General features: G+C 59.1%; 6 protein-coding genes and 2 long non-coding RNA genes across 8 annotated transcripts in view; 5 read left to right on the forward strand and 3 right to left on the reverse strand.

The window, feature by feature from the left end:
* Positions 1-4,500: 4,500 nt before the first annotated feature.
* On the forward strand, positions 4,501-9,397 carry Sbk3 (SH3 domain binding kinase family member 3). The gene is made up of 4 exons (XM_046431066.2): positions 4,501-4,981; positions 5,425-5,575; positions 6,005-6,207; positions 8,461-9,397. Exons 1-4 carry the CDS (start codon positions 4,937-4,939, stop codon positions 9,271-9,273), a joined length of 1,212 nt encoding a protein of 403 aa, XP_046287022.1. The 5' UTR covers positions 4,501-4,936; the 3' UTR covers positions 9,274-9,397.
* Positions 9,398-11,877: 2,480 nt separating this feature from the next.
* Sbk2 (SH3 domain binding kinase family member 2) lies at positions 11,878-19,402 on the forward strand. Its single transcript, XM_046431067.2, has 4 exons — positions 11,878-11,968; positions 13,619-13,873; positions 16,011-16,213; positions 17,453-19,402. The coding sequence occupies exons 2-4, from the start codon at positions 13,621-13,623 to the stop codon at positions 18,038-18,040; spliced, it is 1,044 nt and encodes a 347-aa protein (XP_046287023.1). The 5' UTR covers positions 11,878-11,968; positions 13,619-13,620; the 3' UTR covers positions 18,041-19,402.
* A 4,766-nt stretch (positions 19,403-24,168) lies between these two features.
* Ssc5d (scavenger receptor cysteine rich family member with 5 domains) lies at positions 24,169-45,227 on the reverse strand. Its single transcript, XM_046431068.2, has 14 exons — positions 44,430-45,227; positions 43,941-43,967; positions 43,335-43,643; positions 42,933-43,046; positions 42,635-42,745; positions 42,053-42,361; positions 41,353-41,670; positions 40,631-40,807; positions 37,069-37,386; positions 34,989-35,585; positions 34,598-34,912; positions 34,247-34,393; positions 28,227-28,391; positions 24,169-25,590 (listed from the first exon to the last, which is right to left on the reverse strand). Exons 1-14 carry the CDS (start codon positions 44,452-44,454, stop codon positions 24,239-24,241), a joined length of 4,284 nt encoding a protein of 1,427 aa, XP_046287024.1. The 5' UTR covers positions 44,455-45,227; the 3' UTR covers positions 24,169-24,238.
* On the forward strand, positions 27,615-30,537 carry LOC124084112 (uncharacterized). The gene is made up of 2 exons (XR_006849048.2): positions 27,615-27,688; positions 29,009-30,537. It is a non-coding gene; the product is annotated as an uncharacterized LOC124084112 (long non-coding RNA).
* A 129-nt stretch (positions 45,228-45,356) lies between the features above and the next one.
* On the reverse strand, positions 45,357-48,114 carry Nat14 (N-acetyltransferase 14 (putative)). The gene is made up of 3 exons (XM_058574766.1): positions 47,802-48,114; positions 46,953-47,078; positions 45,357-46,393 (listed from the first exon to the last, which is right to left on the reverse strand). The coding sequence occupies exons 1-3, from the start codon at positions 47,898-47,900 to the stop codon at positions 45,845-45,847; spliced, it is 774 nt and encodes a 257-aa protein (XP_058430749.1). The 5' UTR covers positions 47,901-48,114; the 3' UTR covers positions 45,357-45,844.
* Positions 47,563-48,370, forward strand: LOC131423704 (uncharacterized). Its single transcript, XR_009225609.1, has 2 exons — positions 47,563-47,674; positions 48,019-48,370. It is a non-coding gene; the product is annotated as an uncharacterized LOC131423704 (long non-coding RNA).
* Positions 48,371-48,526: 156 nt separating this feature from the next.
* On the reverse strand, positions 48,527-55,778 carry Znf628 (zinc finger protein 628). The gene is made up of 2 exons (XM_046431069.2): positions 55,591-55,778; positions 48,527-51,797 (listed from the first exon to the last, which is right to left on the reverse strand). Exon 2 carries the CDS (start codon positions 51,790-51,792, stop codon positions 48,649-48,651), a length of 3,144 nt encoding a protein of 1,047 aa, XP_046287025.1. The 5' UTR covers positions 51,793-51,797; positions 55,591-55,778; the 3' UTR covers positions 48,527-48,648.
* A 5,871-nt stretch (positions 55,779-61,649) lies between these two features.
* CUNH19orf85 (chromosome unknown C19orf85 homolog) overlaps positions 61,650-66,300 on the forward strand; it is a 7,628-nt gene continuing 2,977 nt past the window's right edge. Inside the window, exon 1 of the mRNA XM_058574767.1 lies at positions 61,650-61,822. Within this exon, the coding sequence (XP_058430750.1) occupies positions 61,650-61,822 (173 nt within the window). The remainder of the gene's footprint in view (positions 61,823-66,300) is intronic.

Genomic DNA, 66,300 nt, shown 5'->3' on the forward strand with positions numbered 1-66,300 from the left:
GGGCCAGTACCCACGTAACTCAGAGTTTTTTTAAAAAAACCCAGATCATAGCAAGCACTTAACTTGGCCCGGTGTCCCGTCTGGGAGGGAAGGCAAGGATCTGTACAAGAGGGGTCCAGCTCCATTTGGAAAGTCCTGTTTCCTAATCGGGAGGCCAACCTGGCGCTCGTTACATGCTGAGAGGCACCTCGCGGTGGTCATGTCCAAGACATTTTTCTAGGTGGGGAATCGTAACCAGGTTGGGGCTGGGTGCACACTGCTGGCGCTGGAGGCCTTAAGGACTGGGTGTGGCCTGTCTGGGCTTCAGGAAGTAAGAGTTCCTGTGCCACAGGGATGATGAGGGTGGACCTGCAGATGGCCCTGCAGCCCCACGACCCCCCAGCAGGGGCTGGCCCGCAGCGGAGACACAGTGGCCAGCGATCATGATCCCTATCTGGGGCTGAGGTCCGTGTTTTCTCCCATCTGCATTCAGCGAAAGGGACATCGCAACGCCCTGAAGAGGAAAGAGCACCGGAGGCCGCGCTCTCCTTGCAGAGCGGGGGCGGGCAGCAGGGAGAGGGTGGGAGGCCAAGGTCTGTTTGCTAGTTCACAGCCTCATCTGCTTCAGACAAGGCAAATCAGTGTGCAGTTACGGTTTCTTTTCTGTCTCTTTTGACCCAAGGATGAGATGGGAGGGAGGCTGGGGGGTTAAGTTGTCAACAGTGCAGTCTTTGAGGGTGAATCATCATCATCATCATGATTTGTTATTATTGTTGTTGTTATTACTATTATTATTGTGGTGGTGGTGGGATGGCAACCAGGGCCTTGTGCATGCTAGGCAAGTGCTCTTCCACTGAGCTGCACCCCCAGCCCTAAACTAATTTTTGTGGGCTCTTTCAGTATGTTTTATTCATTAAATTTGATTGAAAAAAGTGGTATATGATAAATAGTCGGTATCATCCATAAAACACATACCTTGGTTTACTGAGTTTCACATACAATGTGTGCAGCATATACAGTCTCCAACATGATCGCATCGGGTATTTTATTCGAGGCGTGGTGCATCATAGCTATCCAGGGTTTCTCTAACAGTCCAGCTCTGGTGGGAGCGCGAGGGCCGGGTGCCACGGAGAGCAAGCTGAGGCGGGAGGCAGTGGGCATGCTCACTCAGCCAGGAGGAGACAAAGTCAGGGGAGGGTGGCAGGGAGCCCTTGGGAGCTGTGGGTCGCCTGACTGGAGGGGGGAGGCCCGACACCCAGAGGCCAGATTTAAAAAGGGGTGTGCCCTGGGGCCAGGCCTGGAACCTCCCCCAGCCACACCTGCGTGCTGAGGTCACTCGGGGTGACCCCTTGGAGTGGTGGAGTGGGTTGCTAAATGGGGAGGTGCAAAGCTCCCTGGATCATCAGTGAGCCTCTGGGGGAGGGCTGGAGGCCCAAGTGTCCCTCTCCCACTCCTCCCCGGGGCCCAGGTGGCAGCTCTGCAGACTGACCTTTCGGCTCTAGCACGGCAGCTGCCCCGGGAGCCCAGTAGCCCCAGCTCCAGGGCAGCCGACACAAACCCTGCGTGGGGACCTGGAGTCTGTCCTCAGATGCTGTCCAGGCAGGGACGAGAGCAGCCAGGAGACTCCAAGCCTCCTGTTCCGGCTCTGCCCCTTGCTGGCTGCATCTTTGTGGCCAGTGACTGCTTCTCCAGGGCCCCCTGGAGTCTTACTGGGGGGACTCCGCCAAGTCTTGGATGAGTAAGAAAAAGGGAGCAGGACCTCGGCCTGTTATCAAGAGCGTCAGTCACCACCCTATTGTTCTGCACTTTTCAGCAGCCACACAAGCTCAGGGAAAAGCAAATACCACAAAAACTCCCTGAAAGCCGTAGGACATGGCTTCCGAGTAACTCACCCAGGTCAAGGTCTTTGGGGGCAAACTGGGAGAAATCCACCTGACCAGCTGCTGGCTGATTCTACAGACCTGCTGTCCGGTGCTGAGGTGCGATCACCATAATCTATGTGCACCTGGTGCCTGGGCACCATTTCTCCTGACATTTGTAGTTTATTTTATAACTTTTAGCTTCTTATTTATTTATTTTTTATTTTTTTTTTACTTTTAGCTTCTTATGAAGGAAAATTCTAAGTATAAGCAAAAATAGAAAAGAAAGGAGTCACACGAGACCCCCTCCAGCAGCATGCCCTGTCTCCCCCCCACCACCACCACTGGGAGGGGGGCTTAAATAATCTGCTACAGGATTTATTTGTCTGTTTGTTTGTTTGTTTTTACCAGGGAGTGAACCCAGGAGCACTTACCACTGAGCAACATCATCAGCCCTTTTTAATTGACAAGGTCTTGCCAAGTGGCTTAGGGCCTGGCTCAGTAGCTGAGGCTAGCCTCTAACTTGCCATCCTCCTGCCTCATCCTCTGGAGCCCTGGGATGATAGGTGTGCACTTGCTGTAGTGTTTTAAAACAGATCTCAAGCGGTGAGTTCTTTTCACCCAGATTTCCACATGTTGTTTGCTTTAATGCAATCTGTGTCCCCCCAGGAAAAGGACACCAAGTGGCTGTGGCAGAACCGCAACACACGTGAAGCCGGGTCGGCAGCCGGGGCTCTTGGTGGCCGCATTCCAACTGCTTCCCAAGGGCACCACTTCCTGTCAGAGAGCAAAGGTGGTCTTCCTCAGCCCACCAGGCCCGCCGGGCTCCCTGGGGCCATGGCCACAGCCAGGTTTCCGGGGCTCCTTCCAGAGCCTCGGGCCACACGGCTGGTCTTATTAATAGCAGGCTGTAGTAGTAGCAGAAACCCGAGCAGAGCGTTAGGGAGGTGAGTCACACAGGCGGGCCCAGGTCTGGCTGGAGCTGACCAGTGTAAGGCAATCTGCCACTCGGAACCTCAGTTTCCTACTCCATAAACTGGGAATAAATCCGGGCACTCTGGGGGCTGGGAGGGTCCAGGACACACCCTTCTAAACAGGGCCAGGGTGAGGCAAAGCTTCAGGACACGAGAGGACCTCTCTCCCCAGTGCATCTCCCAGCCCAGAGAGGAGCTGGTCAGGACCCTGGGTCTGAGGGAGGAGGCTGGGCCCGGACGCCTGGGTCTGAGGGAGGAGGCTGGGGGATGGACCCTGGGTCTGAGGGAGGAGGCTGGGCCCGGACGCCTGGGTCTGAGGGAGGAGGCTGGGCCCGGACCCCTGGGTCTGAGGGAGGAGACTGGGGGATGGACCCTGGGTCTGAGGGAGGAGGCTGGGCCTGGACCCTGGGTCTGAGGGAGGAGGCTGGGCCTGGACCCTGGGTCTGAGGGAGGAGACTGGGGGATGGACCCTGGGTCTGAGGGAGGAGGCTGGGCCTGGACCCTGGGTCTGAGGGAGGAGGCTGGGCCTGGACCCTGGGTCTGAGGGAGGAGGCTGGGCCTGGACCCCTGGGTCTGAGGGAGGAGGCTGGGCCTGGACCCTGGGTCTGAGGGAGGAGGCTGGGCCTGGACCCTGGGTCTGAGGGAGGAGGCTGGGGCTGGACCCCTGAGTCTGAGGGAGGAGGCTGGGCCTGGACCCTGGGTCTGAGCGAGGGGGCTGGGCCTGGACCCCTGGGTCTGGGGGAGGAGGCTGGGCCTGGACCCCTGGGTCTGAGGGAGGAGGCTGGGCCTGGACCCTGGGTCTGAGGGAGGAGGCTGGGCCTGGACCCCTGGGTCTGAGGGAGGAGGCTGGGCCTGGACCCTGGGTCTGAGGGAGGAGGCTGGGCCTGGACCCCTGGGTCTGGGGGAGGAGGCTGGGCCTGGACCCCTGGGTCTGGGGGAGGAGGCTGGGCCTGGACCCTGGGTCTGGGGGAGGAGGCTGGGCCTGGACCCTGGGTCTGGGGGAGGGGGCTGGGCCTGGACCCCTGGGTCTGAGGGAGGAGGCTGGGGGATGGACCCTGGGTCTGAGGGAGGAGGCTGGGCCTGGATCCTGGGTCTGAGGGAGGAGGCTGGGCCTGGACCCTGGGTCTGAGGGAGGAGGCTGGGCCTGGACCCCTTGGTCTGGGGGAGGAGGCTGGGGCTGGACCCCTGAGTATGAGGGAGGAGGCTGGGCCTGGACCCTGGGTCTGAGGGAGGAGGCTATGAGTCTAGATCTTGGGTCTGAGGGAGGAGGCCGGGGCCTGGACTCTAGGCATCACAGAGCAGAGCTTTGGTTGGGGTCTCCTGTGATCTGACCACCAGGACTCCCTGCACCTAGTAGAAACTGGAAAGCACTGAGTTCCGGCCTCTTGGCCTCTGGCCCAAGCAAAGGCTGTGAATGGGCCTCTCCCTCCCTTGTCCTCTGCCCTCAGGCCTGGCCCTTGGGGGTTCACAATATGTTTTGTCCCCTCTGTCCTGGGACCAGCGCCCAGAGTCCAAGCTGGTCTAAGTTTGGAAGGGGGAGGGAGGGGGCAGCGGGTCAGGGGGGTGAGGGAGGGGTGTGGGGGACAGGATGTCTCTGTCTCTGTGCTGTCACACACACCTCTGCCTAGAGAAAGGGAGGGACAAAGGCTCTCTGAGAATCTGAACAAAGAGAGGAGGAGAGAGAGGCAGAGTCTCCCGAGAGGGCAGAGGAGGGAGCCGAGGGCAGAGTGGGCGCAGCAGGAGACCTGGTGGCCAACAGGGCAGAGTGTGGACGAAGGCAGAGGGCTGGGGCAGAGGCAGTGAGGGAGGCGACTCCAGAGACCCCGGAGTGTCAGGGGGAGCCGAGGGACCCCGAGAGTGACAGAGAGAGGAGGGGAGAGGGAGGGAGGGCTGTTCACGGGAAGGAGAGACTGCCAGGGGACCCGAGGAGTGGAGGCTGGGAGGGAGCCAAGGAAAGAGACTGGACCACGCGAGGGTGACAGGAAGAGGGAGCCGCCAGGAGACCTCAGGCACACGGGGGGCCGGCGAGGACCCAGGGGCGGGCACCAGGTGCTGGTCGCCCTCTGGGGAGTGCAGACAGGGGTGTCTGTCTGCCCAGGTCAGCCATCACCAGGCGGCCCCGAGATGGAGCTCAGGGCCCCTGAGACCCCCGTGGATGGGGACCCAGAGGTGAGATGGGAGAGACAGGAGGTGACAGAGGGACAGAAAATCACAAGAGAGACCGCCACCCCGAGGGAGGGAGAGTAACCCAGACCCAAGCAGACCCAGAGGAAGGGCCTGAGGGACAGCGGGGTCACACAGGCAGTCAGGCAGAGAGAAGGTGCACGTGGGGTCCTGCGGACCGAGGGCACAGCCCCAGGTGGGGCTGGGGGCTCCTGCTGCCTCCCACAGATGGGGACAGGCAGGGCCTTGAGACAATGACCCGTAACCCACCAGGACACAAAAACAGGTGGCCTGAGTCTGGGTGAGTCATTGTGACTCACCCTCCTCTCTGGGGACAGTGACCCCGGTCCCCTGTCCCCAAGTGCAGTCCTGGGCTGGGCCTCCAGCTCCCTGCTGGGCTGTTCTCCTGGGACCCCAACTCACCCCCCAACCCTGCCCCTCTCTGGCAGGAGGACACGGCTGCAGCTCTCCAGCGGCTGGTGGAGCTGACCGCTACTAGGGTGACCCCAGTGAGAAGCCTGCGTGTCCAGTATCGCCTCATCCGAAAGCTGGGCTCCGGCTCCTACGGCCGGGTGCTGCTTGCCCAGTCTCGGCAAGGGGGTGAGTCCAGCCACCGAGGGCAGGCTCCACACTCCCCCATGATTCCAGCCTCGGGAAGCCAGCATTCAGGTGGGGCTGAGGGGGTCTCAGAAAGTTCAGAGTTCTGTGGTCTTCTGAGAAGGAGGTGGCCCAGCGAGGCCAAGTGGCCAACTCAAGGTCCCACAGCAAGGCAGGAGTGCACTTGATTGGCAATCAAGCCACTGCCATGTCCCTTTATGCAAGAGAAAACAGAGGCCACTCTCAGAGAGGGTGAGGCCATGAAGCCCCACACAGCAGGCCAAGGCCGAGCAGGAAGGGTCCTCGGGAAGGCCTCTCCATCACGCTTCACAGGTGGAGAAAGTCTGGGGCTCGGAGAGGCTGCGGGTCCTGCCCAGGTCCCTCCCCAGGACCAGTGCCCTGAGCGCCCCTCGGGCCCTGTCTCCCTGGCAGGACCTGCGGTGGCTCTCAAGCTCCTCCGTCGGGACTCCGTCCTGAGAGCCACTTTCCTGAGGGAGTTCTGCGTGGGGCGCTGCGTGTCCTCCCACCCCGGCCTGCTGCAGACCCTGGGCGGGCCCCTGCAGACGCCTCGGTTTTTCGCCTTCGCCCAGGAGTACGCTCCCTGCGGGGATCTCAGCAGGATGCTGCAGGAAAAGGTGAGGCAGGCGACGGGGGCTGTTTGTCCCACGCCCCAGCCCGCCCCCAGCCCCTCCTCTGTCTCCAGTGCTGATCCCAGGTCAGTGCTCAAGCCAGGTCCACCCTGAGTCAAACCACCTCCCCATTTCTAACTCTCCATGCAAGTTCCATGCCCAACCCCAAGGCGGATCCTTCCAGCCATCCCAGCCCTGTGTGGAGGGGCAGGAGCTGGGTGGGGGCTGAGGATGCCCTGGGACTGCTGAAGGGCTGGGACAGAGACAGCCTGGGGATCCTAGTCGGCGCTGGGATTATGTGGGGGTGAGGCAGTCAAGGTAGGGCTGGCTGCAGACTGGGCACGGAGAGAAGGAAGGGTGGGCATGGTGGGGTGGCCCCGGCAGGCAGAGGCGGCTCAAGATGTGTCCATGATGGAGTTGGGTGTGGGTTGTAATGGGGCCTCTAGAATGAGACCAGGTCAGGACTGCCCTCCTGAGTTTGAGGACTAGAGGGCAGGGATATTTCTAGGACCTTGGATTTGAGAGATAAATGAAAGGAAGGTGGGGGGAGAAAGAGATGGAGGATAGGTGTTGGATGTACACACTCTTGAGGGAAGGAATGGTGGATGGGTGGATGGATGGATGGGTGGAATGGTGGACAGAAGTAACAAGGATGCAAATATGGATGAATAGACAGATTGATGGATGGAAAGATGGATGGGTGGGTGGATGGATGGATGGACGGGTGGGTGGACAGATGGGTGGATGGATGCATGGATGGATGCATGGATGGATGCATTGATAGATGGCTGAGGGGCTGGTTGGCTGGCTGGATGATGGATGGATGGAAGGATGGATGGGTGGGTGGACAGATGGATGCATGGATGGATGCAGGGATGGATGCATTGATAGATGGCTGAGTGGCTGGTTGGCTGGATGGATGATGGATGGATGAAAGGATGGATGGGTGGGTGGATGGATGGATGCATGGATGGATGCAGGGATGGATGCATTGATAGATGGCTGAGTGGCTGGTTGGCTGGATGGATGATGGATGGATGAAAGGATGGATGGGTGGGTGGATGGATGGATGCATGGATGGATGCAGGGATGGATGCATTGATAGATGGCTGAGTGGCTGGTTGGCTGGATGGATGATGGATGGATGAAAGGATGGATGGGTGGGTGGATGGATGGATGCATGGATGGATGCAGGGATGGATGCATTGATAGATGGCTGAGTGGCTGGTTGGCTGGATGGATGATGGATGGATGAAAGGATGGATGGGTGGGTGGATGGATGGATGCATGGATGGGTGGGTGGACAGATGGGTGGATGCATGGATGGATGCTTTGATAGATGGCTGAGTGGCTGGTTGGCTGGATGGATGATGGATGGATGAAAGGATGGATGGGTGGGCGGATGGATGGAATGGATGGGTAGGTGGATGTACAGATGGATGGGTGGGTGGATGGATGGATGGATGGATGGATGGATGGATGGGTGGACAGATGGGTGGATGGGTAGGTGGATGTATGTATGGATGGGTGGGTGGATGGATGGATGGATGGATGGGTGGGTAGACAGATGGGTGGATGCATGGATGGATGCTTTGATAGATGGCTGAGTGACTGGTTGGCTGGCTGGATGATGGACGGATGAATGGATGGATGGATGAAAGGAAGCAAGGATGAATGGGTGGTATTGGATATTAAATAATTGAACTATTGGATCATTGGCTGGATGTGGAATGGACACATTGTTCAACACTGTTGGGTGGAGGGATGGTTTCATGGATAGGTGGCTGGCTTTGCTGACTTGCCTCTGCCTATCTGGGAGCAAAGATTAACCAATCAATTGAAGCAATCTGGAGGGTAAGAATAGGATCTGGGTTGGAGATAGGGTGGAGATTAGCATTGAACTAAGATCAGGGGTAGGTAGGAGTTTCGGGTTCCCCCTGGGGAAGAACTGGGTAGTCAGAGGAGACTTAAGAAATCCTCAGAGTGGGTTTGAGTGTTAGGAGGATTTTCAAAGGAAGCTAAAGGAAAGGGCTTCTGGTTAGAATTGGGGCTCTAGTGGGGAAAATGTCCGGGGGCTGGTGGAGGCCAAGTCCGGATAAGGGTGTGCTGGAGGATGGCAGGACCTTGGGGGATGTTGTGGGGACACTGAGGTGGCTGTGGTCCCAGGATTCCCCACCCCTTCAGAACAGTCCAGAACCATTTTGAGGTGGAGGAAGAAGGACCCAGGCAGCCTGACTCTCCTCCTCTGCCTGGCCACAGGGCCTCCCGGAGCTGATGGTGAAGCGGGTGGTGGCCCAGCTGGCTGGGGCCCTGGACTTCCTCCACGGCCGTGGGCTGGTGCACGCAGACGTCAAGCCGGACAACGTGCTGGTCTTCGATCCTCTCTGCAGCCGCGTGGCCCTAGGCGACCTGGGTCTGACCCGGCCAGAGGGCAGCCCAACCCCGGCCCCACCAGTGCCCCTACCCACTGCGCCTCCTGAACTGTGCCTCCTGCTGCCACCCGACACCCTGCCCCTGCGGCCATCTGTGGACTCGTGGGCCCTGGGGGTGCTTCTCTTCTGTGCTGCCACTGCTTGTTTCCCCTGGGATGTGGCACTGGCTCCTGACCCTGAGTTTGAAGCCTTTGCCGGCTGGATGACCACCAGGCCCCAGCCCCCTCGGCCACCAGCACCTTGGGACCAGTTTGCACCCCCAGCTCTGACCTTGCTCCAGGGCCTTCTGGACCTGGACCCCGATACCAGGAGCCCCCCGCTGGCTGTTCTGGACGTCCTGGGCGATGGCTGGGGGTTGGAGGGGGATGCAGAGGGACCCAGAGACCTGGGGAGGCTGTCCTCTGAGGAGGTGGCAGAAGGGGAGGAGGGAGGGTCAAGCCTGGAGGAGTGCACAGACCAGGAGGAGGAGGGAGGCAGAGTCGGCAGAGGCATGGGGACAGATGGGGAGCTCCCCGACCAGGCGACTGAGGCAGGTGGCCCAACCTGGGCCAAAGGCCCCCCCCTGTGCCCATGGCCACCTGGAAGGCAAGACAGCTGCTCGGGGGAGGACAGAAGAGAAACACATTGCACCTTCCCCTAGTGAAGGCCAGTCCCCATCCCAATGGGGGACCAGGGTCCAGGCCAGTCCCCACCCGAACGGAGGACCAGGGTCCAGGCCAGTCCCCACCCGAACGGAGGACCAGGGTCCAGGCCAGCCTCCTCCCTCAGGCCCGGGGTCCAGGCCCAGCCTCCTCCCTCAGGCCCAGGATCTGGACCCCAGCATCCTCTCTCAGGCCCAGGAGTCCCAGCTCTGTCCTCCCACAAGGACCCTTCCTTTGTCCTAGGTGTGTCTTCTCCGAGGACGTCCTGTCTGCTCTATAGATATGTTTCTGTACTCTGGGGACATGTTGAAAGCTTGTCATGGGTTCTTGTGGGACCACTCCTCTCTGAAGACTATAGGTGTCACCCAGTGTCCATGGTACCAAATCTGAACTTGGAGGATCCGACCTGACGTCTCTGGCTTCCACCTCTCCCCTTCCTCTGGCTCTGAGTGAGGTGGTGGAAGTCGCTCATCCATTCTGGACCTAATCTACTCCCTCTCCCCCTCCCCCTCGCCGCCCCTGCCCCCTCCTGCTCCGGGTCCACAGCACCCCACCCCGGGCTTCTCTGGACTTGGTGACAGAGCCATCTGTGTCTGTCTTTTCTTTGCCTCCCATCTTACACTGTCCAGGGTGGACTTGATCTTCCATTTTCAGATCCTTCCGGATTCTCCTCCCATAGAGCACGGAGCACCAAGGCTAGTATTGTCCAGCTGTCTTCCAGAGACCCGTCCATTCCACGAGCCAGGCTCCCCTTCTCCCCCACAGCGCCTCCCTAGGAGGACAGCTCTGCCTGCAGCACCAGCCAGGCCCATCCTGTCCCCGCAGAGGGTCAGGGGCCTGACACTGGCCCTGCACAGGAACTCACGCTCTCTGGATGCAAAAGTGAGTCCACTGAACAGGACCCTGGGACAGGAAAAAGCCCCTGGTGGCAGCCCTGGTGAAAGGATCCTGTGGAGCGTTAAGGGACGTTGGGAGAGCTGGCTGGGTGACGGGCACACAGGCACTGCAGATTTTGCCACTGTTCCATGAATCTAGAACTACAGCAAAATAAAATGCTCATTAAAAAAATAAAGCAGGGCTGGGCTGCGGCTCCGTGGTAGAGCGCTCTCCTAGCAGGTGCCTTGGAGGCCTGGGTTCGCTCCTCAGCACCACATGAAAATAACTAAATAAAATAAAGGTACTGCGTCCATCTACAACTAATAAATAAACTTAAAAAAATAAAGTAACTCCCATTATCCCAAGGCCATATCCCCAAGAGAAGGGAGCAGCTGTCCCAGAGGCCGGAGGGACCTGCCCTCCCAGTGGCTCTGCCACCTGCTCCCCCTGGCGCTGAGGTCATGTCTCACTGCATCGTTCTGGAATCCTGTTGTCTCATCCTTTCCCCAAGCGGGACCCCGACCTCAGAACACGTGTGTCTGGCCTGTCAATAGAGGGTGGGAGGTCACAGCTGGGGTGGTGTGTCATGTGGGGTCAGATTTAAAAGATTTCATCCTCAAAGAATAACTGGGTCCCTGGGCTGAGGAACTGGGGCTGGGGTCGGTTCTGCCGCATCTGAGGGAGGAGGCTGGGCCCGGACCCCGGGCCTGAGGGAGGAGGCTGGGCCCGGACCCCGGGCCTGAGGGAGGAGGCTGGGCCCGGACCCCGGGCCTGAGGGAGGAGGCTGGGCCCGGACCCCGGGCCTGAGGGAGGAGGCTGGGCCCGGACCCCGGGCCTGAGGGAGGAGGCTGGGCCCGGACCCCGGGCCTGAGGGAGGAGGCTGGGCCCGGACCCCGGGCCTGAGGGAGGAGGCTGGGCCCGGACCCCGGGCCTGAGGGAGGAGGCTGGGCCCGGACCCCGGGCCTGAGGGAGGAGGCTGGGCCCGGACCCCGGGCCTGAGGGAGGAGGCTGGGCCCGGACCCCGGGCCTGAGGGAGGAGGCTGGGCCCGGACCCCGGGCCTGAGGGAGGAGGCTGGGCCCGGACCCCGGGCCTGAGGGAGGAGGCTGGGCCCGGACCCCGGGCCTGAGGGAGGAGGCTGGGCCCGGACCCCGGGCCTGAGGGAGGAGGCTGGGCCCGGACCCCGGGCCTGAGGGAGGAGGCTGGGCCCGGACCCCGGGCCTGAGGGAGGAGGCTGGGCCCGGACCCCGGGCCTGAGGGAGGAGGCTGGGCCTGGACCCTGGGCCTGAGGGAGGAGGCTGGGCCTGGACCCTGGGCCTGAGGGAGGAGGCTGGGCCTGGACCCTGGGTCTGAGGGAGGAGGCTGGGCCTGGACCCTGGGTCTGAGGGAGGAGGCTGGGGGATGGACCCCGGGTCTGAGGGAGGAGGCTGGGCCTGGACACTGGGGTCTGAGGGAGGAGGCTGGGCCTGGACCCCTGGGTCTGAGGGAGGAGGCTGGGCCTGGACACTGGGGTCTGAGGGAGGAGGCTGGGCCTGGACTCCTGAGTTTAGGGAGGTAGATGGGGCCTGGAAACTTGGGTCAGAGGAACCCACTGAGCCCCATGGGTCTGACTTTTGTCTGACCACAGCCAGTTCTGGGATTCAACGCACGATGTCGCTCTGGCCCAATGGGTGCAGAAGGGGCGGGGCTGGGGGTGGGGCCTTGCGACCCCCAGGTTGGGGGCGGATCCTGCTCCCTGTGCAGGCAGCTGCTGGCATGGGCTCTAAGCACTGGCACTCACCACTGCAGGCTACGGAAGGGTCTGGCAAACCTCGGAGAAGGTGAGGTCCATGGGCTCTGAACCCAGGTCAGGGGGAGGCAAGGTTAAATGGCCTAGGGGGGCAGCACCTGAACAGGAAGGGAGTCTGTGGCCAAAGTCCTGTGGCCCTCAGCAGAGCACAGGCTGCACCTTGAGGCTGCAGAGCGAATGAGAGCTGGAGGCTAGATTTGAGGGTCACTATGTGTGTGACTTGTATAAGGTCCCAGAAGAGGAGTGGGCTGGGCCTGGACCCTGCACCCTGGACCCTGGGTCTGAGGGAGGGGGCTGGGCCTGGACCCTGGGCCTAGGGAGGAGGCTGGGCCTGGACCCCGGGTCTGAGGGAGGAGGCTGGGCCTGGACCCTGGGTCTGAGGGGGGAGGCTGGGCCTGGACCCTGGGTCTGAGGGAGGAGGCTGGGCCTGGACCCCTGGGTCTGAGGGAGGAGGCTGGGCCTGGACCCCTGGGTCTGGGGGAGGGGGCTGGGCCTGGACCCTGGGTCTGGGGGAGGGGGCTGGGCCCACCGTGGGCCTGAGGGAGGGGGCTGGGCCCACCGTGGGTCTGAGGAGCGAGGTGGGCTCTAGGAGCTGGTCTGCAGCTGTGCAGGGCAAGGGGATCCACTGTCCTGCAGGCTGGCTCCCAGGCCCTCTGTGAGCCCCACCCATTCTGCCTCTGGGGGCTCAAACCACCTGTTTGCTCTTAGGAGGCTGAGGCTGCTCATCCACCCCCAGGGCCCAAGTCTGTTTGCTTTGGAAACTAGGTGGGGGCCTCTCAAGTTATCTGGTTCATCTTTCACCCTCAGGCCATAGGGTGGCAGGGAGGGTGTGGGGGCAGAGGACATTTGTGACCTGTCACTTGACCTCACCTTGCAGCAGCAACTCCTCTCTGCAGTCCTTTCATAAGGATGGACACCGTCCACACTGGGAAGTGACAGTAACCCTCCAGTCAAGACCCCTAGGGTCCAGGCCCAGCTTTTCCCCTCAGACCCAGGGGTCCAGGCCCAGCCCCCTCCCTCAGACCCAGGGTCCAGGCCCAGCCTCCTCCCCCAGACCCGGGGTCCAGGCCCAGCCTCCTCCCTCAGACCCAGGGGTCCAGGCCCAGCCTCCTCCCTCAGACCCAGGGGTCCAGGCCCAGCCCCCTCCCTCAGACCCAGGGTCCAGGCCCAGCCTCCTCCCCCAGACCCAGGGTCCAGGCCCAGCCTCCTCCCTCAGACCCAGGGTCCAGCCCCAGCCTCCTCCCCCAGACCCAGGGTCCAGGCCCAGCCTCCTCCCTCAGACCCAGGGGTCCAGGCCCAGCCTCCTCCCTCAGACCCAGGGGTCCAGGCCCAGCCCCCTCCCCCAGACCCGGGGTCCAGGCCCAGCCCCCTCCCCCAGACCCGGGGTCCAGGCCCAGCCTCCTCCCCCAGACCCGGGGTCCAGGCCCAGCCTCCTCCCTCAGACCCGGGGTCCAGGCCCAGCCCCCTCCCTCAGACCCGGGGTCCAGGCCCAGCCTCCCCCCTCAGATCTAGGGTCCATCCCCCAGCTTCCTCCCTCAGACCCGGGGTCCAGGCCCAGCCTCCTCCCTCAGACCCGGGGTCCAGGCCCAGCCTCCTCCCTCAGACCCGGGTGTTTGGGCGCAGCCTCTCCACTGGCCCTCATGGCGGCTACAGCTTGGTCTCTCTGTGTCTCTTGTTGCAGAAATGCCAGGCGAGCAGCCTGTAGCGGGGCCAGTGGAGGCTGGGGCTGCAGAAGATGGGACTGAGGAAGGCCTCGGGGGCCTCACCCCAGAGGAACTCCAGCAGGGCCGGCAGGCCACCCTGGCCCTAGAGGACATGATGGCACTGAGCGCCCAGACCCTGGTCCATGCTGAGGTGGACCAGCTCTACCAGGAGGTGCGTCCCCTGGGCCAGGGCCGTTTTGGTCGCGTCTTACTGGTCACCCATCGTCAGAAAGGTATGGGGATGGGTCAGGATCATAGGGACGGGACAGCATCATGGGGACGGGCAGGGGAGCCACCTCGGCTGCGGAGTTGGGTGACCGAGTTAGGTCTCCCTCCGCCTGGTCCAATGTGGGCATCCCAGGAGCTCCTTTGGAAAGAGGAATGTGTGCTGCCCTCTGACCTCAGGCAACGCCCCCCTCCTGGCCCCAGTGGATGCCCAGAACCCTGAGGCACCTGCGCCCGTGCATGCGATGCTCTTTCCTGTGCATGCAGACTGTGATCGGGTGGTTTATCATGTCGGCACAGTCAGGTGACCAGTAGTAACTGGCAGCAGTTGTCGGGGCATTCTCTGACTGTCGGCATCACACTCGTCAATAAATAGTGTTACTCGAACACAGCGGCAGCCATGTTAGTCTATCTGATGCCCGAGATGGCCACCAAGTGTCGGGTGGATGGGGGAGTACGCGGTGTGCACCTGCAGATGATGTGCCGTGGGGACTCAGTGGACGATCTAAAACCCTTGAAGTTTCATTTACTTGTTTTGTGGTCCTGGGGATGGCCCAGTGCTGCGCGTACAGGCCCTGGAGCCATCCCCCACACCCTCGATTTGTTGACCTCTGGGTCATCCGCTTGGTATATTTGGAATAAAGTTGAACACAATCAGCTGAATCTTTGGGAAGGGAACTGCAGTTGAGAGGGATCACCGTATAGCCACTGCTCTTGTCGCTGGGGACACTGGTGACTAGGACAGTCCCCACCATCGTGAGTTGCTCACAGGCTGGCGTAGAGAAGACTGGGATGCTGCAGAGCCCAGGCACTTAGTGCAGCCACCACACACTGGGGACAGGGACCACGGGTCCCCTGCCCTGTGCTCTCCTGCCAAGCATACAGAACCTCTGCCCCTCCCACAAAACAGGGGCCCTGGGCTGAGCCTCAGAGTCCATCTCAGTTCAGGGTACACCTCTGGAGCCCGCCTGGGGCTCCGGCCCGAGCTGGGGGTCCTGAGGTCTCCGAGATGCATCTGAACTTGTCCCTGCTTCAGGAAGCTCCCAGTGAGCCCGGCAGAGCAGGTGAGTGTGCAGGTCACCGTGTGACGGCAGAGTGCATGTGCTGGGGACTCTGCTGCAAAGCTCTCTGGCCGTGGAGGGTTATTCCCTTGGCTTTTGGAGGCTGAAAGCCTGAGACCGAGGGGTCGCCAGGACTGGTGTCTTTCTTTGGCTTGCAGATGGCTCTCCCGTGTCCTCACAGGTCCCGCCTCTGTGCGTGCGTCTTCACTCTCCGTTACACGACACTGGTCATGTTGGGTCTGGACTCACCCTAATGACCACCAGATACAGGCACATGGTGCAAACGCTCGAATGGGCAGGGGACTCGTCCAGCCCGTAAGAGGGCGGCAGACAGAGGCAGCCACCCTGGGTGCTTTTAAAAGCATGAACTACAGGGGAACAGACGCTGCGCCTGGGGCTGTCCACTGGGTTTCACTGAAGGCAGGCCTTGAGGCCCCTGACTCCCAGCTGAGCCAGGTGACCCTGCAAGTGTGGGGACGGAGCTCAGGTAGGCAGAGGCCATTGGCACAGAGGGTGGCGTGTGCTCCTGACCCGAATCCCCAGGACCAGCTGGGGCGTGCATGGGGAGTGGTGGTGCTTGTCCCAGGAGGTGACCACCCATCACACAGCCCACGGCCAGCAAGATGGGGACCTGGCAGCAGGGCCAGAACAGCAAAGAGGCCAGAACTTTCTGCCCTTGGGGAGCGCAGGGACTGGAAGTGTCCATGCAGGACAGGATCCATGAGTCCTTAACTGGTTCTCTACCGGTGGTGGTCACCTTTCCCCCGCTGCCCCTCACTGGCCCGATAGCCTCACATATGCATGTAGTGCCACGGGGAGCCGATGCGGGCCCCCGAGACTCTGGGCCAGCGTCCATCTGCTCTAGGACAGAGAGGGCAGTGTGGACACTCGGCCAGTGCTGTCATTTCTGCTGGCATCTGTAGCCACGTGGTTAGGGGGTGCTGGATATGGAGAGAGGAATGGGGGCAAGGACATACGGGAAAGAATCCAGGCTGTGGCCAGCAATGATGACTGCAGGGCAGGACAGCTTGCCTGAGTGACCTCAGCCTCCTGCTGCCCCCACATCCACCCCTGTTGTCCTCAGGCACGCCCTTGGCACTGAAGCAGCTCCCGAAGCCCTCCACGTCCCTCCGTGGCTTCCTGTATGAGTTCTGTGTGGGCCTGTCCCTGGGCGCCCACCCAGCCATTGTGGCTGCCTATGGCATCGGCATCGAGTCAGCCCACTCCTACAGCTTCCTGACGGAGCCCGTTCTGCACGGGGACCTCATCACCTTCATCCAGCCCAAGGTGGGTAGGCGGCCCTGAGCATGCCTTCCAGGGCCCCCAGGCCTCACAGGAATACCCTGGATCCCAGAAATCACATTCCCTGCCCGGAGCCTCCCTGCACCTTACCCGGCCCCCAGCAGCCCTGCACATGCCAACAGGATTTCTGGGTTGTTAGGCCTCCGTGTCTTCACAGAACTGCACTCCACAGGCCTCACACGGTCGCTGTTGCCCACTGTGGCTGCCAGGCTTCCCAGCTGCCACTTAGACCCGTCTAGGGTAAGTGCCCCAGTGGGACACAGGAAGCCACACAGGCCTCAGAAGTTCAGCCAAGACTCAGGGCGCCACAGGCCTCTCCAGCTCACACCAGGCCACACCAGGCCACACCAGGTCACACCAGGCCACACCAGGTCACACTAGGCCTCTCCAGCTCACACCAGGTCACACCAGGCCACACCAGGCCACACTAGGCCTCTCCAGCTCACACCAGGCCACACCAGCTCACACCAGGCCACACCAGGCCACACTAGGCCTCTCCAGCTCACACCAGGTCACACCAGGCCACATCAGGCCTCTCCAGCTCACACCAGGCCACACCAGGCCACACCAGGTCACACCAGGCCACACTAGGCCTCACGAGGCCACACCAGCTCACACCAGGTCACACCAGGCCACACCAGGCCTCACCAGGCCACACTAGGCCTCTCCAGCTCACGCCAGGTCACACCAGGCCACACCAGGCCACACCAGGCCTCACCAGGTCACACCAGGCCACACCAGATCACACCAGGCCTCTGCAGCTCACACCAGGCCACACCAGGTCACACCAGGCCTCTGCAGCTCACACCAGGTCACACCAGGTCACACCAGGCCTCCTGCTCACACCAGCTCACACCAGGCCTCCCGAGCTCACACCAGCTCACACCAGGCCTCCTGCTCACACCAGCTCACACCAGGCCTCCCCAGCTCACACCAGCTCACACCAGGCCTCCTGCTCACACCAGGTCACACCAGGCCTCCTGCTCACACCAGCTCACACCAGGCCTCCCCAGCTCACACCAGCTCACACCAGGCCTCCTGCTCACACCAGCTCACACCAGCTCACACCAGGCCTCCTGCTCACAGCGCCCTCCTGGCCATCCCACCTGCAGCCCTTGCTGGCTCTCAGTGCTGCCTGGGCCTGCTCCGTGCTGCACACAAGCCTCAGGTCTCCACCCCTCAGCGGCTCCAGAGGGCAGTGGACCCATCATCTTCTCCCTGCAGGTGGGCCTCCCTCAGCCCGCGGCCCAGCGCTGTGCGGCCCAGCTGGCCTCGGCCCTGGAGCACATCCACTCCCGCGGCCTGGTGTACCGGGACCTCAAGCCGGAGAACGTGCTGGTGTGCGACCCAGCCTGCCGTCGCGTCAAGCTGGCCGACTTTGGCCACACACGGCCCCGCGGGACCCTGCTCCGCCTAGCCGGGCCACCCATCCCCTACACAGCGCCCGAGCTCTGCGCCCCGCCGCCTCTCCCCGAGGGCCTGCCCATCCAGCCTGCCCTGGATGCCTGGTCTCTGGGGGTCCTGGTCTTCTGCCTCCTCACCGGCTACTTCCCCTGGGACCAGCCCCTGGTGGAGGCCGACCCCTTCTACGAGGACTTTCTCATCTGGCAGGCCTCAGGCCAGCCCCAGGACCGACCGCAGCCCTGGTTCGGCCTGGCGCCTGCGGCAGATGCACTCCTGTGGGGGCTGCTGGACCCTCACCCCCGAAGGAGGAGCCCGGTGGGCTCCATCAAGGGCTACCTGGGGCGACCGTGGAAACAGCCCGAGAGGGAGGCTGAGGAGCTGGGAAAGGGGGCAGAGGATGGGCAGTGAGCAGGGCTCGCAGGGCAGCGCCCACTTCCAGGAGTGCTTGGCTGTGCCAAGCGGCTTTGGTGTCTGCCCATTTTGTCCCTCTCATGTGCCCCGTTGCTGCTCTGTGCAGTCCCCGCCCCTCCGTGTCCCCACGTGTCCTTCCTCAACTGCACCTTCCCTGGATGCTCTGGGAGGTGCCGCCTCCTCTCTAGGCCTTCCCTCGCCCCAGCACATGGCCGCCGCCCTCCCCTGCGGCCCCCCTCCCCCCCACTTTGTGATCCTTTACTTTTCCTGTGACCCGTGTCCTCTTTAATCCAGATGCTTTACTTACCATGGCTACTGAATGAGGTCCCAAAGGGAGCTCCTGAAGGACCACGTGCTCAGAGCCACGCCTGGCCGGGCCCTGCCTCCCTTCCAAGTGCCTCACACTGCCCCTGGCCTGCCCTCTCCTGCAGGGCTCCCCTTCTCTCCATGTTGCTGGGGAGTCACTCTCTGCCCCTCTGGCCCCAGCTGCTCTCTGCAAATAGAGTCCACCTGGTGTTCAAGTCCCCTGACACTGTGGGTCTGTGAGCTCAGGAGAGTGTGTGTGTGCGTGTGTGTACACACACACACACACGCACACACCAGCAGGTGCTGTGGAGAGGGAGAGGTGGAGTGCCTGGGGACGAGGCCCCAGCCCAGCTGGCCCTGCGGTGGACGGTAGAGCACGGGGCACAGGGTGAGCTGCTGCTTTCTTAGGTGGTCCCGGACAGGCACACTCAAAGGTGGACATCACGTGGTGCGTTCGCACACGCACACAGCACATTTGGCCCGCCTCATTCCACCGCTCCCCGCTCTCCCACCCCTCCCGCCTGCCCTCGGCCCTCTTCCCCACCCCACTGGTCTCCCCTCTGTCTTCACGGACACCGCTCTCCCTAGCTTGGCTCTAGCGTCCACACGGAAGGGAAAACAGGCGACAGCCGTTCGGAGTCTGGCTCATATCACTCAGCAGACGTCCTCCAGTTCTGTCCACCTACCAGCAATGCCGTGACCTCATCCATCTTTATGACTGAGTACAACTCCTCTGCGGGCATGGACCACATTCTCTGGATCCATCATCTGCTGACGGGCACCCGGGCTGGCCCTGCGCCATGCCTACTGTGGATCACACTGTGCAACACTGATGGGACTGTGCCCTGCCATGTGCTGGTTTGGGATCCTTTGGAAAAAAACACCAAGGCGCGGGGTAGCTGGGTCCTAAGGTGTTTTCAGTCCTCGCGTTCTGAGGAGCCCAGAGTGCTTTCCGGAGGGCTGTACCCATTTTCACTCCCACCAACAAAGTTTGACTATGCCTTTTCCCACGAGCTGCTTATTTCTAAGAATCCTTTCCCTTTACAAATCAAAGTTTGTGTCAGAGTGTTGAAATGAAGAACACGGTCCTCAGAGATTCTCTCCTGAAGGTGTGCACACACAGTGTGAGAGAGAGAGTGGGAGTGTGACTACGCCTTGCACATGTGGGCGAGAGCTTGGTGCATGCTCTGTGTCTGAGCATGGGCTACGTGTGTCGAGGAGAAGGAGAGCACGGGTTTGCAGCTCCGCGTGTGTGGACATCGGATCTGAGACCTTGGACCATGTGTGTGTGTGCGCACGAGTGTGCTTGTGTGCATAGCTGGGTAGGAAAGGTCAGGCAGGCGCCACGGCCAGCTGCCACCTGGCCCCTCTCTCCTGGCGTCTGCCCCGCCACCCCGTCCCCTTCCTGGCAGCCGTCTTGTTTGCAAACACTCTCTCTTCCTCTCCGTGCCCTGCTTGGCCGTGGGCCCAGAGGAAGGCAAGGCTACAACTCAGGCTGGATCGCATGTCACCAGCTCCCGGCCCCCGCACACCCCCAGTGTCCCTGCTGTGGCCCCGAGGTGTTGCCTGGTGGGGGTGGCAGAGCGTGCATGCCCACGTGAAATGGTTCCAAGACCTTTTGAATCCAAGTTCAAGCCAGAGAAGTGGGGACAGGAGCCCCTGGCCTGACGATTGGGAGCTTCACGATGTGGAGGGTGGCGTTGAGACCTCCTGCCACCTCATGTGGGTCTGAAATAGCCCAAGCACTCAGGCCAAGAATGTGTCCCCTAAAGCTGGAAGTGGCCAGGTGACAGGAGTAGAGGGGCAGGGGCAGAGTGGGCCTGTGCCTGCCTGTGCTAATTGGAGGTGGCAGCTGAGGATTAACTGGAGGGTGATAATGACAGCCTGGACCTGCGCAGCAGCAGGGGGGGACAGACGCCCAGAGGGCCCAGCCAGGGGCCACACTGATTAAGTCATGCCCAATGCTTAACACCACCTCAGCAGCGGGGGTGGCCTGTTGCTGACTTGTCCCCTGACCAAGCCAAAGGGTCCCTTGGACACACCCTTCCTCATGGGTGGGCCCCCGGTACCCTGAGCCGCCAGGCACCTGCCACAGCTCAGGTGTCCCCTGGGCTCTATGCTGTTAACTGCCCTGGTCCACCAAGGAGCACAGGGTGGCCCACATGGGCCTGGGCTGAGTGTGTGTGCGACCACGCTCCCTGCGGACAGGGGAGTGTGTGAGAGTGAGGGACTGAGCATGGCCGTGTGTGTCAGGTGTCACCCGCCCTGGGAGGACAGGCTGGGGCACTGTGGTGACAGCCAAGGAGCAAGGCTGCACCACCTCCAGGCCCACTGGAGTGGCCGCCTCAGGGACAGCACGCGCAGGCGAGGACACCACTGCTCACAGGGTGGAGAAGGGTCTGGCAATGCCACAGCACCGGGAGGAGGCCACAGCTCCACGCCCGGCACCCTCTGGAAATGCACGGGCGCCCCGGGGCGCGCACACCAGCCCGTGTCTGCTCAAGACGACTGCCTGGCACATTTAGAGTGGCATAATTTATGGCGTGTCAACGCATCTTAGCAAGGCTGTCCAGAATAAGACCAAGGGCAAGCCTGAGGGACGGCGGCAGCGCGGCAGCCCACCCTGCTACCGGGCTCCGCGGGTCCCCTCCCTCAGCAAACCTCTGGGCTCCACCAGGAGCATGGCAGGCCTCCCCCAGTGCTCTCCGTTAGGTCACACAGACGAGTCTCGGGGTGCCGGAGTGCAACTCCTATCCCTGGTCACAGGGGCAGAGCTGGGTCACTGCTGTGGTCTCCCTGGCAAAAGCCAGGAAGAAAGGGGTCCCCAGCCGGTTTCAGACCCACTCTGACCCACAGCGTCCCTGATGTGTGTGTGACGGGTGGTCCCCAAAGATTGTAAGCAGGACGAGCTATAAGCTCGTGGGTGACATACAAGATGCAAATCTGGGCCTCTTATACCAAAATCACTGTGAGAGCGTCCCTTCCTCCTTCCCTGGCCCTCCCTGGCCCTCCCCACCCCCACCCTCCAGAACCATTAGGGAAACTGGGCTTCACGGGACAGCTCGGAGCTGTCCCCACACACGATCCATCGATCCATCGTCTCACCAGACTCTTTACATACAAAAGGCAAAATCAACGATCACGAGACACCGGCTGGGGCACAGCTCAGCTGGTGGAGAGCCGGCCTCCCGCGCACAAGGCCTGGATTCGATCCAGCCCCACCAATCCCAGGGCTGCACGGAGGGGGTTTGCCTAAGATGCAGGAGGCAGCTGGGACTGGCACACAGAAACCCAGGTGACCCCAGAGGCCTTCCTGAGTGGACAGGGTTCCAACAGCAAGGCCTACAGAGGGCAGCTGGGCTAGGGTAGGGCCTGGGCATCTGCTCCTGACCAGCCCCCAGTGAGGTGGATGCTTAGTCCCTGGGCCACACTGTGGGTGCCACACTGTGGGGTGTGATTTCAGCTGGCTCCCTGCCAGCCGTCAGGCTGTGGGGGAATGGCAGATGTGGGTCCTCCTTGGTGTCCTCCTGTGGAGGACCTCCGCTGCGGCTCCACTCTGAGCACGCGTGGGGCCTGTGGGTGTCACAGGACAGGGACCCTCTGCACGGTGGGCTTGCAGGGCTTCTGCAGCCATTGCCAGGCCTGCTGGATGCCAGCCGGCAGAGGACTGAGCTCAGCTGTCCTGTGGGAGTGTCCCGAGTCAGGGCCCGCAGTGGGTGGAGGCTGGCCACCCATGCTGGCTTCGAGCCCCAGGGCCAGATGTTTGGGCTTAGCTGCCCAGCCAAGCAGGGATAGGATGACTAGTAATTAAGCACCCGCTTACTCGGGGCTGGCAGAGGTGGCGGGGTGGAGGGGCCTTGGGCCAGGCTTACAGAAGGGCCAGGAGGTGAACCCCAAGCTGGCCTCTCTGCTACTTTGAGGGGATGACCCAGAGCCAGGGTCCCACCTGGAGATGGAAAAGGCGACTTTTCTTTGCAAGTTGGGGTCCTGCTCTGCAATGCCCTGAGTGCCCAGGGCAGGAGGGGGAAGGCAGCGGGAGCCCTCCCTGTGTCCTCCCTAGGGTACTGGTCAGCAGTTATTTAAGTCTTGAGCTGCATGAGATCTGGGGACCAGAGATTCCCTGAATGCTCCTCTGCCTGTTGGCGGGAGCAAACAGTCCATCTATCAGGACCCCCAGGCATTACCCCACCCCCAGCAAGTAACTGGACCCTGCTGGCCTTTACAGGACTGTGGGGGCGCCAGCCTCATCACCTTCTGTGACCTCCAAGCCAGGCTCTGGTCTGGGGAGAGGAGGAGGAGGGAATGGTTTCCTGCTGAAGGGTGCAGGGGCCACAGTGGGAGTGTGGGGGGCAGATCTTCCAAGTCGTCCCCCAACTTACAGGGCAGCAAGCTGAGACACAGAGATGGGAGAGGTCACTCAGGGGCAGTCATGAAAGTCCTGATCTGGCACCACAGGACAAGTCAAAGCAGGGGATCTTCACCACATTATTCTGGGGTTGAGCCCTGGCTCTGCTCTGTGGCCCAAAACAAGAGGCCTGCCCTCTCTGATCCTCAGAGCCCTTTCTGAAATGGGGATCAACAGTCTTCCCTTGCAGGAGTATTGTGACAACTGTATTATATTGAGTCTACATGGTGTCAACCAGGGAAGCACCAAGAGGCGTGGCTGGGACTCTAGTTTAGTGTGCGTGTACTCATGCCAAGTGCTATCCTTACACATACCAACACAATCCCTCCCCACGGCAGGGGAGGCAGACACTATTTCTATCTCCTTTTACAGAAAAGAAAACTGAGGCGCAGAGAAGGAGAGAAAACTAGAGTTCCACAGGTGTGGAGTGGTGAGGCCGGGTCTGGACCCAGCTTGGCCCGACAGGGGCACACAGCACCGTCGCAAGAGCCGGGCCCAGGAAGCAAGCCCGGCTGCCGATCATGGCTCTGTCCATGTGCGCCACCAGCCCTCTCTGCGCCCAGCACTCAGATCTGTACCTGAGCCTGAGGGCCAGGCTCTCCCCAAGCCCTCGGGGAACCACTTACAGCTCACTCCATGCCCACCCAGGGGCACCTGTAGTCACCACACCTTGCAGCTTAGCACAAGAGGCCCTGCCTGGGCTCCACCTCCTCACTGCTGAGTGGCCGCACCAGTGCCCTCCTGGGCAGCACTCACCATGGTGAAATGGCATCACATGGACCGGGCCCTAAGCGCGGCCTCACGCAGGTGCCCACCAGGCTCCAGTCCCTGATGATGATGCACACCCATCAAGGTGGCACTGGGTGTGCACGTGGCACCAGGCTCTATCTCCAGCTGGGCACACCCGTGAGCAAGTCAGCACTTCCTGTCCACACGAAGCCTCCCCACCCCTCTCACCAGCACGACCATCCTCACCAGGTTTTATACGTACAAACCATACTTCACAGGTACACCTAGGTGTCCTAGCCACTGCACCCCTCCTCACCACCGCCATCACCACCGTCACTATCAGCCCGTCACCATCCTCACCACCGCCCTCACCACCGCCCTCACCATCCTCACCACTGCGTCACCATCCTCACCACCATCCTCACCGCCGCCGTCACCATCAGCACCACATCCTCACTGCTGCCGTCACCATCAGCACCATCTCCATCACCATCTCCATCACCACCCCGTCATCATAACCACCACTGCCATCACCATGATTACCCTCATGATAATTGTTACCCTCACCCTCACCACTGCTGCCATCTTACTGTCACCACCTCCACAACCACCCAGAGATAGAGGTCTGTCTTGGGATTCTCTCCAGAGTTCCCAGAATTGCCCAGAAACACTGGTCTCACACGCCTTGCTTTTCATCAGAGGCTTGGCTTTCTTTTGTTTGAGAGTATATTAAGCTCCCCAAATCCTGGACAGGGTCACACATCTCCCCTCAGAGGTCTCTCCTCCTCCTCTGGGGTGGTGGTAGTGGGCACAGGTGTGCTGGGGGGCCAGGCCACCTCTGCCAGTCTCTTCACAGCCTCCCCCAGGTGCCCCAGCCCCTGGGCGGCCTCTGCCAACTGGGCCAGCCCCAGCTCCAGGGCTCGGCGCTCCTGACGGTCTTGTTCCAGGACCTGGGTCAGCCTCTGCAGCTGGTCACCCACGGCCCTCACAGCGTCCACCAGCTCCACCAAGGCAGGTGGCTCACAAGCCATGACTCTTACAGGTGGTGCCGGGGACAGGCACGGGCCCAGGGGATCTGGGATCTGGCCAGGGGCTGGGCCCAGGACAAGGGGATCAGGGGGTGGTTGGTCCAAGGGGCGAGCCCTGGGAGGCAGGTGGAGGTCAGGAGTTACTGTGGGGTCAGAGGCTGAGTGTGGGGTGTGGGCAGGTGGAGGGGTTAATCTGGGGGTCTGGCTTCTGGGTGGCTTGAAGCCCTCCGTGGATAGTGGGTCCACGCTGGGCGCCGGAGAGGCCCTAGAGCGGCTGGACCCGGAGGCTGGGGAGGGGTCCAGGCTTAGTACCTGGAGTGTGGGCGTGTGAGGGGTCCCCACTGAAGTCAGCTGGGGGTGCAAGCTGGGCTTGTCCTTTGGTGCCAGAGTGGGAGAAGGGAGTTCTGTCCCCAGGGAGGCTGGAAGGGACTTGGTGGAGAGGGCTGGAGTGGAGACGGGGTCAGGAGTCCTACTAAGGTGAATGGTGGCAGCAGGCTCAGCTGTCACGGTAGGTGGAGAGGCCGTGGTGGGGTGAGGGGTCATGGTGAGGTCAAGGGTCATAGGAGGAGGAGGCACTGTGGTGGGGTGAAGGGAGGTAGTGGGGTGGGTGGTGGCGCGAGGGGTCGTGGTGGGGTGTGTGGTCACAGTGGGGCCAGGGCTTGTGGAGGGGTCTGAGGATCCAGAAGGTTCTGGGGCTGTCTTGGGGTAAGAAGCTGTCTCCATGTTTGGGGTAGTGACAGATTCTGGGGTCAGCCCTGATGGCGTGGAGGGGCCAGAGGTCGGCTCTCGGGGCGAGGTGGAGGACGGCATGGAGGAGAGCGCCCGGGTCACAGCCGGAACCACACTGGAGTCAGCGGTGGACGGAGCAAGGTCAGCTGTTGTCAAGGAGGGCAGGGCTGGGGTGGGTGGAGGAGTGTCAGCAGGGTCCGAGGTCACTTCCCGTGGTGCAGCCCAGTCCAGGACGAGCGGACCCGAGGGCCCTGGCGAGGGGGATGGCGCGTGGGATGGGGTGGGGGCCGCTGTGCGGGCTGCGGTGGGCTGCCACAGTGGGCGCCCTGACCCCGGCTTCCTCGGGGAACCTGGAGGAGGCAGGAGGGACAGAGGTCCAGCTGAGGTCAGTCTGCCCCGCCCACCCTGGGTCCCGCACCCTCTCCGGCCAACTGGAGGGCGGGGAGCTCACGACATCATGGGTCACCAGCAGACTTCGCCCGGCCCTAGTGCCCTCCTCCCTCCTCCTCCGAGGCTCCGAGGCTCCAGACGCCACCTGGCGTCCTCTGTCCTCTGCCTGAGGCAGGAAGTCCCAGCCAGATGTGCTGGACAGAGATGGGCCTGCGGAGGGGGCTGCGGAGGTGCTGAGGAGGGGGCTGAGGAGGGAGATGGCTGAGGAGGGTGCTAAGGAGGGTGCTGAGGAGGTGCTGAGGAGGGGGCTGAGGAGGGGGCTGAGGAGGGTGCTGGCTGAGGAGGGTGCTGAGGAGGGGGCTGAGGAGGGTGCTGGCTGCGGAGGGGGCTGAGGAGGGTGCTGGCTGCGGAGGGTGCGGCCTGGGCACAGACACAGGGTGTGGCGCAGGGTGCCTGAGCAGGGAAGCAGGCTGGGAAATGGGAGAGGTGATCTTAGGATTCAAAATAAGTACTTCAAGGCAAAATTTTAAACAAAATCAATGTAGAAAATCCACAATGAGCTAAATAACAAAATTTTAAGGACAGGATCCAATGGGCTGGGTTAAGGGGAGTGGAGCGAGGTGGGCAGGATCCTGTCTTTAGTCAATTCTGGTCTTTACTTCATCGTGGGTCTTTTTCGCATTAATTTTGATTTTTAGCAACACTGTAATAGGGCGGCATTATCTTGATTACTGCGGTTTTTGTGCCCCTTCATTCTGTGCCCAATGGAGTGAGGGGCTGGCTGCCCCCGGCCTGGCTTCCCCTTCGGGAGAGCTCATCTCCTTCTCACAGAGGCGAGCCGAGAGGCAGAGCACAGGGAACCTGCCCGAGGCGACAGACGCAGTGGGCAGGTTCCGGGGTGAGACCGGAGCCCGGGCAGTTGGCACCCAAGTCTAGGTTTCAGATCTCCCCTTGTCCGTGAGGGGGCTGTTCCACCAGCTGAGCGTCAGAATTCAGTGGCCACTAGCCGCTGGTGGCTGGCGAACACTTGAAATGTGACCAGCACGAATGAGGAACAGCGTGGGTCACTGTTCACCATGTCGCCTGACTTAAATTCCAACAGCTGCCGGTGCTGAACGGCCACCGGAACAGCACCGCTCTGGAGATCCCACCAGGTCCAGGGTCTTGGAGGTGCACCCCTCCCAGGTCCTCTACTAGCGGGCTCCAGAAGCAGAGAAGCCAAGGGCAGGGCCTCTGCCAGGCTCTCTCCCTGGCTGGGTGACATGGGCAAGCTCCTTCACTGCTTGAATCTCAGTGTGATCCCCACCCATAAACCAGAGGTGACCAAATCCCTGTAGAGCAGCCACAGGGACCCAGAGGGACGGTGGCTGCGTGAAGCACAGCACAAGTCCCGGCAGGGAACAAGCACTCAGGCTACTGGGGCTGTGTCACGGATGCCTGCCTCAATTCCCCTGGGTTTGGGGAGCGTCACGGGGACTGAGGGAATGACGCACAGGGTGCTCCAACAGCACTCGGCGCGGGTGCACCACTCGTCATTCTAAATGTTTTTAGTCATTATTTCAAGAATCTCGAAGTGGCTGTGTACTGCAGCCTCAGACCCTGGGAACGGTGGTGGTCTCAGCTTGTCAGAGCCCAGGTGCAGAGGGCCGTGCTGTGTCATTCCTCTGCAGGAGGCCATCAGCAGAGGCTGGAACCCTCCTGGCCCTTCTCCACCCCATCACCCTCTCCCACAGGTACTTCACCAATGCACTTGACACATGGCCTTAAATACGCCTGTGTCCTCCACAGCACGTTTTGTAAGTGTGTGAGTGTGTATGTGTGTGTGTGTGTGTGTGTATTTTTGTGTTGTGCTTTTAACTTCTGCAAAAAACCATTCAGCTGAAAACCTCTTTCTCTTTCTGACTTCTGCCTTGGTGTAGGCCAGGCCCCGCGGCACCCAGCGGGCGTGCACCCAGCGGGCGTGCATCCAGAGCTCCCATCCCGGGCTCACCCACCTGCACTCTCCTCCACGCCCTGCGAACCCAGAGTTCCCGGACGTCCTCATACCTGCCTCCCTTGGTAAGTCCGTATGAGAATTCCTCTGCGGAACCGTCCTGGGAGTGGGATTTCTGGGTCCCCGTCCATGACCACGTAATTCCACTAAGTGCTTCCAGACTGTTTCTGTCAAGTGGCTGCTCCCGGGCTGCCGTGTTCCCAGGGCTGCTGCCCCACAGCCTGGCTCCCCGTGGGAGCACTCTGCACACAGACTTGCCTCTGCTTTCTCTGGGAGTTACTGGCACTCTCTCATTGGCTGCAGTGACTTGTGGGGTGCAGGCCGCGCCTCCCCCTCAGCCCTGTTGGCATCTGGGGCTGCGTGGCTCTGGCTGAGGGACCGTCCTGTGCCTAACACCACCCCAGCCTCCACTCATGAGGGCCAGCGGCTGGCTCCCTGCTCTGACGTTACCAAATGCACCTGTGGATGGCTCCCGGGGCGCCCTGGTCTGCACAGTGCCTCGGTTTCAGGATGCACTTCTGTTGGGTCTTCCTGGGGCAAGAGCTGGGCTACCACTGGGGGGGTCTGGAGCCTACCTCTACCCTCCCTGGGCACGTGCCTCACCTCTGTCCCCAGGGGCCCTTGGAGCTGGAGAGGGCTGGCCTGGGCTCTTGGTGGTGCCAGTGGTTAGAGTGGGTCCAGCTGTGGCTGCAGTGGGAGTCCCCTTGGCCAGGTCCCTTCTGGAAGGTGTGTCCCATGTCCAGGAAGACTTGTCACCATCCTGGTCACCTGAAGAGACAAGAGGAAGAAGGTTGGGTCTGACCTGGCTTTGTGCCCCAACTGTCCCAGCCCAATGCGGGCAGCACCAGGACCCAGAGAGTCCATCACGCAGACTACTCCCCAGTCCTACAGCCACCCTGGTGGCCAAGTGGCACACTCCTGCTACCAGAAACAGAGCCTGTGGCAAAGGCAGCTCACAGAACAAGAGCGCTTGTGGTTCCCATTCCCTGAGTCCCTGGCCGGCCTGCTCTTCCTCTCCCTGGGGAAACCAGTGACTCTGCCCACCAGCCGACACTGTGCTCCCTGGGTCTCTTTCTTTTTCCTTTTTTGTTTTTTTAATTTTTTAGTTGTAGATGGACACAATACTTTAATTTATTTTTTTGTGGTGCAGAGGACTGAACCAGTGCCTCACCTGTGTTAGGCAAGCGCTCTGCCTCTGAGCCACGACCCCAGCCCTCCCTAGGTTTTCTGGCCAGATACACTTGGATAGTCTGTAGAACAACTTTATATAACAAGTTTATATAAGTTTATCATCAACATAAAATTTCATTTAGGGGAGGATAGAAAGATGATTCAGTCTTCTAACTTTGTTGATCAAAAAGCTTAACACCCTTTTCTTGGGATAGAACCCACAAACATGGCCACTGACTGACTGAAGCGGCACAAGGCATGGTTCTCAGTGCATTCACGAAGCTGTACAGCTACCGTCACGACGAGGGTCAAGTGTTCACCGGCATCAGAAAGGAAGAGCATCTCCCTCGCCTCAACAGAGAGCTCCCTGCCCACTGCTCTAACCACACCCAGACCGACTTCTGTGACCGTGTCCCCCAATTCTGACCTTAGAGGCCTCTTCACACCATGGAGCCTGCCAGGCCCCTCCCAGGCTTAGCTTTCCCACAAGTCCCCACGGTCCACTGTGAAGTCCACAGAAGCTGCCCTGCCGGCCCCTGGGCATCAGTCCCCAGTCCCCCAGTGCTCTGCAGGAACTCCCTTCCGCCCACTTCCAGTGAGGGGCCTGCTAACACCCTCTCCCCTCCACACTCAAAACCAGGCAGAAGGGCAGGGCCCAGGGCCCCGGCACTTAGACATGATCACTTTGATCTCTGGCTGCGCCCCTGCAGAAACCTCTGCTACACTGATGTGCTACGTGCCCAAAGAACAGGGTCCACTTCCACCCGAGGCCAGTGTCACGGTCGCCCAGCCACATCTTCAGGTTATTAATCACTTTCCCCCCTTTTTGGTACTGGGGATGGAGCCAGGGCCCCTCCCGTGCTCGGCAAGCGCTCCACCACGGAGCCCCAACCCAGCCCTCACAACTCCCTTTTTAAATTTTGTTGAGACAGCGTCGCACTGAGTCGCCCAGGCTGGCGTCGAACTTGTGATCCTCCTGCCTCAGCTTCCCGAGTCACTGGGGTCACAGCCACCGAGTCTGCTCCATTCTTAATCAGCTACAGTTCTCTCTACATTAACACCAAGGGGATGCTCTGAGATCCTACAGGAAGGCACACTCCTAGGGAACTTGAGACCCATTAGCAGCGCTAGCGATTTAAGAAATGATGAAAGAAAAAGAGGGAAAACAGTCCATTTTCGTGAACTGTTAAAGATTTTCCGAGAGGGTGGACTTTCGGAGGACTCCTCTAGGAACAAACTCCAAGCTGACCACCTGTTGGAATGCGGCCACCGAGTGCAGACGCGCCCTGTGCACCCGGCGAGTGCTGAGAGGTCACTACACGCTCACCGTCCGTGGGTGTGGCTGGATTTCATTAAGATATACTTTTTAAGTGTTTTTTAAAAGAAGGACCAGTACACAGTTACGTCCTTCCCTTCTCCAGAGGGAGCTGCGGCGGGACGTGGCTGTCACTCTCACGCAGGTGCTCACACTTGCTGCCGCAGAGGGCGACGGCTCCCGGTGTCAGAACAGCACCTGCCACTGCGCTCACCACTTGGAACTTGTTTTCATTCAACCTCGTGTTGACTGTGACTGCCCGCTATGTCCCTAACTGGTTGGGTAAGCAAGTAACTTCTCTGTGACCCAGTGTCCTCATCTGTAAAGTGGGTATCCTCAGGATGTCCACGTCATGGGGTCACAGAGCTGGGGACAGGATATGCTGTTCTTCACCCTGAAGTAATGTAACTCTGGTTCATTCTTTTTAAACCTGTGTAATATTCCACACTGAACATACAACCAGTGACCTGCCCACCAGACAGATCTGCCCTGGGACTCCTGCTAAAAGGAGCTGCACTGGTGGCTGGGGAACCCTGCCTTGCCTCAGGCTTGGCCCTGACACAGGATTGCTGTGTGGGCAGCAGGGGCTTCCCCTGGGCATCACCAGGCTGCTGTCCAGGGGGGTGCCAATCCTCGCTCCCACCTGTACCCCACATCCTTGGTACTGTCAGAGGGTTTGATTTTTGTTGGTCTTGTGCGGAGGGAGTGATTGGGAAGCTTCTGAATTGCCACAGATAACTCCACTGAAGCTCAGAGAGTTCGAGGAACATTACCACAGTCACACAGCTCAGTGCCATGTCAGGCTTCAGGCCCAGGCGTCTCCCCTGTTCTGAATGGGTCCTCTTTCCCTCTGGGCACAGACCCCCAAGCCTCACCCCACTCCTGATTTAGCTCAAAGACCTCCCCAATTCCTCCCTGGATGAGGTCTCCCCCCTCCACGCTCCCTGGATTCTTCAGGACTGACTCTGTCCTTACCAGACTCCATGTTGTGGAGTAAACTCGAGTTTTTACCTAAGCCCTGCCTTTTGCTATTCTGACATCTCTCTACCCCAATCTCCTTACCTGCAAAACGGGGCCAAGGACAGTAGTTACCTCCTAACGTTGCACTAGGAGGAAGGAATTAAACCCGGTCAGCATCATGTCCTCAGCACGACTGCTATGATGTGATCTAACACCTAAACTTGATCTTGCTTTTAATCTCGGACCCTCTTCTCTCTGCATGACCTCCTGCAGCAATGGCTTAGGACAATATCTCAAATACAGGTCATCCCACCTCCTCAGGGGCAGGTGGCAGGAACTACCATACACACAGCCGTCCGCTGGCCTGGCCTCTTCACTTCTCAGCCCAGACGCTCCTCTGAGCTGCAGGACTGCAACACTGATGTCTCCTGACATTCCCACCCTGGCTGCTGTGCACCCGCCCCACACTGCAGATGGGTCCCGCCACCTCCTGGCCTCCCCTAACCCCTGACCTGGCCTTCAAGCCAGCTGAGGAGCTTCCCTCAGGGCCTCTGCACACACCGGTCCCTCCCTGGAGCCCCTCACCCGGAGAGCTGCATGGCTTTCTCCCACTCTCCCTCAAGGTCTTTGTGCAAATGGCACCTTCTGAGGTGTCTCTTGACTGCTCTGTTTCAAAGCACAACCTCAGGACCTCTCCAGCCTCTGCTGTGTTCCTCACCGCTGTGTTCCCAGGGACTGGTCCACAACCTGACACACAGTTGGCCTCTGACATGAATTAACGTCGGCCTCCAAAAGCCATCAGCCAGGAAGCTCCAAGACATGCGGCTATGTGCAATTGGAAGTGGAACTCCAACTCCACAGCCTCCAGTGTCATCCCCGCACACTCCTTTGGGCTTACACTGCAGACTCTCCTCCACTCACTCATTCAACATTAAGTAGAAAGAGTTCCAAGCCCCATCCTAGACCCAAACACGGTAGGCAGAATAACGCCCCCACCTCCAAAAATACCATTCCCTAATCTACAAAACCTGTGAATATGGCAAAAGGGACTATATGTACAGACCTGATAAGAAACTTGAGAGGGACTGAGAGGTGGGGTGGGGCGTGGAGGAAATGACAGGCATGAATTCGTATCTAATATGGTTAAGGACCCCGACCTTGGGTGGGAGATTATTCTGGGCCCAAACTAATCATACAAATCCCTAAAATCAGGGAAGCTGTGAAGCCAGAGTGACAAGGCTGTAAAGACAGAGAGCCTCAGAGAGATGCCATATTACTGACTCTGAAGGTGGAGGAAGGGGCGGGGAGGCCAGGAGCTGCAGGGGGGGGGGCGGTTCTCCCTTGGGGCTTCCTGGAGGGAGCAGCCCTGCAGGCATTCTGATCTTAGCCCAGTGAGACCGATGCCTGACTGCTGACCTACAAAACTGCAGGAAAATAAGTTCATGTTGTTTTAAGTCATTAAATTCGTATTATGGCAGCAATAGAGATGGATACAGATCCTTTATAGTTTAAAATCTGGCTAAGATTGACAGCCTCGATGCAAATATCGAGCAATGCAAACTTCTCCCCTCTGGCCTTTGCTCCTCTGAGAATTCCCTCCTGCTCTTTTCTGCTGGTGAAAGAATACCACCACCTCTATGAGGTTTTCCTTGATTCTACTACTAAAAATAATCACTCCATCCCTGGGATACTACAGTTGCTGGAAATTTCCAGTAAATAACTGTAACAACCATCGATTTGTGGTTTGAAGCAATTTCACACACATTTTGCTCTTTGGATTGGGAACTGTTGTCTCCCATCAGTTCTGGTCCCCGTGGAGCCTAGATTGGCAGCTGGTGGGGGAGACGGACGCCAGAACTCCAGCTTCTAACTAAGTAGCATAGATCCTCCCCAATCCAATGAGCAAGATGTGTCAAGTTTTTTTAAAGCTGATTCCCATCAGGGCTTCTGCGTTAGAGATGAACCTCCCGATCCTTTCTTTTCCCTATCCGAAACATGGGGTTAGCAACAGGCCTTACACCACCTGGTTGCTGGAATCGTGCCTGTCCAGCACAGAGACAGCGAGCTCTCGTTGAGGTTTTCCAACAACTCTGGAACCCAAGTTCCCACCGCCAGAGGAAGAAATGAGGGCTCAAAGAGAGGTCATTTTTGCACTGCTACTGAAGATACGAATTCATGCCTGTCGTTTCCTCCACGCCCCACCCCACCTCTCAGTCCCTCTCAAGTTTCTTTTCAGGTCTGTACACGAGGCTGTAGATTTCCCTTGCGCAGTCGGTAACTCTGCGTTACTTGCGCTGCGGGGTCTAGCTGGGGAAGGCCGCCTCTGCAGGGCAGATGCCCCGCAAGTGGCCGTCTCTGCCACGAGGGGGCGCTACAGGCCAGGGAGGCCGCACCAGGTTGCAGGGCACAGGGCGATGAAACCCTGGCCACACCTGAAGGAGGAGCAGCACTGCTGGCAGCTCCAGTTTCCGGCTTGGGAAGCGGGACGAGCAGTCCTACTCTCTGCCTGAGCCCCCCACCCGAGTCACGGCGCCCCCAGGGCCAGGTCCCTTCCTCTCTCCCTCTGGGGCAGGCTACAAGGTTCCCGGCACCTTCGGCGCTTCCTCCCACCTCCATCGCCGTAGCAGTGGGCCATCCAACCAATCAGGACACGCAGCGCCCTGTGACGTCACGAGGCGCCAGGAACGCCTGCCCACCGCGTGCGCATGCGTGCTGGGCGCCGGAGAAAGGCGGGAAAGAACGCCAGCGGCCGGGCGCTCCGGAGGGGGCATGCTGGACCACAGAGGCGGGAAGCCGGCCGAGCAGGGCGGAGGAGGACAGAGGGAAGCGGCAGGGCGGAAGACGTGCCGGAGAAACGAGAGCGCAGCGGGACGGCGGGAGGCGGGAAGGGGGCGGCGGGGGCCGCGACGCGGTGCGGCGGGAGGAGGAGGGCGGCGTGGTGCCGCGGCCTCGGGGCGGGGCGGACGAGGACCCCACGGAGGCTCTGGGGCCTGCTGCCGTGGCCCTGCGGGTTCCCGGACCGATCGTGGGCTCGGGGCCTGCTGGGCAGTGTGATCCCAGGGCCTCGGGGCGTGGCCGCTAGCCGGCCCTGGAGGGGGCTCCCCTGGGTCCTTCTGGAACCCGGCAGGGAGGGGAGCAGAGGTTTCTTGAGGCCCCTGGCCGCCCTGCCCGGCCTCACCTGGGTCTGGAAGTCGCTGGGTGGCTGGAGAGGGGCCCCAGGGACGCGTGCGTTCAGACCCCACTGCTGTAGTGGTCTCTGTGGCCAGGTCCTCTCCCGAAGTGGGGTCCCAGGTCCAGGGAGGATAGTCGTCATCGTCTGTGTAGCCTTGGGAGAAAGTGGGCAGCAGTTGACGCAGTTCCCTGTCGCCGAGGTCCTCGCCACCGCTTCCTGCTCCTCTGGAGTCTCCTGGAGCCTGCTGGTGCCCCAGCCCTGACCCCTCTGATCCAGGTCCTCCGATTGCACCCTGCTGCCGTCACCCTGCCCGCCCCCCACTGCCTTGGCCGCCTCCCCTTGGGAGACTGCACCTACCAGTGCAGGTGAGCCCCACGTCTTCTTCATGGTCACAGTTGTGCTTCCCCCACAGCCCCGAGGGGCAGTCACTTAGGGAAGTCTCAGTCCCTTTACAGCCCATGTCATCCAACCAGATGGGCCCAGTCCCAGGGCCATAGTGAGTTTTGCCCACTCGGGGCCGGACCTTTCCACAACCCAGTTCCCAGCAGGCCACAGTGCCATCCCTCAGGTCCCAGTTGTCATCACAGACTGTCCCCCAGCGTCCAGCATGCCATACTTCTAGCCGGCCAGCACACCTGTTGGGTCCATCAGCCAGACGAACCCGGAAGGGGCCTGTGGGTAGAAGGCCCTAGGGTCAGGAGGCAGGGGCAGCCCATCTGTGTTCCCCACTCCTTCCTCCACCACTCACCTGGTTCCCCGAGGGTGCTAGCAGTGGGGGAGGGGACTGAGTTCTTGGATGGCTCTGGAGATCCTTCTGGGATCTCAGCAGATGTCTCTGGGGAGGCCTGGGGGATTTGCCCGGCAGTGGCCTCAGAGGTAGTGTCTCGAGGGCTTTGTGTGGACAGCATTGCCACAGTCTTTGAGGTCCTTTCCCCGGGCACCTGAGGAGTCAGCACTCCAGTGGTATGTGAAGTCAGTCTGTGGGGATCCTCAGAGATCGGCCTTTTTGGCTCAGAAGTTCGTCTGGGGGAGGCCTCAGTGGTCAGGATTGTGGTCTGGGCGGTTAGTTCTCTGGGGGTTGGGGTGCTCAGACCCCTAGAGGGTTTAGTGGTTGGCATCCCAGGAGGTTGAGTGGTTGGTCTCTTTGGAATTTTGGTCACCCACTTCTTAGTACTCTTGGGCATTTTCCCTGGGGCCTTAGTGGTTTTCTCCAGCACACTGGAGGTCAGACTTGCAGAGGGCTTGGTGACAAGCTCTCCTGGGAGCCAGGCATCCTGATCTCTCCCCAGCCCAGGGAGCCAGCTCCAACTGAAAGGATCTGAGATGGTGTCCAGGCCAGGGGTCCCTAGAAGACAGGTGGAAAGGAAAGAGAAGATCAGAGACCATGAGGAGCATATCATCTGTTCAGGTCCCCCCTCTATCTGATCACCTAGTTCCCATTTGTTCGTTGATTCTTTCATTCTAGAGGTATGTATTGAGCACTTCCTGTGAGCCACACACTGTGTCAGACCCTGGGGGTACTGTGGTGAGCCAACCCAATACCATCTCCTGCTTTCTTGGCACTTACAGTCTGGATGTGATGAACCTCTCCACCCCTTATTCCTGTTCCAACCTCTCCAACTCCTTAGCCTCTGCTCTGAATCAAGGCCTAGATTTCTGGGCCTTCTGAGGGTTTTCTCTACCTCCCTGGCAATTCTTACCAACCACCAGGGTGGCATCAGGTCTGAGAGGCCACTCCCTGGCTTCAGATTCTTCTGTGGCTCCCATGGCACTCAGGAAGAGAGTGGAGGAAGGGCCGAGTAGCAGTGGAGTTGTGACTCCATTACTACTCATCTCACATCTTTTTGATAGCATATGTATACAGTCAGGAATTAATTGCCTGAAGAAAGCCTTGGCCCTTGGCCCCTGGCTACTGGGAGATGACTTCTAAACTCTCAAATCATCTTGCCCAGTGGAAGAGTCGGCCATGCTAGATGGTCTGTGCTGCCCAAGTGATTTATGGACTGCCACATAAGCAAGACCAAGCCCTACAAAACCAAGGATATCAAGGCTCAGAGCGCGTCTCTGGTTGGCAGTCCTTCCTGTGTGCAGGGAGAGTTCGGCCTGTCCCCGAGCCCTGCACCACACACCTCTTTCCTTGACCCATTTAAATCCATGTCCTTTCACTGTGATGAGCCATCACCCTGAGTATAAGCCTCTGATTTCTGTGAGTCCTACTGAAGTCCTGGAGCTAAGGATGGCCTTGGGGACCTCCCAACTATGTGTCACATGGGCTTGCAGTGGTTTGTTTGTGCATCTTTCGCTCTCTGAACTGTGAGCTTCTCAAAGACCAGGGCTGTGTCGTCCACTCTGAGGACCCAGCACCTGGCTCAGTGAATGTGGTGAGTGAGCATAGCTGCACGCCTCAAGGTGAGCTGAAGCTGCCCTCACTGTGGCTTCTTGCCATCTCTCCATGCCTCCCTCTCTTTCCACTTCCTTTCATCTGAGGATAAAGCCCTTTTCTTTGTGGGGGGCTGTCTTTGATTTCTGGAACAAGGAAGAGGAAGACATCCCCTGGGTGGGAGTCCCAGCTTTGCCCCTTGGTTGCCATGTGACTTCTAGCAAATTACTTAACCTCCCCATGCTCAGCTTCTTCCTCAGTGAAATGGGCACAACATCCCCTGGTCAGGGAAGTCCACGCTACAGTTCGAACGTGGTCACGTGTAGGGAAACACACAGCACAGGGCTGGGGCCTGGGACATGCTCGATCAGTGTCGGTGCCAGGGCAAGTTTCCATTTTCTCCTCCTGGAAGCCTCTTGGAGTCTGGGGGTGGCTATGGCATCCTTACCCGTGCAGATGACCCCGACATCCTCATTGTGAGCGCAGTTGTGCTTCCCCCAGGGAGCAGCAGGGCAGTCAGACAGCGAACTCTCTGTCCCCACACAGCTGACATCATCCAGCCAGATGGGGCCTGCACCCCAGCCAAAGCGGCCCCCAGCAGGGTCTGGCTGCCGAGGCCCCCCGCAGCCCAGCTCTCTGCAGACCACAGCTGAGTCTCGTGTGTCCCAGCTGTCATCACACACTGTCCCCCAGCGCCCATCATGCCACACCTCCAGCCGGCCTGAGCACCTGCTGGGCCCAGCCACCAGCCGCAGCCCAGGGGACCCTGGCATAGAAGAAATGCAAAAACTTAGAGACAGGAAGCTGTCCAGTCCTCCATCTTGGCCTCCACGTGCCGTCCCCTCATTCACCCATCTCTCCTTCCAGATGGGGTGTTTATGGAGGCTCTTCTGTGTTGGCCATACGGCACAGTCAGGCACAGTTGGGTGGTCCCTCGGAAAACTAAAGGTAGAATTACCCTGTGATCCAGAAATCCCACTACTAGGGATATACCCAAGGTCAACTGAAGCAGGTATTCAAACAGGTATGCGAATGTCATGGCAGCACTATTCATAATAACCCAAAGGTGGGAATGACCCAAACGTCCCTCAGTATATGAATGGATACACAAAAAGTGATATTGGTCTTGGCAATGGTTTCATGGATCCAGCCCAAAAGCACAGCCAATAAAAACAAAAATAAGTGAGACTTCATTAAACTAAAATGCTTTTGTGCAACAAGGGAAACAATCAACAGGGTGAGAGGACAGCCTCCGTGAGGGGAGGACACATTGGCGAACTGTCCATCTCATGAGGGGTAATCTCCAAAACGTGGATATGCCCACGACTCAAGTAAAACATCTCGTAACCTTACATGAAAGAGGCTAAGGACTAGAATAGACATTTCTCCAAACACAATAAATATGAAAAAAAGTTTGTCACTATCCATAAAGGAAATGCAAATTGAAAGTGAAATGAGTCACCACCTTACACCTGTTAGGATGGTTATTACCAAAGGAAAAAAAAATCAAAGGGCAACTAGTGTTGGTGAGGATGTAGGGAAATTGGAACCAGCCAGGCACAATGGCACATGCCTGTTACCACAGTGACTTGGAGACTGAGAGGAGGATCAAGTTCAAGGCCAAATTCTGCAACTTAGACCTTGTCTCCAAAAAAATGAAAAAGGCTGGGGATATAGCTTAGTAGTAAAGCACCTCCGGGGTTCACGCTCCAGTATGCCCCCACAAAAGAAACAAACTGGAACCTTGGTACACTTTGGTGGGAACTTCTATGGAAAACAGTATGGAGGTGCCTGGAAAATTAAAAGTAGAACTACTATATTAGCCAAATTATATTGTTGTATTGTCTACATGTAAGAATATGCAACAATGAGCCTTACTATCATATACAATTATAATGCACCAATAAAAAATATGGAAAAATAAGTAAAAATAGGACTTCCATATGATCCAGCAATCCCACTTCTGGGCATGTATTCCCCCGAGTTGAAATAATTATCTCAAAGTGATATTAGCAGTCTTAGGTTCAATACAGCACTATTCACAATAAATGAGATGTGGAAACAACCTAAATGTCTATCAGCTGATGAATGGATAAAGAAAATGTGGTACATAATTATAACAATACCATTCAGCCCTTAAAAAGAAGGAAATCCTGTCATTTTTGACAATGTGGGTGAACCTTGAGGATATTGTATATGTGAAATAAACCAGTCACAGAAAAATGAATGGTATGTGATTCTACTTATGAGAATCAAATTCATGGAGATGGAAAGTAGAATGGTGACTACTAGTAGCTGGGCAGAGGGAAGGAGGTTAATATTTCACAGTGACTCAATCTTCATTTGGAATAAAGAAGAAGTCTGGGAATGGAGGGTGGTGATAGTTGGTAACAGTATGAACAGTGGGTACCACCCACCTGTGTTCTTAGGAATGCCGGAGTGGTTGATCCTGTTAGGTGTACAGAGCTGCATTACTTAGAAGTGGGGTACATTCTGAGAAGTGTGTCATCAGGCAATGTCACAGAATGTACTTACACAAATTGAAATGGCCACAGCTTCACTAAGTGATAAAATCTTATGGGACCACTGCCGTATATTGGGGTCTGCTATTAACCACAATGTCACCATGTGGTATATGACTATATTATCAGAAGTAAAAAAGGAATACGGGCTCTGGACAAATCTCTGGGTCTTGGCTTTTCCACCTTTCCGCTGTGCTGCCTACTGGGGACGAGGGTTATAACCAGTTGGAAGCACCCCATGAGTTGTAGCACTGCCTGGATTGAGGCAGAGAACTTGGAACAGCCTCTGTAAATCGAAGCCAGTAAGTGCTCGATAAATGTTGGCTATTATTACAGAGGGTAAGGGAGATGAGGCCTCTGGTGCTCTGCCCGCGGTGACAGCCAGTCGCCACCTGTTCAGCCTCTCCCAGCCTTAAGAAAGCCCTATCAGTTGTGCCTTTTTATTTCCGGTATTTCTGAGTCTTTTGTAAACTAAAAACAGGAGCTCTTCACTTGAGCCTGCAAATGCCCAGTGGTGAACTAAAAGGATGAAAACCCTTGGTGTCTCTACCTGCGTTTTGCACCTGTCTCCGTTTTTCTGAATCACCTTGGATTCCAGGAATAACAGGTCTGATCAAACGACATCTTGTGATGAGTCAAAACTACCCCTCAGGCAATAGCCACTTTCTTACCCTTCTGACAAGTCCCTCCTGTCCTGAGACCTGGTCACCCTGACCGCAGTCCAACAGAGGCTCTTGACTGCGTGCTTGTGACCCACCTTGTGAATATGACTTGGAAGCTCATGTCAGTACCCTGAAGACAGGGCTAAAGACCCAGGTCCCCCGTCTTCCCGCTCAGCTATGCTGACCAGAGCTCCTTGCCTGCTTTCCACCATTACTTCTGTTTGATTTTTTAGGGTGAGTGGCTTCATTTGACTTGTTGGGGTCCAGTCTCTGGATCACCTGCTTACTCCCACAGAATCCACAACAAAGTCCACTGCCCACATTCCTGCTTGCTCCTAACAGACCGTGGTGCTCCTGTGGCCCTGCGTGGCCTGCAGTGCCTCATCCCCCTTGGGAACTGTGCATACCAACTCCTCAGTGGCCACTGACTCCTGGTCTGTGGACCTCACATCCCTGAGTGTCACAGAGCCTCTTTCAAACAACAGCCGTCATCGATACAGCCCTTTCAGTACTTATGGGAAGGACACAGACAAAATCATTCACCCCATTTTCTAAGAACCTGAGCAGCTTCCCGACAAGAAAGCCAAAGGACATTCCTGAGCTAAGCAGAGGACCTGGTGAGAGTCCCACAGCCACACCATGTGGCATGAGAAGCCGGGAGCTTGACATAGTGAACTCTCAGGCCACCACCCTCTCTATCCAGGGCCAGCTACAGCAACCTGGGCCCTTATTCAAACATGGTCATGGATCTTAGGATGGTGTCAGCAGAGGTCCTGAGCAGGAGGACCCCAGGGGACTCCTCGTGCTGGGGCAAGAAGGGACTCACCAGCTTCTGGCCCAGGCTCCCAGGGGGCAGTAGGAGAGGCTGGAGGAGGTGAACCGCCGGCTGTCCCTAGGGTCTGGCCCCCCGTGGTGGAAAGTGGCCTGGTTGCCACCTCCCTGGGTGCTGAACTGTTGCTGTCCACAGCAGGGGCCGTGGGGGAGCCGAGGCCAAGGGGCATGCCTGAGGCAGAAGGAAGCCATTACCACCACTCCCGCCTCCAGACGTCCCCACCCAAGCCTCCCGTCCCTGAGTCCCAGACCTGGGGAGAGAAGCTGTGGGTAGGAGTAAGGGAACAGAGAGGGCAGGAAGTGGAGATAGCCTGGTGGTGATGGGAAGAGGGAAGCTGCTTCTGTGGGGGCAGGAGGCAGGGCGGGGAGGGCCGCCCAGGCTGAGGCTCAGCCTCCGCACTGCTGGCATTGGGGGATGGATCATTCTCTCTGGGTTTGGGTTGAAGTGTCTATTGCACTACAGGATGTTAAGCAGTGTCCAGCCTCTGTCCACCTCCAGTAGCACCACCTCCAGTTGTGACTACCAGAACTGTCTCCAGACTGCCCGGTGCCCCCTACGGGAGCAAAACAGCCCCCAGTTGGAAACCTTGCTGTAGAATGGGCTAGAGGATTGAGGGAAGTGGGAGGTTGGACAGAGCGACTGAATGCAGAGGGACAACTGCACCCCCACTTCCTGCCCAGTGCCTGCCCTCCCCGGGTCCCCCTCGAGCCCCTCACCATCACACACGGCCCCAGCGTCCTCCCGGTGGTGACAGTCATGCTGGCCCCAGGGCCTGGCTGGGCAGAACCTCAAGGCTGTCTCATTTCCCCGACAGCGCAGGTCATCCAGGGTGATGGGGCCAGTCCCCTCTCCAAAGAAGGCACCCCCGGGGGCGGCCAGCGCCCCCCCACAGCCCAGCTCCCTGCAGGCCACGGCAGCATCCCGAAGGTCCCAGGCGTCATCACACACTGACCCCCAGCGCCCACCATGCCAGACCTCCAGGCGGCCAGCACAGCCGTGGGGGCCATCGGCCAGGCGCAGCCGGGGGGCGGGTCCTGGATAGCAGGAAAGGAGGTCAAGAAGACAGGAAGCTAGGATGGATGAGGGACCACCAAGTTCTGATGGGAAACTGAGGGGCGAGGGAGGGCAGGAGGGAGGGCAGGAGGGCAGTCCTGCACAGCTCCTTGGTGTCCGCCTTCTCCGGGTTCCGTCACAGGTCCCAGAGGGGAGTGGCCTCCAGGAGACAGCTGGACACTCTGTTGGGTGGGGGTAGGGTGCTGCCCTGGCCCTTCAGCTGTCCCTCCCATTTCCCCAGGAGAGTGGCTCCAATGCAGAGGGAGAGACCTGGGGCCAGGCTCTTGGCAGCTTCCTAGACGCAGGCAGAGGGAGCTGGGGTCTGGGGAAGGTGGGGACAGGACAGCCCCAGCCCCAGCGTACCAGTGCACACCAGACCAGCATCCTCACTGTGGTCACAGTTGCTCCGGCCCCAGGGGCTTCGGGGACAGTCCCGGAGGGCCCGCTCTCCTCCTCCACACCCCACATCGTCCATCCACACGGGCCCCGCACCAGGCCCAAATCTGGAGCCCCCGGGGGCGGCCAGCGCCCCCCCGCAGCCCAGCTCCCGGCAGGCCACAGCAGCATCCCGAAGGTCCCATCCATCGTCACACACGGTGCCCCAGCGCCCGCCATGCCAGACCTCCAGGCGGCCGGCACAGCCGTGGGGGCCTGAAACCAGGCGCAGCCGCTCTGGGTAAGGACAGACCAAGAGGGAGAGGGACAGTGAGGGGCTCCTCTGACTGCAGCCTGGGGGAAGCAGATCCAAGCCCCCTCCTCGGTAAGCCTGGGGGCCCTGCAGCCTAGAAAGGCGTGGCCAGAGCGGGCATCTCCAACAGGGGAGGGCGGGAGGAAAGGGGAGGCCGGGCCTGTGCAGGTGCAGTGAACACAGGGGCGGGGCTGGAGGGTCCTCAGTCTAGCCAGGTCTCAGAGCATCCGGATGTTGGGGGGTCTGGAGGGGCTTACCTTGGCGTGGGGCTCCAGTCAGCAAAGGCGCCCGGGTGGACTTGGCTGGCTTGGGTGGCCGGAGGCTCTTCTTCCGGGGGCCATTCTGGGGGATCCCAGCTGGGCGAGGGACTAGGAGAGGACACAGGAGGACAGGTGCTGAGCTGTCCATCCTTCCTGTCCCCAGGGGGCCAGCACTCCCTTCCTGAGGACCTAAAGTGACAAAGTGCTCCTGGGTTGTGCCAGGGGACCTTGGTACTGGCTGAAATGGGAGCAGGGGCACAGGATGGGCATGCACAGCCTCAGCCTTGGGGCTCACCCTGGGTCACGGGGGGCTCCTCAGAGCCGGGGCGCAGCCCCCCAGACAGCTCTGGCCACAGACCTCCATCTGGGGGGGAAGCGGAGTCGTCCCTGGAGGTCGCCACTCGCTGGCCTATGGGAGAGGACAGAAGCTGTGAAGGGGTGGGGGAGCAGAGGCCACTTGCCCCATGGGACAGGGCCCCGCATGCCCTGGTGTCCTGGGGCTCAGAAGTAAATGCTCGTCAGCTGAGGGTCCCAGAAGGAAGGAGACACATGGCGCTAGGGAGGTCTCGTGGCTCTAGGGAGGCCAGGGGTCAGGTTCTGCAGGACGGCCCGTCAGCTCAGACATCCGGGGGTGCAGGACTCGGGCCCCTGGGCCATCTCAAAAGAGCTGCCCATAATGGAAGAGCGGTTCCCTCACCTGCACAGACGACGCCGGCGTCCTCCTCGTGAGAACAGATGTGGGCCTTCCAGCCCCGGTGGGGGCAGAGGCCCAGCTGCCCCTCGCTGCCCCGGCAGGCCAGCTCGCTGAGCCACACAGGCCCTGCGCCCTCCCCGAAGAAGGCGCCCCCGGGGGCGGCCAGCGCCCCCCCGCAGCCCAGCTCCCGGCAGGCCACAGCAGCATCCCGAAGGTCCCATCCATCGTCACACACGGTGCCCCAGCGCCCGCCATGCCAGACCTCCAGGCGGCCGGCACAGCCGTGGGGACCGTCAGCCAGGCGCAGCCGCTCTGGGGGCAGAGGGAAGGCTGTGACTCCTACCAAGGAGGCCACAAGGCAGGACCAGAGTGAGGCAGGCCCGGGGACTACCCCACAGGGCCCATCAGGAAACCAGCTGCTGCCCGGGACCCTCCTCGTGGACTCCTGGGTACTCAGACAAAGGCACCTGAGGCGCTGGTCCCTGGGGCCTGGTCAGTCAGAGTGCAATGGGGGTGGCCAGGGACCCAGCAGGAGGGCGAGACAGATGGGGAGGCTTCTCGATGGGCGAGGCCAGAGGCCAGCAGACGGGAGGAGAGTTGGGAACTTACCAACAGCCTGGATCCCCACCAGTGCTGCTGCAGGGGGGTGGACAGAACAGAGTGAGGGACAGGCCCGGCCCTTCCCCAGCCTACACACACCAAGACACACCAAGACACACCCAGGCTTCTCACACCTCCGAACCAGACACCCTGCTGCTGGGAAGTGGACTGGGCAGAGACTGGGACAAGACAAGAGGTCCCTGTGGTGGGTGGAGCCCCAGATGCCTGGTTCCTGAAGTCAGGCCTGGGACCAGGGGCGGGTGATCCCCCACCAGGTCAGGGCTAGGGCATGGGGGTGGGGGGCAGGTCCCTTGGGTTGCTGAGGGTGGGACAGGACATGCAGAGGGCTGGTTCCCTGCGGGGCTAGGCAGCCAGATGCCAGGGTAACCCAAAGCACCAGGACTGGGCGCTGGACTTCTCAGTCCCTAATCTGGATGCGCTAAGGGGTCAGAGGTGGGCCCAGGCCCTGTGAGTCCCCCGGGAGAATAGGTCACTCACCAAGGAGACAGGCCAAGACCTTCATGTTTGCAGAGTCCGGGGCAGGGGACGGGGTGAAGGGGAAGAGGGCAGGAGGGCAGGAGGGGAGGAGGGGAGGTAGGGACGAACCGAGGCTCCCTGGACCCGCAGAGGAGCGGGCCGGCTACAGGCTTTGCCAGGAGCAGAGAGGCTGCAGGGAGGCGGCAGGGGACAGGAGGGGGAGGGGGCTGGCCCAGCTGAGGCGTGGGGAGAAGGGGGGAGGCGGGCGGGAGGGGGAGAGCGTCCAACTGCAAACACCCACACGGAGGAGACCAGGCAGGCTCGCCAGCGCACCCTGCGCTCAGAGATGCTTAGGGGATGGCAGGCTCAGGGAAGGGACTGGACTCCAGTGTCTGGAAGACTGCAAGGGAGGGGACACACCCTCCTGCCTCCTCTCTTGTCCAGCCATGGGAGTGTGGCTGTGAGTGGGCAGATCTAGGGCACTCCTGCAGCAGCAAGAGGGCTTGCAGCCAGACATCAGAAGGGACTTTCTGGATTCGGAAAAGAAACTGAGAAAACCCTCTTTTCATTTGACAGCCCGACTGGTGGACCTGAATGTAAAGCCCTCAGGCCCCATCTGAGGGAGGAGAGGCTGAACTTCAGAGCCCCCAGAAAGAAGAGGCAGACAGGGTCAAGGCTTGGGGGAGGGGGAGGGAGCTACACACACACACACACACACACACACTCTCTCTCTCCTCTCTCTCTCTCCCCACACACCAGGCAGCAGCGAGGGGAAAAAGTTGGTAATGGGGAGGTGACTCAGAAGCCTGGCAGGGCGGCTGCGTGAGCTCACTGCCCCCTTCCCCAGCCCAGCACCCCCCACTCCACCAACACACACAGCAACTGGCGAGAGGAGGAGCCAGCCAGGCAGAAGGGCCAGCGGGGTCCAGAGGCAGGCTGGAAAAGGCATCAGGACGAGGCCGCACACAGCAGTCTCAGGCTTTATTGACACACTGTAAGGACCAGACAGAAGGACGCACAGGAGCTGTGCCCACCAGCCCCACCCGCTCCCAGGGAGGCCTTGTCCCAGGCACCCTGCCTCAAGTCCTAGCTCGCTCAGGGCGAGCTTGTGGCCGCTCCGTCCCTCCCCAGAGCTCCCCCAGGGCCAGCAGCACAGACAGCACAGCTCTGCAGACAAAGCAGGGAGATTCTCAGTGCAGACAGAATCTGAGGCAGGGGCTTGACAGGTTGACCTCTGATAGCCCTCGGAGCCAAAGGGGAGAGGAATTTGTTCCACACTGGACACTGCAGGCTGGCGGCAGGTGGAGGGGTGGGTGTCTAGGTCTGCAGTCCTCGCTGGGGCACAGGTGTGCTGGGGTCACCGAGGCATGGATGTGACAGTGCCCGGGCACAGCAGGAGCGTTGAGTGCTGGCGTCCCCCTGCCCCAGGTCTGCAGTCACAGGTCTTTGCTGAACTCCCTCACCAGTGTGTAGCCCATGCAGCCCCAGCCCCCCTCGGCCTGATAGCCACAGCCCTCCAACAGCCCTGCCACCCCCCAGGCAGCCACGGCCACGGGGACCACAAGCCGGGCCCGGGGCTCCCCCATGCCCCCTGCCCAGGCTCGAGCCCGAGACTCAGCAAAGGCTAGGAGCCTCCTACCCACTCCCCTGCGGCGGTGCCAGCGTGAGACAGAGAGGCGGGTGACCCGGGCTCCATCCCCCGCATTGGTGCCAGGGGCCAGGGCCAGGACTCCACACACATCGCCAGAGCCCCTCACGGCCACCCAGGGCCCCCCCAGGCCTCCGGGAGGAGGCAAGGAGCCCCACCAGGCTCGCAGGCCTAGCTTCACTGCGGCCACAGCCAGGAACACAGGCAGCAGGAGGGCCAGGGCGAAGGAGGCCAGGACGAAGCGCAGGCCGCTGCTGGCTGCTGCCAGGAGAAGAAGGGCCGGGGGCCGTGTCAGAGCATGGAGGGCCACACGGTTTTCCGTGTCCTTTACGCCAGCCTGTGGGTAGGGGTGGGGCTCAGCCATCCAGAACATTAGCGCCCCCAGGACCAGGAAAGGAGGTGGACCTGTCCAGGGCCAGAGTGGGGGCTCCCTCGTGAGGGGGCAGGCAGCTGACGGGGTGGGCACACTGGGTGTGAGTAAAGGGTGAGGGATGGGTGGATGGGGAAGGCTGATATGGAGCTGTGGGCACCTTCCAGCGGAGGTCCCAGAGCCAGGCTTCAGGGAAGCACTCTTGAAGGACAAGGAGGCCCGACAGGACAGAAAGGGGAAACCGAGGCTACCGGCTCTGCTCAGGAGAGTCTGGGGTGGGAGGCAGGCAGGGAAGACTAGGAGTTGGGGCTGGGGTGCTGGACGCAGCACCCTGCCCCCTGGGACCCCCATCTGCTAAAAGCCGGGGCAGCTGAGGCCAGATGGGGAGAAGGCACTGGAGGAAAGGGCACAAGCCGCTTAGGAGGAAAAGCCCCCGGCGGTGGCGTGGGTGGACAAGGCCGCCCCTGCCCGGCTCAGGCGTGGCGTGGGTGGACAAGGCCGCCCCTGCCCGCCTCACCTCTCTCACCTTGAGCATCTCCAGCACCAGGGCTTTCTCATCCTCCCTCATCTCCCGCACAGACAGGTGGCTGGGGGCCATGGCAGCCCCCAGGCCACCGCCCCCAAAAGGGAGCTGGCGTAGTTTGTGCACCTGCTGGAAACACAAGTAGGTCAGTACCAGGTGGGTGCCTCTGTCCCCAAAGCCTCCCGCGGGGCGAGCAGCAGCGGCAATTTCCAAATCGGGTACCGAGGACCCTCGGGGTCCCTGAGCGAAGGCCGTGTCAGGATAGGTCCCCCCTACCCAGTGACCTTCCTAAAGTCTCCCTGATCCCCCTCCCCATGGTCAGCGATCCGCCCCTAATCAGGCTGTGGACGCGAACACCTTGCAGCACGGTCCCTCCCAGGCGCCGGGACTGCCCCGGGGGTCCACGAATACCCCGGGACCCACTAGAGGAGGGGCCGCGCTCCCCCCGCCCCGCCCCCGCGCCCCGCGCCCCGCGCCCCGCGCCGCGCCAGCGAGGATCGGCGAGCACCTCCTCGGGCGCTCCGATCCCTAGACAAGGTGCTGGGGGAGCAGGGTCAGGAGGGGGTCGCCGGCGGAAGTGACGTCCACACTCGCGCTCGGCTGGGCGGGGCGGCGCCGACTCCGGGCCTTAGCAACTGTTGCCAAGCGTCTCCGGGGTTGAAGGGGAGGCGGCGGGAACCGAGTGCGCTAGGGTGGGACCGGGGCAGCGAGCCGGACCGCTGGAGGTGGGTGGAGGCGACCTATCCTAGCCTGGAGAAGGAACAAGGGGGGAAAGGACCTGGGGCCGAACGGGAGCAGAGGCCAGCAGGGAGGTGGTGGGAGTAGAGACGAGCGTCTGGGAGAAGTACTTACTGACCCCCAGCGTTCGCAGTTTCCTTCACGACGGTCCCTCGTTGCTAAGCGACCTAAGCGCGGGAGGAGACGGCGACCGCAACCGCGACGCCAGTACATCGATTCCCATTGGTGCTGGGACCTTTGCGGGTGGGGTCCGGGGCCCCCACCTCAATCCCTGGGGGCGCCCTGACAGTGCCCTTCGGGATAAAAGATCTACCCCCCACCCATTTTTCAGATGAGGAGAGAGGGCGAGTGACATCCAGCAAACAAGAGGCAGAACCGGTATTCTAATGCCTCCCAGCTGGAGACCAACCATGGCATCACCACCAGCTAACCCTAACCCTTTTAGTGAATAGGGAAAGAACTCCATAAAGAACAGTGGCTGGTCCAAAGACGCAGAACTCTTGAGAGCCAGGAAGCAGAAGTAAAGACTCCAAGACTAGGCTGGGCACAGTGGCAAACGCCTGTGATCCCAGCAGCTTGGGAGTCTGAGGCAGGAGGACTGACAGTTCAAAGCCAGCGTCAGCAATGGCGAGGCGATAAGCAACTCAGTGACTGCAGTGTCGCTAAATAAAATATAAAATAGGGCTGGGGATGTGGCTCAGTGATCAAGTGCCCCTGAGTTCAACCCCCAGTTCCAAAAAAAAAAAAAAATTCCAAGACCCCAGATGGAGGCCATAGCCTGACTGCTCCCTGTCTCCTGCCCACCCCCCAAGAGGAAAAAAAAAAAAAAAAAACAGAGAGGAGATTCTGGGTCTTTATTAGCACGCCCAGCCTACAGCCCCCTTCTCCTGGGGCTAACCCCAGCTCAGCCAAGGAAAATGAGTTAGGAGTCTCTGTGTGGGGTGGACAGAGGCGCCAGTCCTCAAAATGTGTGCACCAGCTGGACTGCTGGTAGGGTCTGCACGATTTGGATAGAGGGCACGCCCTGTGAGGTCATGACCCCAGGCCCAGCCCCTGCGGGGACCACTTGCACCATCTGGGAGGTGGGAACAGCAGGCATCCCTGCGGGGGTAGAGACTGGGCCAGGTGGTGGTGGGGCCAGAAGTTGCAGTGTGGCAGCGCCTCCTCCAACACTGCTGTTCTCCAGCAGTTCAGCCGCTGGGGCACTGCGGATGATAAGGAGTTTCTGCCCCGGCGGGCCAGGGGCAGGTGGCTCTGTCAGTCCGGGGGGAAGGGTCTCTACCTCCTGCACACAGAGCCGGGTCTGCTCCCCATCTGCTCCGCTCAGCACCAACACGCTCTGCAACCCCTCATCCGTCTGCAGTGTTTCAAAGAGGACATCCTGGACCACACCCGTGCTAGCCTCACTATCCGCTGCCTCCCCAGGACCTGGCCCAGTTAGCAATTCCTCAGCTGCCCCACTCTGAACCACCAGCAGATTGGGGGCCTCAGCAGTCACAGCTCCTCCACTGGAATTAGAAAGCTGGCCTGCCAGGGGTTGGAGCTGGACCGTGGTCACTTCCTGTGCGGGCTGGAGCTGGACCGTGGTCACTTCCTGTGCGGGTTGGAGCTGGACCGTGGTCACTTCCTGTGCGGGCTGGAGCTGGACCCCACTCACTTCCTGGGGTCCTGCTTCCCCACCCCCTACATTCTGCAGAACAATGAGGCTCTGCCCTGCCCCGCTGGCCCCTGCTCCACTCCCTCCCTGCACCCCTAGACTCCCAGGGCCTGGCAGCCAGACTACCCCTGTCCCAGGGCTGGCTTTCCCTGCTGCGCGAGGGCACTGCCTTGCACGGCTGCCCCCGCTCCCAGCACTGGAGGGCAGCAGGATGAGCTTAGGTGCAGGTGGGGGCGGAGGAGTAGGGGGCTGGACGCTGCTAGGGATCAGCTGGAGACCCTGGGCAGTCTGCACCAGGAGAAACGTCTGGGAGTTGGGAGCCCCTGGGCCCGGGGGCGGGACCTGGGCTGTGCCCCCAGCCACTTCGAGGGAAAGCGTGGCTTGGAGGTGAGGGAGAACATGGACATCTTGGGTGGCCAGTGAGGCCGGGGCTGCAGCCAGTGGGGCCTGGGGCTGAGAGCTTGGGGCAGCGGAGGCTGTAGTGCCGGAAGCCGTGTTGGCTGGGGCATGCGTCCTCAGATGTCGCTGCAGATAGGCGGCCATGACAAAGCCGCGACCGCAAATGGGGCAGGCAAAGGGGCGCTCGGCTGAGTGGGTGCGCTGGTGCAGCAGCAGGTTGGAAGAGTGGGTGAAGGTCTTGGGGCAGAGCGGGCAGCGGAAGGGCCGCTCGCCCGTGTGCACGCGCTGGTGCTGCCGCAGGTTGGAGGTCTGGGCGAAGCTCTTGCCGCACACGCTGCAGGTGTGGGGCCGCTCGCCAGTGTGCACATGTCGGTGGCGCCGCAGGCACGACGTGTTGCGGAAGGCCTTTCCACACTCGCTGCAGGCGTAGGGCCGCTCGCCGGAGTGTAGCCGCAGGTGGTACTGGTAGTGAGATGACCACTTGAAGGTGAGGCCGCACTGGCCACAGGTGAAGGCCCGCAGGCCTGTGTGTACGCGCTGGTGGATGGCCAGCAGCGAGGAGCGCTTGAAGGCCTTGCCACACTCACCGCACTGGTAGGGCCGCTCACCGGTGTGGTCTCGAAGGTGGTACCGCAGCCCTGAGGAGCCCTTGAAGGCCTTGCCGCACTCTGCACATTTATATGGACGCTCTACAGAAGCCACGGCAGGCGGGGGAGGAGGCGGGGCAGGAGCAGCAGAGGCCATAGGCTCCTGGGGACAGGTGACCTCGGCAACCTCAGCCTGGGGGGGTGGGCGCCCAGCCGCAGCCTCTTCCACGTGGCATTGCTGGTGCGCCAAGAGGCTGGCCAGCTGCGGGAAAGCCCCGTCGCAGCTGCCGCAGCGGAAGGCCTGTCCCCCAGCTGCCCCATGGCTATGCTGGTGTCGGGAGAGGCCTGCCACCGTGCGGAAGGATTTTCCACAGGGAAGGCAGGCAAAGCCAGGAGCAGTGACAGGAGGGGGCTGCGGCAGAGGGGACGTCGGGGACAACGACGCAGGGGGCGCATCATTGGGCGTCTCCGCAGGGGCATCCTGGGGCTGGGGAGCAGGCCCGGGGCACGGCTGGTGCTCCAGGAGCAGCTCCTCGCTGCCAAAGCCTTGCTCACAGCCATCGCAGCGGTACACCAGCTCCACCGTGGTCTCAGCTGCCGCCAGAAACAGCTCGGGCACCACTGGCGGAGGCTGGGGCGGCGGGGCGGGGGGCGCGGGCGGGCTGCTGGACGGCAGGTGGCGCTGCAGGTAAGCGTCTGAGACCAAAACCTTGCTGCCCGCGCAGGGTTCACCAGGCGTGGGGGGCGGGGGGACGGGGGTGGTGCCGGGGGCGGTGCCCGGGGCGGGGGCGGGGCCGTGGGTGCGCTGGTGCAGCAGCAGGTTGGAGGAGTGGGTGAAGGTCTTGGGGCAGAGCGGGCAGCGGAAGGGCCGCTCGCCTGTGTGCACGCGCTGGTGCTGCCGCAGGTTTGTGCTCTGCGTGAAGCTCTTGCCACACACGCCGCAGGTGTAAGGGCGCTCGCCAGTGTGCACGTGCCGGTGGCGCCGCAGGCTGGATGAGTTCTTGAAGGCCTTGGGGCAGTCGAGGCACAGGTAGGGGCGCTCACCCGTGTGCTGCCGCAGGTGGTACTGGTAGTGGGACGACCATTTGAAGGCCAGGCCGCACTGGCCACAGGTGAAGGCCCGCAGGCCTGTGTGCACGCTGCGGTGGATCTGCAGCAGCGAGGAGCGCTTGAAGGCCTTGGGGCAGTCGGGGCACTGGTAGGGCCGCTCGCCAGTGTGGCCCCGCTGGTGGTAAAGCAGGGCTGAGGAGCCCTTGAAGGCCTTGGGGCAATCCGGGCACTTGTAGGGCCGCTCGCCTGTGTGCGTGCGCTGATGGTGCAGGAGCCGAGACGACCACCGGAATGACTTGCCACACTCCCCGCACTCATACTGGGCCGCAGGGGCGGGGGCCGCCGGGCCGGGCTTCTCCCCAGTCCCGTCCGCGGTAGAGGCAGGCGCCATGTCCGCGTGGGAGCCAACCATCACACCTGGCGGAGGGATTCCGGATCAGAGTGGGTAGGCACTGAACTTTTAAGGGACAGGGGTGGCAGAGGGCCCTTATCAGGATTAGGGTTTACAGTGGCCCACGTTTTACCTGAGACTGAGAGAGGAGTAAGGGGGTCCCTGGGATGTGAGACTTCCGGTGCTAAAACTTCCCAGCAAACAAATCAGCCACCTCCCAGCATGCTGGCCATCTCCTCCAGGAGGCCCACTCTGGTACCCTCTAAAGTTGGAAGCCTGGCTTCCCGTGTCCACTCCACTTCAACACTGGCTCTTCCTGGCACACCCTGAACCATTCACTCTCCAGGCCCTCAGAGAGCCGAGCCGAACATCCCACTCTACCACCCCGCCTTCTAGTCCCTTCCCTCGCCAGCCAGATCTAGTTCTCTGGATCCTGCAGGCTCTGCGAGCTCCGGTGCTCCATCCATCCACTCCTGCAGTTCTGCCCTCGCCCAAGGGAAGTGCTGCTGAGGACCCTGCAGTCCCTTGCAGAGCGAAAGCGCAGGGCTGCCTCACTGTGCACTCCTGCCCGCCTCCCTCTCCACCTCACACATATTACTCGGCTTCACGCACTACCCTGGGTGACTGCCTGGCATGCTTCTTTTCTCCTGAAGCCTCCAGCACCTCCTTTTCCCTCCTTTCCCTTGCCATCAACCATACTGGCCACCAAGAGACTGTCTCCACGCTCCAATCACCACACCAGAGGCTCCCAACTGGGCAAATGTCCTCCCACCACCAGACATCTAATGATGCCTGGAGACACTGCTGCCTGTCAGTCAACTGGAGGGGCCAGTGCTACTAGCATTTAGTGGGTGGAGAGATCTGGATGCTTCTCAACACCCTATAATGCACAGGACAACCCTCCCAACAAAGGTGGACCTAGTCCAAAATACGAATCCAGTCCAAAATGTCAGGCTGAGAAACTGCACTATGGGTCCCATCAGCCCCTTCCTGTGCCAAGACTTGGAGCTCCCACTGCGTTCTGGAGCTTTCCTCTCTCCAAGACCGTGCCTGTCAGCATGTCTCCCATTTTTTTAAAAAGAAACAAAAAATTCTTCGCCCCATTTCCCCCTCCAACCACAGCCTCTCTTCTCTCCAGCCCTTTACAGCAGAGCAGAGCCTGCACTTCCCACCTCAGGCCACTTCAGTCACACACTTGCCCTGTCCCCTGCTGCTAAATCCTACTGCTCAGCCCTCAGCTCCTTCTTCCAACCACCTCCCCTGGCTTCCAAGAGCCAGGTCTCCTCCTCCCTCACCTGTGGCTGTCTCAGTCCCTAGTTGGGTCCTGCTTGTCCCGGTGACTTCTGTGTGTAGGAGACTGGGGCTCAGTCTAGCCTTGCTGCGCCCCGATCTGCCCTCTCCCTAGGAACTCTCAGCCCCTAGTGGCTTCACACCCTAGGAACATGTGACTTCAAACATGTACCTCTGCCTGAGACTCCACTGCTCCACATCCCCTGCTAGACTGTGCCAGTTGAGGTGCTGGGGATGGAACCCACAGCATCACACAGGGTAGGCAGTGCTCTACCACTGACCTACATTCCCCAGGCCCTCCCCTCTTTTAAATTTTATTGAGACAGTCTCACTGAGTTCCCCAGGCTAGTCTCAAACTTGTGATCCTCCTGCGTCAGCCTCCCAAATAGCTGGGATTATAGGCGCACACTACAATACCGGCTCAACTTTAAAACTTGGACATCTAATAGCAAAATCTAATCCAGCTTTTTGCTCCTGTGCCCCCCCTCAAATTAGGAATTAAATGTCCTACTCAACCATAGTCTTCTCTGAAAACAGGGGTGCTATTCTTCAGGCCTTGGTCCTCCTCACCTCTCTCTCTCTCCCACTCCAGCTCTCTCATTCTGTATAATCAACCCGTCAGCAGATTCCTCTGTTCCAGCGAGAACCGAGTCAGAATGTGACCACTTCTCATAAGCCTCACTTTTGTCCAAGCACTGCCATCTCTCTCCTGGGCAGATGTGACCTCCTAACAGACTGCCATTTTCCTTGCCATCCTGCCCCAGTCCATTCCCAACACTGCAGCTAAAGGAACCTTCATTAGAGAAAACTGGGCATTTCATCCCTCTGTTCAAAGACTTCTGCAGATTCCCACATAAGAGCAGAAAACAAATCCCTTACAAGACCCTGCTGACTTCCCAAACCCTGGGGCCTCAGCCCCTTGCTGGCTTGTTCTGCTACACACCTCCATTCTCATCACTCCAGCCTACCAACCAGGAGAGGCAGGCTGCTCCCATCTCCTACCCCTCACCTCCAAATCCTCACTGAAATCCCCTCTATGAGGCCTTCTCCCATTGCCCTATTAAATCTGCAGTCCCTTTCAACTCTCCTCATTTTCTCCCCCTACCCCATTTTCCCTCTAGAGCATTTATCACCTTCTCAGTACTATACAGCCAATGTTTCTCAACCTCAGCAGTAAAAACTAGGATTGCACCATTTGCCAGAGAGCACATCCTGTGCATACTGTGCTGAGCATGGACCTGGTTCCACCCCACTAGATGCTAGTGGCAACCACATCCCTGCAGCTGTGACAATTAAAATGTTGCCTGACTGACCATTATCTATTAAACACTCCTCCTCTACATTGTTTACAAAGTTCACTACTGCACTTCAGGTCTTTATGCACTGTCACCCAGGGAAGTACCATCACCCCCTCCCACTGACAACCATTGCTACAGAATGCCTGGGGCTTCCTGTTTTATTCTGCCTCCCCATGCCAGAATGCCATGAAAACAGGCACCTTTGTCTTGTTCACTGCTGTATTCCAGTTTCTGTATTAACATCTGTCTGGCAGTGTGTGCTCAGTAAGCATATGTTACATGAATGAAGGCTGAGTATAAAGACAAGTATAAAGATCTTTAGACAAGTATAAAGATCTCCTTTTAAAAAGATGAATATCGGCTGGGGCTGTAGCTTAGTGGCAGAGTGCTTGCCTAGCATGTGTGAGGCATTGGGTTTGATCCTAAGCACCACATGAAAATAAATAAATAAATAAATAAATATTTTTTTAAAAAAGATGAATGTCAACTGGGCGTGGTGGCAATGGCTTGTTATCCCAGCGACTCAGGAGGCTGATCCCAAGTTTGAGGCTAGCCTGGGCAACTTACAAAACCCTGTCTCAAAAAATAAAGAGCAAAAAATGGTCTGGAGATGGAGCTCAGTGATAGAGCGCCCCTAGATTCAATTAAAAAAATTAAAAAAGACGGAGGTCCAGTTTAAACTGTAAGCAGGTCCTCTAAAGGGACTAAGGATCCCAAGAAGCTGCACACATTTTTGAGAAGCCAGACATTGCCTCTTAAACGCGAAATGCCCACGCTCTGGAGGTAACAGGGATCCACCTTATCAATCAGAGAGCGTGCCCTTTAAAAGGCCAGATCACCCCCTCCAACAGGCTAGAATTTCCCTTTAAGGGGATGCGCTTGCTGCATGCTCATCTCTACCTTTGTTCAGCAAAACTACGGATCGTTTTGAAGGCACCAGGACTATGGAGTTTTACCTTGAATGTCTGAGAAACTGTCATTGGACTTTAATTTGACAATCTCCTTTTCACAGGAGGAAAAATCAGCGGGAAAGTTTAGAAAATGTAAACCCTGCCCCGCCCTCTAAACGCATCTCCGAAGCCTTTAAGAGGGCGGAGCCGGCCCAACGGACAAAAGTCGGAGGCGAAATAGAGAACTTCCCTTTAAGGCGCCCCTTCCGGTTTCACGCTCGCGGTTTTCCAAACGACTCCGCCCTCCAGCCCCTCCCCCACCCCGCCCTCCGGTCTCTCACCTGCGGCCCCGGTCCGGAGGACGAGGCGGGAGGCCCAGGAGCTCCCCGCGGGGGCCGACGGGAAGGGGGGCCCGGCACGGCGCCGCAGTAGCGGGGGCCGGGGAGGGGCGGGGGCGCGCTCCCTCCCGACGGCCCCCGGCGCGAGGCACCCAACCTTTATCGGCGGCCTCTTGCGCACACAAACCCCGACTCGCGTCGCGCGTCATGACGCACGCGCCGCGCCCGGCCCCGCCCCCGGCCACGGCCTCGGCGCTGCGGAGCGGGGTTGACGGGGAGGCGGTGCCAGAGCGGCGCGGCGCGTCCTGCGGTGCTCCGAGACTGTCTGGTAGCGCGCTTCGGGAGCCCGCCCACCCGCTGCTGGCGTGGACGCTCCGGCGGGGAGACGGAGGCCGAGTCCCCGGCACCGACCCGAGCTCCCTCCCGCCTGACCTGCCCCAGCGGCAGGGCAGGTGTCTCAACCTGGACACCCGTGACAGTGGCTTGGGTCGTTCTTCTGTGCTTTGTAGGGTGGTCAGCAGCAGCCCGGGCCTCCGCCTGCTAGATCCAGTAGCACCAACTACACTCACATGCCTCAGTTTGCCTGGAACTCTGAGCCTATTTAGACCCACTTTGGCCCCGCAGGGCTTGGGCCCTGTCTGCAGGGCATTCCTGCGGGTAAAACCCATGACATCCCGCTTAGCTCAGACATTCCTCTCACTTTGGCTTTTAAAACACCCATCGAAACATAATGGATGCTGCAGGGCTGGGTTGGGTTAGTGGATGTGGAGGGTAGGCCCAGGGATGTGGGTTCCACTGTCTTCCGCCTTGCCTCAGTCCACCGGGGATTCCTGCAGTGATGAAGAGATCTCAACTCAACCCCTTTTACCAGAGGTGTTAACAAGGGAGGTGGGAGAGGCTCTGCCCTCCTTAGCATTCTCTGCTTTGCAGTGGAAGGTGATCAGAGGTCTAGAAGTGGCCTTGAGCAACAGGCTTTCACTAAAAAGGTAATGCACATTCAACAAGTTGGTCTTAAAAAACACAGAACAGTGTCTTGGAACCAAGGAGGGAGGAATATTCAGCATTTGCCAAGCCAAAGAGTAGTCTTGGGACATCATCACCCCATCCCACATCAGTTATGTGCTTGACCTGTCTTTGAACCCTTGTATGTAGAAACCTCCGTTAACCCTGCATCTCGTACTTATAAGAAAACGGAGAATCCAGGAGCTGAAGTCACAAATAAGATAACAAAATCACCATTGCCCATTCCAGTCTTGAGGTTCATGAGGTGAAACCTCTGAAAGAGAAGGAGGATGACTCTATTGGATATTGGTCTAGAAGCCATTTGTGTTACATTCTGGCAAAGAAGTTGTCTACATTTTGTCCTTGTCCTCAGACTTTTTGTGAGGCTGAATTCAAAGGTGATGAACTAAGTAATCGATTGGAGGAAATTTCAAGGCAGCACAGCATTCAGGTAGTGATCTGGATATTGCTGGCAGCTTTTAGCTACTTTACCATGATAATTGGAAGCAGAAAGCAGAGCAGAAAAACTTGAAAATTTTGCAGTATGATTAGAAAACTGTGGGGCTGGGGTGGTGGCTCAGTGGTAGAGCACCAGCCTAGCATGTGTGAGGCACTGGGTTTGATTCTCAGCACCACATAAAAATAAATAAAATAAAGGTCCACTGACAACTAAAAAATATTTAAAAAGAAAGAAAGACAACTGACTAACTAGGTCTAAGGAAAGTGTGTTTATTAAAAGAGATTACAGCCACTAAAGAGGTGCTAACTGTTTTACCTAGAAAGGTAGGAAAGATGGCTCCAGGGCATTTCAAAACTTAGCAAGACCACACCCATTTTAGGCTTAAGGGTATAAAAGTAAACATTCCTTTGAGAAGAGACCATTGAGGTGCCCTGCTTGCTCAGGGAGGCCTAGGAAGTTATTTCACTCTGCTCAGCTGCCCAGGCACTGAAGGCAGCAGCTGTGGTCCAATGAGGTTTGGCCATGGCTCAAGATGGTGACAAACCTTGGCATCAACCATGTGGTTGCAGAATACTGTACTTCGGGTATCATGGAAGTTTCCATTAAGATTTTAAAGAACAACCTAGGAGGTAAGGCAAAGTGTAGCAGGGTTGGAATTCCTGCAGCAGCCTCTGAGAGGTCAATGTGCAGATGTGAACAGGAAGCCAAAGCTGCAGTGGAGACCCCTGAGATGCCAGTAATGTGGAAAGTCTGCCGAGGCAAGCTGCAGGGATCCAGCAGAGAGGAGCCAAGAGAGAAACCAGGTGGACTGCACAAGCCCGCTAGGGAGAACACCACAGTGTCATGTGCCCCACAAGCTGGACATGGAGCTACAGGGCTGGTTTGTCCAGCTGAACTTCAGTCTTGTTCTGGTCCCATCCGTTCTTTCTGTGTCCCTGGTATTCCCTTGTGGAATGGAAAAGTCTACTCTGTGTCATATATTGGATGCATATGAATTCCTTTTGATCTTTTAGTCTAACTTGCCTCGAGTCTCATATGAGATTTTGGACTTGTACTTTTGGGCACTGCTAAACTGTTAAGACTATGGGGACTCTTGGAAATGGACTAAGTGCATTTCACACTGTGAGATGGGCATAAGCTTTTGGGGGCCAGAGGCAGAATGTTATGGTTTAGATATGAGGTATCTCCCAAAACCCCATGTGAGAGAAAATTTAAGAATTTTCAGAGGTGAAATGATTATTTTATGAGGTATAACATAATCAGAGAATTAATCCACTGATATGGACTAATTGGGTGGCAACTGTAGTCCAGGTTGGGTGTAGCTAGAGGAAGAAGGTCACCGAGAAGTGTGCTTTGGAGCTTATGTTTTGTCCCTGGTGAATGGAACGGCTTGCTCTCTCTGCTTCCTGGTGTCATGTCCCGAGATGCTTTCATGCACTATGCTCTTCTGCCATGATGATCTGCCTCACCTTGGGTCCAGAGCTATGGGATCAGCCAGCTATGAACTGAGACCTCTGAAACCGTCAGCCAGAATAAACTTTTCCTTCTCTAATTGTTCTTGTCAGATCTTTTGGTCACAGGGACACAAAAGATGACTAAAAACAACCTAAACAATATTTTTTTCCTTTATTAAAGTGAGAACTTTCACTTTTCACTTTAAAGAGGTACTTTACAGCTTCTCTTTAGCATATTTGAATTACCAGCATCACTGCTCCTGCGCTTTGGGTCCATCATTGTTTAAAACAAGGGCTACTGAAATACAAGCACTTTGATGATACTATAATAGTTTGTCTGAGAATAGAGATGGCTACTAAGCAGGCAACCAATGGGTAGCATATACAGTGGATTAATACGGAGGGAGAAGGCATGAGATTTCATCACACTACTCAGAATGACTCCCACCAAGGTTTGCATGTAACTGAGATTGTGGAAAGTGAAACCCACTGAATACCACCAACTCTCCTGGGTCTCCAGCTTGCAGAAGGCAGACCAGGAGTGCTTCCTCTCACCCTCCTCCTGGCTATTCTTGTCCTTCCACCATGATGTCCTGCTCTGTCTTGGGCCCAATTATGGAGTTGGCCAGTCATGGACTAAACCTCTGAAACTGTGAGTCCAAAATAAATCTTTCCTACTCTTAATGAAAAGGAAAGAAAGAGAGACTGGGGTTGTAGCTCAGTAGTAGACCACTAGCCTAGCACATAAAAATAAATAAAATATCCATTGACAACTAAAAGAAAAGAGGTATCATGTTCATCTACAGCTAAAATTTTTAAAAAAGAAAAAAAGTAAGCAGATCAGGAGACTTTCAGCCTCCGCAACCACATGAACAAATGTCTTACAATAAGTCTGTTTCTGGAGAGATCTCTATACTGGCTTGTCCACCTATCCATATCTATCTAGATGGACTGATTGATAGGTTAATAAATAGTAGATCCTACTTCTCTGAGAACTCCAATTGATCCTAACTCTAACTGCCCTGGGTGGACCTGATAGACTCAGTCAGGCCCTGGAAGACTGTGTCCACAAGTCAGAGACTGTACTGCTGGCCCCAAGGATGTGAGCCTCCATGGAATCCACCGATGTAAGGAAACAAACTCTGCCACATGAGCTTGGAAGAGGACCCTGACCTCAGGTGAGACAGAGAGCCTCGGTGACAGGAGCAGAGGACATGTATGTGAGGCCAGAGAGGAGAGAAAGGGAGACTGCAGGGGGGACCTAGGAGGAAAGCAAGGTCCATCCAACACATTCAACATTCAGGCTACAGGACAAGAGTTACCTCCTCAGAAAGGGGTTCCCCAGGGCTGGGGTTGTAGCTCAGTGGTAGAGCATGAGGCCCTGGGTTTGATCCTCAGCACCACATTTAAAAAGTAAATAAATAAAAATAAAGATATTGTGTCTATCTACAACTAAAAAAATTTTTTAAAAGGGCTTCCCCATCTGAAGGAGCCCCACCTGCACCCCCACGTCCATCTCATGGGCCAGTCTTGGCCCCACCACAGCGCACACCACCTGATGTTTTCTCATTGCTTGTTTGTGGGCACTTCCCCGCTAAGTTCTGCAGGGACAGCGGGTTGCATCCTCAGTCTCTGCACACAGTAGATGTTGAATGATTAAATCCGCCACCACAGACAGTGTTATGAGGGCTGGCATAGGGAAAAGAAACCTGGCCAGCACGTGGAAGTGCAGGTCCTGGATGAAGTCAGCCCTCGGCTGTGGGAGAGTCTCACCAGCTCAGGGCACAGGAGAAGTAACCATAAGTCTGGGCCTAGAACCTTGAGCCTGGTCTCCCAGCACCAGCCAAGTCATTGGCGCCCCTGGTGGCGCATTCCCAGGCCAGCGCCTGGAGTAGCAGCCCTGTGTGTTCCTGCTGGCTGTGGGGACAGGGTTGTCATAGATGTTGCTCTTGGCTCCTGGGGCTGGGGAATGCAAGTCAACTCTGGAGCTGGACTAGCAAAGGCCATGCCTCAGCCACGGTAGCAGCAGCCCCTTCCTGCCCTCCAATCCTCCAGAGACATGGGGGTCCACTTCTCTCAGCCCCTGGCCAAGGGGCCCTGGGTCCTCACCTCTGGGCCTGAGGGGGACAGAGACCATGAGGAACGTTCAGAGTCTAAGAAACAGACACTGAGAGAGAGAGACTGAAACTCAGAGAGCCTCGGTGACAGGAGCAGAGGACTGTATATGAGGCCAGAGAGGGGAGAAAGGGAGACGGCAGGGGCCCTAGGAGGAAAGCAAGGCCAGGGAGACAGAGGGCAGCGCCTGAGAGGGCACCCCGAGGACTTGAGCTCTGAGAACCTGCGAGACAGGGAGGTCCTGGAGGCCCCCGACCAGAGGACATCCTCTCTCCCACCAGCACCAGGAATGCTACTGGTCCTCAATAAAGTGCCCTTTGGGGGAACCTGGCCAGTGTTTTCCCCTCGACCCCCCAGCTCAGTGCCCTGCCACCGCCCCTTCCCCATTCCCTCCTCTGTGCGAGTGCTCAGCACCCAGAAGCCAGCCTTCTTGCGAGCTGGAGACCGTGGGGCTCAGTTTCCCCTAAAGACTTGGGCCAGGGGCTGGGGGACATGTGGGGGTGGGTGGCTGATGAGAAGTCTGCGCACACTCAACCTTGGAGTCCCAGCTCCTTTCAGGGGCTGGTCCCCTTCTCTCCACCCCCCACCTGTCCCCTCCCCTGACTCCAATTAAGGGTCCTCAACACTAATCGCTGAGGTTGACTTGCTCCTGGCCTGGCCTCCTTAACAAGGCCTTTGTCCCCTTAATTGGCTATCTCCGGGCTCTTTTCTCCGTCCCCCCCTACCAGCCCTGTCCTATATCCCAGGTCCAACTATGTGCTAATTGGGCACCTGGGGGGCACACAGGAAGCTCCTTGGCTCCCAGCCATTTGCCTTCCTACAGCCGCCCTTCACCCATGCGTCCCTCAAGCCTCAGGTCCAGCTCCGGGAAGTAGGGACCATGTTAGGGATCAGAGGGGGCCCTTACCCTAGCTCCCAGGGCTGACCCCAACCTCAGGGCTGCCCTGCCCTGGAGTCCACTGGCCCCTCGAGATTTGGGGAGGGCTTTCCAATCAGCACTACCTGGGGAGTGACTTCAGAGTGCCCTGGCCATGCACCCTGGGGTCCCTGCGGCACTGGGGCTCTCTGAGCCTGGTCCCCGAGAGCTGTGTGCTTTTGTGAGTGGGGCATCGGCCCACATGCTGCGGGCCCTGCAGCCCAGACGCACCCGGCCACCCAAGAGGAGGCCCAACCACAGGAGGTTCCTGCACAACCAGATCTGCAGGTAGGAGGACAGTGGGAGGAGGGGACAGGTGGGGGGCAGTGGGAGGAGGGGACAGGTGGAGGGCACTGGGAGGAGGGGACAGGTGGAGGGACAGTGGGAGGAGGCGACAGGTGGGGTGGACAGTGGGAGGAGAGGACAGGTGGTGGGCAGTGGGAGGAGGGGACAGGTGGTGGGCAGTGGGAGGAGGGGCCAGGTGGGGGCAGTGGGAGGAAGGGCCAGGTGGGGGGCAGTGGGAGGAGGGGACAGGTGAGAGACAGTGGGAGGAGGGGACAGGTGAGACACAGTGGGAGGAGGGGACAGGTGGGGGGCAGTGGGAGGAGGGGACAGGTGGGGTGGACAGTGGGAGGAGGGGCCAGGTGGGGACAATGGGAGGAGGGGCCAGGTGGGGGACAGTGGGAGGAAAGGCCAGGTGGTGGACAGTGGGAGGAGGGGACAGGTGGGGGACAGTGGGAGGAGGGGACAGGTGGGGGGGGACAGTGGGAGGAGAGGTCATGTCCTGGGGGCAGAGTTTGGAGAGGATCAAAGGCCCCACAGGACAGGAGTGGACGGAGAGCTGGATCAAGGGTCATTCAGTATGCATTTATTGAGTGCCCCTGTGTGCTTGGCCTGTGCCATGGCCTGGAGACCCCTACCTTCCTAAAGTAAGGGTCCTCATGGGGGTGGCAGATAGGAAGGAAGGACCCAAGTAAATATCACTGCGTGCATGGACGACCTTGAAACGTGGTGCTAAGGGAAGGTGGTGAGCCACCAAGGCAGCGTTGTGCGGGACTCCACGTTCCATAGCAGGCAGATCCATAGACAGAGCCTAAGGCAGCCCCAGGGCCACTGGGGGGCTCGCAGGTTAGGGCTTGCCTTGAGGGTGATGAAAGCCTGGGCGCTGGGGAGCGGTGGTGGCTGTACACGTCGTGCGCGTATTCACCGCCCCCGCCCCCCCCCCAGTCTCCTGCACTCTCTGAAATGGTGGCTTTGGGTACATTTTGCCTCCATTTAAAAATCTATGGATCTGTTAGAAGGGGACGCAGGCTTGGAGAGAGGGAGGATGGGGAGTGCGGGGGCGGCGCGGTGTGTTGAGGGAGGCGTCCCAGAGAAGGTGGTGTTCCGGAAAGACCAGCAGGGGCTGCGGGGAGGCCCTGGACGGCTGAGGGAGGAGGCCAGGCAGAGCCTGGGTAAAGGCCCGAGGCTGGGATAAGCGGCAGCTTCAGGCCAGCGTGGAGCCTGGGGGCCTGGCTGTGAGCACAGGCGCTGGGCGGGGGTCTCTGGCTGCTCTCTGAACAGAGCCTAGGAGTGAGGTTGCACTGAGAGCCGGCCCTGGTCCTGGGGAGGGACAATGAAGACGCCACCAGGGCCGGGGGTGGGGTGGGGAGTGGGATCCCACGGGGTGTTTTAGTGAGTTTTTATTTTACTTTTATTTTTTATTATTTGTTGTCCGAGGGACAGAACCCAGGGGTGCTTCACCACTGAGCCCCATCTCCAGCCTTTTTCATTTTTTATTTTGAGACAGGACCTCACTAAATTTTGAGACTGCCCTTGAACCTGTGACCCTCCTGTCCTCAGCCCTGGCCAGCACACCCAGCCCCTGCCGCACTTTAGAGTCAGGCTGCCACTCCTGCTCCCAGGCAGGACCCACTCATCCCCTCTGCTCAGGTATTTCCCTAGACTCTCCATGGCCCCTGCCAGGTTCCTGGGCTCTCCCCCTCCCCACCAGCCCCACCCTTGGGCTGCTGGTCTGTGGCCTGCTCCCTTTGCCCAGCACCGCCCTCCCCGTCTCTGCGGGGGCCTGGGGGCCTCTGTCCTTCAGCTTCAGTCTCAGTCCACCTCCCTCCCAGACCCTCCCCCCTGTGTTCCCCTCTAAACAGGACAGTAACAAGTACCTTGCTGTGGGCCAGGACATTTGCTGGGGCCTTGGCATACTGCATGTCACTGAATGCTCCCTAGAATCTCCCTGGAAGGTTCTGTCTTTGTCCCTGTGTCACAGAGGAGGAGGCTGAGAGAGGTGAACAAACGCGCCCAGGCAGCCTGCGGTCGGGGCCCACCCTCTGTGCCGGTGGTCAGTCCTGCCTGGACCCAGCTTCCCTGCCCACCTGATGGTGATGGCACTGAGGATGGGGGTGATGGTGGTGACAGTGCTCTACTCAGCTTTTCATTGCTGTGACCAAAAGACCTCACAGGAACAATATAGACACCTGGCGAGGTGGCACACACCTGTGGCCCCAACAACTCGGACTCCAGAGGCTGAGGCAGGAAAATCGAGAGTTCAAAGCCAGCCTCAGCAACTTATGAGGCCCTAAGCAACTTAGCAAGACCCTGTCTCAAACTTAAAAATATAAAGGGCCGGGGATGTGGCTCAGTGGTGAACTGTCCCTGGGTTCAATCCCTGCTACAGACGAAAAGAAAGAAAACCCAGAGAGAAGGGGAAGTTCCTGGGGGCTCATGGTTCAGAGGTTCAGCCCGTGGTTGGCTGACTCCACAGCTCTGGGCCCAAGGTGAGGCAGAGCGCCTGTGGTGGAGGGGCGCGGCACGGGAAAGCAGCTCAGGACAGGTCAGCCAGGAGGCAGAGAGCCCCACTCACCAGGGTCGAAAAGGCACAGCCCAGTGACATCCTCCAGCCATTCCCGAGGTGCCTACAGTCACCACCCAGTTAATTCCTACCAGGGGTCAGAGTGCTGCTAGGTAAGGCTCTCGTCACCTAGTGGCCTCCCCTCTGAGCTTTCCTGCAGGTCCCACAGCTGAGCTCTTGGGGACACCTCACAGTTGAGCCGTCACGTGATGACCGTGATGATGGTATGAGAGGGGAGATGATGGAGACGAGAACGGTGACGACGGGTGACGGTGGTGATGAGGTGGAGAGGATGACAGAGAGGTGGTGGTGACAGTCAAGGTGACAGTTGGTCTGAGGGTTATGTGGCTGGTGTGAAGAAGAGGATTATAATGTGCTGACCTTGACGTTGACCTTGGTGGCGATGGTGGTAGCTGACCGGGTGCCGGGCACAGAGAAGCACTTCCACGTTAGCACTAACGAGTGAGCCCTTGTGCGCGATGATGGTTAACTGATTAACCTACACCCCAGTCCTGGAAGGTTCTCAGATGAGGACTCTGAGACCCAGGGTGGTAGTGGACTTGGCCACAGACCCAGCTTCCTGTGAGTAGGGTGCCTCTCCCGGCCACCCAGAACCTTGCCCAGCAGGTCCTGGAACCAACCTTGAGTAAACGGGAGTCTATCCTACCTCAGCCCCAACGCCCAAGGCTCCGTCGCCAAATGCCTCCCACCACCACCACCACCACCAAAGAGGAAAGCTCATCTCCCCAACAAACCCAGCCCTGTGTTCTCGAACTGCCTTCGAACGCCTCAGAGCCCCCTGTCAACTGCTCCAGGCCCTTCTCATCTTGAGCCCCCAGCCCAGGGTTCCCGCGGCTCCCCCGTCTGGCCACACTTCCCCTGGGCAGGTAGATCCCAGGCAAGACCCCACCCTGTGCCAGGCTCTGCCCCACACTCCCCAGAGACCCAGGCTGCCCACCATGGTCTTGAGGGCTGGGCAGCCTGGAGCACATTCCCCTGGGACCTGGGCTCACCCTGAGAAAACCCGGGGGCGGAGGGCCGTCCTCAGCATCCCCGACCCTCAGGCCCTGCTCCCCCAGCAAGCCTCCCACCTTCTCCCTCGGCTCTCACCCTTTCTTGTGAACATTTCCAAACCTACAGAAAAGTCCAAGCAGTTGTCTGGTGCAGTGGCTCTCGACAGCCACCCCCAGGCCCCTAGAAGCACAGGCCAGCATCACCTGGGGAATGCAGACCCCACCCCCAAATAACAGAATCCGAAAGCAGCTCCAGCCAGGGCCCTTCGTTCCCAAGTCACCTGTAGGTGACTCTGAATTGTGCTCAAATCTGAGAACCTCTGGTCTGATCACTCAGACTTAGGTTCTACTCTTTTTTTCTTTAAATGTTTACTTATATATTTATAATGTAGATGGACACAATACCGTTATTTTATTTTTAAGTTGTGCTGAGGATTGAACCCAGTGCCTCACATGTGAGAGGCAAGTGCTGTGCCCCTGAGCCCCAGCCCCAGCCTTAGGTTTTAACTCTTGACAGCATTTAGCATATTTCCTTCATATATATTTCTTCTTCCTTCTCCTCTTCCTCCTCTCTTTTTTATCTCCCTTCTTCTCCTCCTCCTTTTTTTCTTTTTTTCTTTTTCTCCAGTATGCAGACTGAACCCAGGGCCTCACACAAGCTAGCCACACTTCTCCAAGCCCTTTTCATTTTTATTTTGAGACAAGGTTTCACCAAGTTGCTGAGGGTCTCATTAAGTTGCTGAGACTAGCCTCTAAGTTGTGAACCTCCAGCCCCAGCCTCCTGAGTAGCCAGCATTACAAGCATGTGCCACCATACCTGGATGGTGAGATATATATTGCAGAGCTGGGGATGGAACCCAGGGCCTCACACATGCCAGGCAAGTGCTCTACCACTGAGCCACATCCCC

The sequence above is a fragment of the Marmota monax genome, unplaced genomic scaffold (genome assembly GCF_021218885.2).
Source record: "Marmota monax isolate L192 unplaced genomic scaffold, Marmota_monax_Labrador192_F-V1.1 WCK01_AAM20220418_F8-fsc00215, whole genome shotgun sequence".
Lineage (NCBI taxonomy): Eukaryota > Metazoa > Chordata > Mammalia > Rodentia > Sciuridae > Marmota > Marmota monax.

Coding starts and splice junctions, on each gene's coding strand:
- Sbk3 (XM_046431066.2), top strand. CDS start 4,937: ATGGAGCTCAGGGCCCCTGAGACCCCCGTGGATGGGGACCCAGAG. Junction 5,576..6,004: donor TGCCCAGTCTCGGCAAGGGG/GTGAGTCCAGCC, acceptor TCTCCCTGGCAG/GACCTGCGGTGGCTCTCAAG. Junction 6,208..8,460: donor GCAGGATGCTGCAGGAAAAG/GTGAGGCAGGCG, acceptor GCCTGGCCACAG/GGCCTCCCGGAGCTGATGGT.
- Znf628 (XM_046431069.2), bottom strand. CDS start 51,792: ATGGTTGGCTCCCACGCGGACATGGCGCCTGCCTCTACCGCGGACGGG.
- Sbk2 (XM_046431067.2), top strand. CDS start 13,621: ATGCCAGGCGAGCAGCCTGTAGCGGGGCCAGTGGAGGCTGGGGCTGCA. Junction 13,874..16,010: donor GGTCACCCATCGTCAGAAAG/GTATGGGGATGG, acceptor TGTTGTCCTCAG/GCACGCCCTTGGCACTGAAG. Junction 16,214..17,452: donor TCACCTTCATCCAGCCCAAG/GTGGGTAGGCGG, acceptor TTCTCCCTGCAG/GTGGGCCTCCCTCAGCCCGC.
- Nat14 (XM_058574766.1), bottom strand. CDS start 47,900: ATGTACTGGCGTCGCGGTTGCGGTCGCCGTCTCCTCCCGCGCTTAGGT. Junction 47,079..47,801: donor ACTGCGAACGCTGGGGGTCA/GTAAGTACTTCT, acceptor TTGTGTTTCCAG/CAGGTGCACAAACTACGCCA. Junction 46,394..46,952: donor TGGTGCTGGAGATGCTCAAG/GTGAGAGAGGTG, acceptor CCCTACCCACAG/GCTGGCGTAAAGGACACGGA.
- Ssc5d (XM_046431068.2), bottom strand. CDS start 44,454: ATGAAGGTCTTGGCCTGTCTCCTTG. Junction 43,968..44,429: donor GGTCTTGGCCTGTCTCCTTG/GTGAGTGACCTA, acceptor ACCCCCCTGCAG/CAGCACTGGTGGGGATCCAG. Junction 34,913..34,988: donor TAGCACCCTCGGGGAACCAG/GTGAGTGGTGGA, acceptor TTCTACCCACAG/GCCCCTTCCGGGTTCGTCTG.